Consider the following 72,089-nt stretch of genomic DNA (forward strand, 5'->3'; position numbering starts at 1 on the left):
ATGACAAGACTCTTTCAGTTTCATTTGGTTTACGATTGCAGTCCCTGCTTCTTGCTTTGGACATCCTGTACTATATTTCCCAAATAAGATAAAATAGTTTGAAATGCAATTCTATTTAAGCCTGGTCATTGATCCCTGCCACTTTGGTGATGTACTCCAAACTGGTCTGGGTAAATTGTTCTTTTAATATGGTGGTGACTCACACGAGCGCAGACTTTTGGTTTTCCTGGGGGGAGCCATGGGTGGGGGGCCTGTGGCAAAAAAAATCTGTCCCATTCTAAGAATAGGGACTTTCATGAAAATAGCATTTCCCAGGTGGTGCCCGGGCCCCGGAGCACCTGTGCACTCGGCGCCCCTGGTGGCTCAGATATGGGTTGTCCAACTCCAGGCCTCGAGGGCCGGATCCATTTTGGATTTTCAGGGCACCCCTCATTAATATTCATGAGATAAATTTGCATACAAAGATTCTAAATGTATGCACATTTGTGCTCATGAATATTAATGAGGGATATCCTGAAAACCCATCAGGGTTCCGGCCGTCGTGGCCTGCAGTTGGACAACCATAAGTGGTGATTTTGAACAGTTTTGTTTTTTGCACTGCAACTATGTGAAGTAAGTAACAAACTCTGAATGACAGAAATGTTTCTTTATTCGTTTACTGGCGGTAATCGCAGCTCCTTCCTTCACCTCCCCAGCTATTGCTTCAACCGTCCCTCACAGAACCTTCCCCATGTTCCAGAGTCTAAGACAATACCTAAGCTACCACAACACATCCCCCTCCCAACAAACAAATATAAAAAAACAAAAAACAATGTAAAACAGAACTTGGTGAACTACAAAAGTGATTAACTGGATAACCAAAAACACCATAAATGAATGGCGACAATTAACCATCTATGAAATATAAAAGAAAAACAACATTGTGACACTTATTTTTTCACAGCATAATGTTTGGTCCACGCAGGGAGGCTGCGCAAGAATCACTACAATCAACATTCTATGCAGTACCGATACAAACATCACGGTGCAATATATTATTTCATAACATAGTCTTTGGTCCACGCAGATGCTCTGCATACTCTATGACCCATTCACTCATTTTCACCCCTCTCCCTTACATTTCTAGCATCAGTCACACTATCAAACCTTCTATCAACATTCACTTCTCTCACCATCTCCCCCAGATCTTCCTCCATCCGTAGATCCATCTTCTTCCTCTTTAAACCGCTGCACTTCATCTGTTTCTCATTCCATCTCCATTTATTTCTTTATTTTTGTATTATTGGGTTTTGGTTTATCATAAACCTTTAACACATACATCTAACTACAAACAAAAAATTCCTTCATTATTCATAAACTCTAAAACTTCACTTTACATGTCACATTTACTGTCTAATCAAAATTTACATTGTATGTATATATGTTATCTTGATCATGAAATTAAATTTAAAATTCTTCATCTAGAATTTTGTCCAAAAAGGTTCACTCCTGCACAGACACTTCTCAGTTTTTCACTTAGTAAGAACAAACTCCACCATTCATCTATTGACAAAGTACTAGTCTTGTTGACATGGGCCGCTAGATAATTCATTCTTACTGCTTTTAATGCAGGACATGCAGTGATCAGGTGTTTTAAGTGTTTCCACATTTTCAGCAATTTTACAGAATCGACATATGGTATTGTCATAGTTCCTACTCTTTTGGCAATATAGACGTTCCTTCGTTGCAAAAGGGTTTAGTCTCAGTTGAAGGAACTGGTTGCGAAAGTACCTACTTGGGAATTTTTGCAGGCAGTTAAAGGTGGAATTCAATACTCTTGCTTCATGTGTCAAGTCTAGCATCAATTTATTTTGAGCTCTAAGATCCAACGTTTCTATCCAATCTTGTTTTTTAAGTTTCTGTTTTACAGCACAGGGATTAGTCAGCAAAACTTCCAGTGAAGTGGTCTTAAGTGAAGTAAGCATTTGTCATACCATTTATTTGAGCAACCAAGGGTATGGACCGATCCTTGTGTCTCCATTCCAACTTCATTTACTTAAAGTATGACTTTCTGGAATCCTTAAAAACTGATGTTCTCACACACCACAACTTCTCCTCAATAGCTTCTCTAACATCTTTATTGTTTCTAACTGCTTACTCCACTGCTTCCACCATTACCCTATTGCATCTGTCCACTCTCCCATTTGTTTGGGGATGATGCAGTGATGATAATTTCCATTCAACTTTGCTTGCATATTTTTGCATTTCAACACTCTTAAACTGTGCCCCCTTGTCACTCACTATTTTCCTCGAATAACCTTCCCTCTTGAAAATCTGTTCCAGAAATGTCATTATTTCATTTGTGTCAACTTTCCTGACCCATTTGGCGTTGATCCATCCTTAACAATGATCTACCATCACCACTAGGAATCTCATTTCTCTCCCAAGTCTTCGATATGGTCCTACAGTATCTATTCCCAATTGTTCCCAAACTACAGCAGGTTTGACCACCTCCAAACTTTCAATTGTTTTAATTTTCCATCTCCTGTCAGACTTCTGGCACATCCAACAATTTCTGACAAATCTCTCTACCATTGAATCCATGCCTGGCCACCAGTACTTTGCTCTTACATTACGTTTGGTTACAGTAGATCCTGGATGCCCCTCATGAGACTTTTCTATAAAACCTTTCCTCAAATCTCCTGTCGGCACCAATGTGTCACCTCTTATTACCACCTCACCTTCTAAAGAACATTTTTCCCTGAGTTCCCAAAATGGTCTACACCCTTCATCCCGTTCACTCTTAGCCAGCCAACCTTTAACGGTGAACTCCTTTACTAAGTACCATATATGTCTGTAAACTTCTCGACCACTCACTCCTAGATAAAACATCTTGTACAGCTGCTGCTACTTCTTCCTCTTGATCTTCCTCTTTGACTTCTTTGTTCTAAACTGGCAATCACGAAAGAAAATCTGCTAATCTATTTTTTACACCTGGAACATACCTGACAGTGAAATCATAAACATGTAATTTTGCACTAAGTCTCGCTAACCTTAGTGTGGCCTTACACAAACCCTTCACAGTCAACAATTCCACTAAAGGTTTGTGATCTGTACACAAAGTTAATTTACTTCCCCACACGTATTTGTGAAAATTATGTATGCCCCATTAACATGCTAATAGCTCCCTCTCGATCACAGAATATCTTCCTTCTACTTCCGTCCCCGCTCTTGAGGAGTAACAAATGACCTTCTCTTGTTTAACCTCCACCTGCGTCAACACTACTCCCAAACCCACACTACTTGCATCTACGTTGAGTACGGTTTTCTTTCCAACAACACACCAACCTAAATTAATCGCATTACCAAAACTATCCATAATCTCTCTAAATGCTTCCACACACATTTCATTCCAATAAAAACATAGGTCCTTTTTAACAGCCTAGGTTCTGAGATGCATGCAAAGTCACATACAAACTAGCTATAATACTCACAGAGCCCTACAAATGACCTCACACTGGTCTACTGGGCTAGGAGCATTTTTTTTGGCATTCACCACATCTACTTTTCGTCAATACCCTTTACCACTTACTATGTGACCTAAATACTCTGCTTCACTTTCACTGAATTTACATTTGCTTTTTTCTACCTTAAGGAACTTCCTAGCCAACGCTTCTACCACCAAATTCAATATTTCATCATGTTCTTTTGATCCCTTTCCGAATATAATTGTAGTGCCCTGATATACTAATGTTCCTTTGAGTTCTTTTAACACCTGGGTCATTGCTCTTTGAAACACAGCTGCTGATGAAGCGAGCCCAAACCGCATCCTTTTATATCTAAACATTCCAAAAGGAGCAATGAAAGCTGTCAAATCTCTGGAATCTTCTTTCAAATTGATTTGATGGTAAGCATTTGATAAATCCGGTTCATAGTCATTGCATCGACTGCCAAACCGTTGAATGCCATACCATTGAAAAAAATGCATCGACAAAAAAAGCATTGAATGCATTTTTTTAAAAAAATGTAATGGGGGGTGTTCCACCCCCAAGCCCTCCCCATTTTTTAACTTTTAAAAAACCAAATAATTAAACTAAACCCTTTACCATTGAAAAAAATGCATTTGATGCTTTTTTGTCGATGCATTTTTTTCAATGGTATGGCATTCAACGGTTTGACAGTCAATGGGGGTCATTCCGAGGTTGGAGGTAAGGGATTACCGGCGCCTGTAAGGGCACCGATGGCGGTAATCCCTTACCTCCGTATTCCAAGTTCCCTTTGCGGGTCCCTCTTTACCTCCTGCTTTTAGCAGGAGTAAATTACGGGACCCGCAAAGTGACCTTGGAGTAACTTACGGCACCGTAATTTACGGTGCCGTAATTACCTCCTTCCCCATTCCCATTGAGCCCTATGGGGGCAGAAATGGGGATGGGGAAGGGCTATGGTGAATGGGGAATTACCGGTCCATCCAACCTTGGAATGGACCGGAAATTACTCCATTCACCATGCCGGTATTCCATGGAGTAAATAGCTCCATGGTTGTCAACCATGGAGCTATTTACTCCATGGTGTAGTTCTAACTCGGAATGAGGGCCAATGCATTGACCAGATACCATAAATCCAATGGGCCTCATTCCAAGGCTGGCGCTATCCATGGAGTAAATAGCACCATGGTAAGCAACCATGGAGCTATTTACTCCATGGAAATCCGGCATGGTGAATGGAGTAATTACCGGTCCATTCCAAGGTTGGAGGGACCGGTAATTCCCCATTCACCATACCGGTTCCCCATCCCCATTCCTGCCCCCATAGGGCTCAATGGGAATGGGGAAGGAGTAAATTACGGCACCGTAAATTACGGTGCCGTAATTTACTCCTAGGTCCCTTTGCGGGTTGGATTTTTAACGCCTGCTAGAAGCAGGCGTTAAATACCAACCCGCAAAAGGGAACTCGGAATATGGTGGTAAGTGTTAACGGTCACCGTTGCCATTAACGGTGACCGTTAACCCTTACCTCCAACCTCGGAATGAGGCCCAATGTAGTAAAAACATCTGCTCCCTCTATACAGTCTAACATCTCAGCTATAACTGTCATTGTGTAATTATCCACCTGGATAATTTTGTTCAGATGCCTTAAATCTACACAAACTTGAAGTTTGCCATTCTTCTTCACTGCTACTATGATTGGGCTCATCCATAATGATGATTCTGCCCTCTCAATCACATCTTCCTTTTCTAATCCCTCCAACTCTGCTTCCAATTGGCCTAGCAATGCAAATGGAACAGGTCTTGCTTTATTGTGTACAACTGGTATCACATTGAGCTTTCGAATGATCTTATGAGCATATCCTCTTACTAATCCCAACTTTGTCTTGAAAACCTCTTCACCTTGTGTCTTGGTGTCTCTACATCTTTCTTTTTCTTCTGCACACAGCACAGGTTAACTTTCGCAGGGTTCAAGCACATTTTTATTTTAGTTTGGTCTTTCCATCCTAAAACATTCACCCCTTTCTTGCCCACATATATTTTGATCTCGGCTGAGCGGCCCTTGAACTGCACATTGCTTGTAAAATATCCAATCAAATTTATCATTGACCCTTCGAACCCTCCTGGGTTACCGAATATCTGAACGGTGAAGTCTTTTTTTCAAACCTTCCCAGGTTAAAATTTGCCACTTACTTTCTGTGATAATTATATATGGCGAACAACTATCAACCATCAACTCCAACGCCCAATTTTCTATTATTATCACACACCTAGGACACTTTAAATCATCAGCATTACATCTCCGTGATGCACACACAACTAATACCCTCTCTTCTTTGAAGTCTGAATCTTCTTGAATTACTGATATTCTTGTGTTGCTTCTGCATGCTACAGCAAAATGTCCTCTGCCTTTACATACTGTGCATATCTTGTCAATTGCTGGACAATTTCTAGATGATGCGTAGTGCCCTATTATTCCACATCTAAGACATCTATCTCTATCGCTGCCATCTTGTCTCCTGTATATGTTTCTCATGGCAAACCCTTGTTTTCCTCCAAAACGGTTGCTTTCTCTGCTCTTGTTCTTGGGATTAAACTTGCTAATTCTCGATCTTCCTTCTCATTACGTCGTTCCTTTTTCTTTTTAACCACTGCCACCCATGGCTGGTCACTTGTACTTCACACTTCTTCTTCCTTGTTTTCATCTGCTTGTTTTACTTTTTATCTTTTATTTCTTTGGAACATCTATGGGTGTGTTCAATCCTCTCTGCGATTGCCTGTGCCTGTTGTTAAGATGGATCTCCTACCATCCACAGTTTGTCCTGGATTGTTGAATCCTTGGTGTGTATTCTTATTTGATCCTGTATCAATTCTTCTCTTATACCAGCACTAAATCTACAGGTCAATGCTAATTTCTTCAATGCAGAACCATATTCCTCCACTGTTTCTTCTTCTTTCTGTACTCTGGTATAAAAATTAAATCTATGTATGGCTACATTAGTTTCCGGTGCAACATAGTTATCAAGTTGTTTTATAACTTGTTCATGTGCATCCATGTCACCGGCATCCAAATCTGTCAGCACTGGCAATTCTCTATGTGTCCATTGTCCTTCAGGACCTAATGCATGTAGTAACAGTAGTTTCTTTTTCCCTGCAGTGAGATCATCATTTTCTACAGTGTTTATATAATTTTGGCAATAATCCCTCCATTCCGGCCATGGCACAGTCGGATGTTCCACATTTGGGAGGAAACTCTCCTGGGGATGCACAGTGATCTCTTGCATTGCCATGACACTTCTGTGTGTGTAGCCCTTGCTATATACACACCCCAACTTTTTTTCCCCAAAAATGTTTTCTCTCACTGCGATGAGTAAGAGCAATGTGACTCTATTATGATTTCTTGTGTGCCTGTTTCCAGATGACGTCGCTTAAATCGATGCTGTAAGGACCTTTCCTCTAATTTCTCCCATTCGGCGTTGAGGCCTTGAATAGTTTCTCCGTATGCGCGCGTCACGCATTCGCAACTCCCAATATTCAGGGCACATGAGCAGAGCCCCTGTATGGATGAGTGGGGCTACTGCTGTGCTGCTGCACCTGCCTTGTTTCGCCGAGCATTCCTCTCTCAGACCGATCTAAATGGCAATGATGATGGCGCTTCCTCCAGAATCTGCAACACTGCTGCAGGCACATGATGTGGGTCCGCTCTGCTGGTGCTCATCGCCAAATTGAAGTAAGTTACAAACAGCTGCTGAGTGGTTGCAACAAATTTTACGCTACTTACTGGTACAGGTATATGGTGTCTTCCATGTTGAGGAGGGTCAAATGACACACAACAGCAACCTTGCCTAAAGGAAAGAAGATCTGATTCTGAGAGGAGTAGTAAGCCAGGGAGGGCAACCCTTGGTTGGAGGGTGAAGAATTCACATCCTGACAATAACCTTAAGAAAGGAGGGAAGAAATACGTTCTGGTACAAGTGTGTCTGGAGGTATCCTTGTTGGCCCAGCAGAGAAAACTGCATCTAGGGGGTGTGACTTTGCAGGTGTGACCATAACCCTGAGTAAAGGGAATACATACTTGTCGGAGAATGCCAAGAAGCGAGCACAGCACTATAATCCTAGGAGTCAGATTGCCAAAAAGCGAGTAGGACACCATAATCCTAGGACTCATAATGGCAAGAAGTGAGTAAAGCACTATAATCCTAGGTCTCAGATTGCCAAGAAGAGAGCAGAGCACTATAATCCTAGGACTCAGAGCACTTTAATCCTAGGACTCAGATTGCCAAGAAGCAAGCAGCACACTATAATCCTAGAACTCAGATTGCCAAAAAGCGAGAGGAGCACTATAATCCTAGGACTCAGATTGCCAAGAAGCGAGCAAAGGTCTGTAGTCCTAGGTCTCAGATTGCCAAGAAGCGAGCAGAGCACTATAATCCTAGGACTCAGATTACCAAGCAGCAAGCAGAGCACTATAATCCTAGGACTCAGAGCACTTTCATCCTAGGACTCAGATTGCCAAGAAGCAAGCAGACCACTATAATCCTAGGACTCAGATTGCCAAACAGCAGAACAGGTTGCTATAACCCTAGGACAGAATAGCCCACTTTTCTCTGAACGGGAACACATTGGTAATATTGAATGGGTTTTGGAATACATCCATACCAACCCCTCTCCACTCTCAACACCAGTGTGTAGGAAGAAAGGGTGATGGGGTGGGAGGTGGGAGTAGAAAAAGGGAGTATGGGAGTTACCCTCCATAAAGGTCAGAAGGGGGAGAAACAGCCATTGAAAGATCAACCCATTTTCTCAGGGCTCCTAGCATATCCTCTTCAGCCTCTAAGGCCATCCCATGAAGCTAGGCCAATCCATGCAACTTCTTGAATGATCAGGCTATGGCTGAGGTATGACCTCACACTTTGATCTGCTCTAGCGGGTCCCCAGGAGACAATATCAACCATCTTCCCAACAGATCCTTTTGATGACTGCAGCTCGAGGCCTTCCAACACAACTCACCACTTTAATAACTCACAAATGAAGAGTTACACATATTTCCAGGGTTTTGCCAATTTTCTTGGTAGGCCACTTGTCTTACAATAAGTATTTAGCCAAAGAGAGGCAAGAATGTGCTAGCTCACATCTCTACCTTTTCGTAAGTGCCAGTAAGCCTTTAGCTGACAGCAGTTTTCATGGATTAACAGATTTTATTTTACCCACCAACCTTCTACTTTGCAATGTTTTGCTTTTGTTGTGTCAATTACAACGCCTTTTAGAGGTTGTTGTCCTTTAATTGGAGAGGTTGCCTGGCCTTTAAATATTTGTAGGCTTTTTTTTTACTGTTATTGTTTCTTATTTGAATTTATTATACATGCCATTACATTTATTTTCATACACTTTTACCTTCTCTGCTGACTACCTCTCGGAGTCTTTTCTTCCTCTATAGCATACTGGATGGCACCTCCCAGAGGCAGGGCTTGTGCCTGATGGTCAATCCATGCGGTAAGGAGCAGAGCAATATTAGCGTTCCCTTGTGTTGTCATTTAGTGCATATATATATATATGTATATATATATATATCGATAAGGAGGACACACAACACTGTGTAGCTCAAACTTCCACTTCATTTCTAACTGCTTCTTCCTCCATGAGGCTCCTCCTCTTCTTCCTTTTATAGCCTGCCTCTTAACTCTGAAGGGCACAGTCACATTCCCTCATAACACCTCCCCCTCACACATCTCATTACACATCTCATTACGCCCATGTCATATTTCTTCGATGAGCCGGCAGGGTCTCCTGACAACCCATTGGGGGTGACTCTCTGGGTCAGTGTCTTCATTCCTTTCTGTTGGCTCAAGGTGATCGCTCACGCCATCTCCCTCTTCCATGACCGGCATCCTCTGTTGCTGGACTGGGTCGTCATCCACAACTGGGTCTCCGTCGATTATGAGAGGTTCCTGGTGACTGCCCTTGGTTGTTGGCTGTAACCATTGTCCCTTTCACATCCATCACGCTGAGGGGTATGCATTTGTATCTGGCATCTGTCTTCCTTTGCATTTGCTGTTTTACAAGCACCTCGTCTCCTTCCTCAAATCCTTTTATCCTCGTTTTCCAGGCCCAGTCGGTCCTTGCTTTGGTTACTTCTTTTGCTCTCACATCTCTCTCTCTCACCTCTGCTTCTAGGGTGTGTTTGTCGTCTGATTGACAGCTAGGTTTCTCTTGTCCGTGGGGGAGTCATGTTCTGGCTTTGTACGCTCTCATCGGGCGGCACTTCTGTCATTGAATGCGGTGTGTTCCTATAGTGGCATAGCATACGGCACAGGGCTTGCTGGAATGGCATGCCCTCAATTGTGGCCTTCTGAATGGTCCTTTTAATGGACGACATAAATTGCTTCGCCATGTCATTGGCCTGGGGCCATAGTGGAGTTATCCACTGATGTGTGAACCCCATGTGCTTTGTAAATCTGTGAAAGTCCTGGCCGTTAAAGGGCGGCCCATTGTCCGTCTTGACTGTGGAGGAATGCCCCACTCGCTGAAGACCTTGTCTATGACCCCTACCATCTGGGTGAATGCTCTGGACGATGTGGGCTTGACAACCGTGAATCTCGAAAATTCATCCACTATTACTAGTAGGTGGTCCCCTGACTCCAGTGGGTCGTAGAAGTCCATTGCTACCTCTTGCCATTCCTTTGTAGGGATCCATGTTGGCTGTATGGGCAGTGGCGGCTTGCTTGTGCATTAGCCTCTTATAGTCCCACCACCTGTTAGTGGCTGTCAGCTCTTTGGCCCAGTTGATGGATGGGTCAGCGTGCATTGTTCGTGCCAGGTCCTTGATGGTGAAGGCAAGTGACAATGCCTGTTCAGTTATGTAGCACAGGTATTCTGAATCTCCTTCTCTTGGTGGCTGTGCTTTTTTGGTCAGGTGTCGTGAAATGTAGTCAGCAGGGTTGCTGTCTCCCCCGGGCCTCTGTGTGATCACGTAGTCATACTCTTGGAGGCGGATGCCCCATCTCTCGATCCTTGGTAAGATCTTAGTTCTTGGGTTCCCGAATAATGACAGGAGGGCTTGGTGGTACGTCACATGGGTGAACCTCTTCCCTAAAGGGAAGTGGTGGAAGTATTTGCAAGCCTAAACTGCAGCCTACCTCTCCGTCTCTGCTCGCGAATACGCACTCTCCGTCTGGGATAAGGATCTGCTTGCATATGCCTCAATGAAGCTTGCGGGTGCCTCTGGCCTCTCCCATTGCGCTAAAATGGCCCCTAGCCCAACCGGGCAGTTGTCGACTACAATTTCGGTGTGCCATGTTGGATTGAAATAGGCGAGGTGCATTGCGTTCACAAGTTCTGCCTTAATGGTGTTGAATGCTCTCTAGCAGTCTGACCAGCTGAATGTCTCATCTTTCCTCAGTAGTCTTCTCAGTGGCTCAGTGATGATGGCATATCTCAGTAGGTATCGAGCATATTATCCGGCCATCCCTAAGAACTACCTGACCTCCCCCACGTTCATGGGCTCCTGCAGCCCACTTATGGCACGCACTTTCTCTGTGTCGGGCTGCATTCCTTTACTAGAGAATATGTGTCCGTAAAACAGAGCCTGTCTTTGCTGATGTTGCATTTCTGATAGTTTAGGGTGAGTCCTGCTTCTTTTAAGATGTTGCATACCTTTATGAGAGCTAGGTCATGTTCCTCCTGGAATGTGCTGTATACGACGATGTCATCAGAGTAGTTGAGTACTGACTTTACTGGGAGTAGCAGGTGACTAAAAGTCTTCTGAAAAATCTCTGCGGCAGAGGAGATTCCGAAATGTAGGCGTTTGTATCGAAATAAGCCATCATGGGTGGCGAATGTGGTGATTCCTCTGGATTTGGGGTGTAATTCGCCCTCATGTTGAATCTTGTTTCCTTCTTGGGTACTTTCACCAAAGGTGAAATCCATGGCGTGGGACCAGTTGCACTCTATATAATGTCGTTCAACAGTAGCTGTTGCAGTTGTCCAAAGACACTGCTTCCTGCAGGGGAAGCCTACCCTTCTTGGGTGTTGTGGGATTGGCTTGATGTTTTCGTTGATGGGTAGCCTAATTACCTTGTCTTTTAACTTCCCCAAACCCTTGAACATCTCGGGAAATGTGGTCTTGATTGTCTCCTTGTCCACTGGCGCACGCATCATGTCGCAGATGATCCAGTATTTTCCACGTTCCCCGCTACACTGGACTACATCATGGAAGTGGATGTCTGTTAGGCCCAGCTCTTTTGTTGTGGAATAACTAAGCAGACATTTACCACTCACCAGGCTCTTGAGTACGCGGATTACAGTGTTGGCTGTGTTCCCTTTGAATGAGAGCATCCTTCTGAATTGTCCCAGTGAGGCCATTGGCGTGCTGGCTCCCCCGTGAAAGATCCTTGCTCTCGACGGTGTCAGATCTCCTTTGTTCCCTGTCAGTAAAAACTCCTGTTCCCCCATGATGTTGACGGGATCCCCAGTGTCTATTAAGAAGTGGTTGGTGACTTCTTTCATTTGGATCATTACTTTAGGGGCTTTGCTGCAATCTTGCGCCCCGTTCACCAAATTCACAAACTCGTCTGTGTACACACAGGAATGTGTCACAGTTTGCATACGGGTCACCCGGGTATTCATAACGGTCCATGTAGTATTCTATTTGTGGTGATTGGTTGTCGCCTGGGAGCTCTCTGTAGTCCAGACCTTGTTCAATTGCCCTGACCATCCTCCTACGCTGTTGTGGGTAGAACTGTAGCTGGCTGCACTGTGGTTGTTGCAGGCTTGGTCTGTAGGGCTGTTGCCAGTTATTGGGTGTCATTTGTGGCTGTCGCCCTGGTGGGAATGACCTTCCTTCCCGGCAAACTGTCTGGAAGTGACCTTCTCTGCCGCATATTGAACATTGTTGGCTCAGCGCTGGGCACTAGCCCGAGAGCGGGACAATCTGCCCACATCGGTAGCAGAGCCTCTGCGGGCGGGCACCTGTATGTGTCTGCGGCTATCCTTCCCTTGGCAGTTCTCTCAGTTGGGTCTGGTAGTCAAGTGTCCTTCTTCCTGCGTCTCTAATGCTAGTGAGTGCCACTACCGAGTCACCTTGCTCAGTCTTTTTCTTGGGCATTTCCATGGTGGAGGCCTAGATATCAACTCTCTTGTGCACTCTCCACATCTCAATAGCCTTGTCAATCGTCAGGGGTTTCTTCAGAAGTTGCTTTTGGTATAAACAACGTGCATCCTTCAATGACACGAAGTTGGATCCCTTCGTCATCTGAAAACTGGCAGTGGACCAGTTTCTGGTTAAGTCCGGTGATAAACTCCTCTACGGTCTCATGGGAGGCTTGATGGAATTGGTTAAACACATACCTTTCATAGTCTCTGTTTGGCTGTATGAATAGTTTCTTATTTAGGGCAGCTACAAGTTCAGCATAGGTGGTTCTGTCTTCTGCTGGAATTGTTTTGATAATGCCTTTGATTTCTGTCCCGACTAGGTTCATGAAGATGTCCTTGATGACCAGTGACTTCTCTTCTCCTGCAGCTTTAATGAAACAGTCAACATTTTCGACCCACTCAGTCCATTTTTGACCTCTGTCCAGCTGTGGTTGAAGGTTGAATGGGCAGGGTTTTCATAGGAATGCCACCTTGCCGGTGCCTTGCTGTACCCCTACTTGGTGACCTGCTTGGACCACCAAGTCGGCTGTGATCTGCTGGTGCTCCCCTCCCGGTTGCGTGATCCGGGCAGTGGCACTTCATTCCTCACTACCTCCCCTCTTTAATGGTGAGCAACATTGCTGTCTCCTGGCTTCTAGCAGGGGAGCGGGGGGGGGGGGGGGTGCAGGGCTAGGCGGGGTTGTGGATGAGGTACCCCTGCTGTTGCCACTGTGGAATTCTAGCAGCAACATGTGGTCATCGGCCTGCAGCTATTGATAAGCTGCTTGGTGTGGCCACTCCTCCTTATGATCTTTATTATTGCTTAAGCATTGCCCATTCTTGATGTTCCTTTGTATGTGTCTCGGTATGTGTCTTTTTTTTGTGTTCCTTTTTCAGTTTCGCCTCCTCACGAGAAGGCCCTCCGTCTCATCTCCCCTTGGTACAGTGAGGCAAGCAGGCACCCAGGCTGGCTTGCTAGGTGGCTGTGGCAAGATGGTGTCGTGCTGTGTTGCTGCAGGTCTGTGGGTGGGATCGCCGCTATCGGGAAACAGTCTGTTCCCCGCGGGAGGCTTGGACACTTCGCCGGATGCAAAGGACGCTGGTATCCAGCTCGTGGTGACACCGCAGAAGGACAGCCGCTGGTACAGCACGCAGCTGTGAACTCTGGAAGACGAGTGGACCGGCTCTCAAAGGGTACCGGTTTCCAGCTAGCGGGTCTTGCCGTAGCCCACAGAAAAGGATGGCTGCTGGTATTGCACACCACTATGGAGAGCGATTGGACCGGCTCGTGGAGGGTACTCGTTTCTGCTTCCTCGTTCTCTGCGCTGTTTTTTTTTATCCTCGCCGACAGTTGTTGTCATTTAGTGCATATATCGATACGGAGGACACACGACACCGTGTAGCTCAAACTTCCACTTTATTTCTAACTGCCTATTCCTCACTGAGGCTCCTCGTCTTCCTCCTCTTACAGCCTGCCTCTTAACTCTTAAGTGCACAGTCGCATTCCCACATAACACCTCGTTGCCTAAATCCTTTAGCTGACACTGCCATTTTTCATAGCCTTACGAATTTCATGTAACCCCTACGATTTACTTTGACATATGTTGGCATCCTTTTTTGTGAAGGGTGCCTTGCCTTCAATACCAATTTCAAAGACACTTATCAGTGAACAATAGGGGTCGGAAACCTGGCATTGCAATGAATTCAGTCTTTTCTGCTTCTGGCACTGCCCCCACCTCTTTCAAAATGTCATCTCATGGCCTACGGGGAGCTTTATAAAACTCAGCACATAACACGCTAGCATATGCCAAGTGGCAATCATATCTTCAGGTACTTTATTCCAAGTAGAAGCTGACTTCAAAACCCTGATGACCAAAGTGTAATGTAGATTTCTTTTCTGCCAGACCAAATAGAAAAGGCTAGCTATGTTTTAATCATGATATATATATATATATATATATATATAATTTATTTATTTTTTGCCAAACTATTGCATTGGACATTGCACAGACAGGCGGGAGATGCGATGTGAAGGGGGACGCACAGCGTGTGGGTCTTGTTTGGCTTTTTACACATCCATTTTCCACCCAAGATCATGCTGATGCCTATGGCCGTTCCCACCCACTACCTGCTCCTCCCAATCCAAAACAATCTGTCTTGGGATCTCTTTGAGGTAAATGTATCGGGCAGTAACATCAATCTAACGTTCTGCTGTATTTCGCCTGTCAGCATTATTTCCAAGCAGTCTACGGATTGTTAATGGCTAAATTGCAGTTGTAAATGACATTGTGGGGGAATACATCTCTCAGTCTAGTGTACGTTTAGCCACTTGATTTGTAAGCAGTGTGCATGCCCTCACATATGTTCCTTGCACTGAAGTCCTGATAAAATCTAGCACAGGGAAAGCCATTAGTTTTCGCTTTTGTATTGGGATTAGTTTGGCATTCTGCATAGGCATTAGAAAGGCATTCGCTAAGCGTGAACATCATGTTCCCAGGTACTTGCACCCTTTTCCAGCTGTTGCCATCTTCTCTCCCGGTAGTACAGTTATGGCAGCGCCTGGAAAATGCCTGTGCCATGATTTCACAAAAGACAAAACTGTTGCCTATTAGTTCCTGTTTTTCATTGTGCGTTGTGTATGGGACGTGCTTCCCGCAACAAGTGTTTTGCTAACCCTCTCGAGCCCTGAAGCTGCAGGGCTTGCTCCAGCTATCCTAACAGCATAAAGCTGCAGATAAAAAGTACTATAAAGTAAACCTTTTGTTTGCAAACTCATTCCTAACTGTGCTCGCAGTTCGCAGAATCAATTATACTTAGTTTGTAAACTGCTGCCAAAACATATTAATGATTAGCTTTTATGTTTTGGTCTCTGTTGTAACATGCATACTTAATCAGATACTGTTTTTAGACACCTCCAGGCTGCCCCTTTTGGGAAGCTTTTATTAGTTACTCATCATCGATTTCTGCTCTGACACCTGCTCATTCAGGCACAGAGTTATTTACATTTCTCAATGAAAAAGAAATGCAATTAAGTCCCGGTACCCTACGTATCCCAGTATTGGGATACATTTCCTAATGTAATCATTAAAAAACATTTCACAACACCGGCGTGGCACATTGCCCTTGTGCTACAGACTGACAGGTTTAGTCAGACTGAACAGGCCTTATGCTCCAGGTGGAAATGAAATAAGGAGGCAGGAGGCGAGGGGGACTGAGGGGCAGGCCCCCTCTTCCCCTGGCTTGATGGAACCCTGGCATGCAATGCACAACATGGAGGTCATACAGCTGGCGAACGACAGGGAACAAGGCCTCAATGCAATCAAGGTCGAGATGCATGCCCTAAGATTCATGACCCTCCAGGACAGATATGTGCTTGACCTACTGAGGGCACAATATCAGCAATTCTTGCTGCACATTTGTGCTTCCAAATAACGCAGAGAGCTGCTCCCTGATGCAAATAACAGGAGCATTGCACAACCTCGGATCGCACGTGCTAACTGAAGCAGGCATGCAAGAAAATGTCTGGTTTGACAGCCTTTTTGCCTGGGCACCTTCTTGGATGGGATCATTTGTGACAATGCTAGTGCCCGTCATCGTGTTTGTGTTGCTCCCTTTTTGCACCTGCCAAATGGGACTTCGATGTTGTGCCAAAGCAGTACCTAGCGGTGCCATGATGATGGTTTCAACTGGGGTATCTAATGCACCTCGTGGTACAAAAGATAGCGCTGTCCAAAAAGATGACCCAAACAAACCACGCAGGGTGCTGATCGAGCAGGGTATCCATAAGAATGATCGAAAATAAAATACCAAATGGAGAAATGACCGCATCATTTTTCAGATGTGTTGTAAAATATAGGTGTGAGCTGGGGCAAGGTTAATAGTTAAGGTGTTTTCATGGTATTTTCATGGACATCCATCGAGCAGGGCTTACACCCTCACCTGACCCTGAGCATTATACAGAGCATTGGGTTGATCTGGCAGGAGATGGGGGGATGTATATATAGGACTTGCACTCCTGAGGAGTATAGCCAATCTGGTCAGAGTTAGAGTCATGTATGTAGAGCATGGGTTCCAAAGGAGGGGTCACCACCCTAGAGAGGCTGAAAGGGTGGAGGACGAGTGCTGGTGTGGGGCACATAAGGATGGGCATATTGGGGAGTTATTTAATGTAGAATTAACGAAAGGGGGTCTGTTTGGAAGGGGACACAATCTTCCTGAACACCCAGGCACTTTAGGATAAAGAAAGGGCAGCCACAGGTACTGTAAAAGACCAAGGGGGAAGGAGGTGTCCTTAAGACTGAAGACTTTGGCATGATTACATTAATGAATGCTTTATAGCGCAGCACATATGTGAGAATAGCAGCCATTTTAGATATTAGAAGTCATACTGTGGCACAAAGCTTAAACGTAGCGTGGCAGTCAGCACCCCAGGCCAAGGCCGCAAACTTGAGAAAAGGAACACGTTGCATCCCAGGCACTGATGAGAAAGGCCAGAGCTACATAGATCCATAAACCCTCCATTGTCCTAAAATATTGGCAACCTTCACGGCCTGGGAAGAATGTGCCCTGCAAGGCCATGGGAGGAGGGCTGAGTGTCTGCGAACAATACAATCCCATGAGAAGGAGGGCACGGGCCTCCGACTGCCACCAATCCCAACTTTAAGTTATCGCACACAAATGGCCCAGTTTTAGGACCCCTGAATTCCATGGTACCAGCCAGCCCCAGACCACTGATTGTAAACCTGTTAGACCCCTGTTCTATCAAAAGATCAGAAAGCAGGGCCTTCCCGCCTTCACTTCTAAGTCACTTGATTTGTGCTGTGAGGTGCAGTGAGGAATGTAATTATAGCCCAGAATAAGGGTGGAAGATCTTGGAGAGGTGCTGGTCTGTCTGGGAGCGAGTGAGTGTGTGAGTTAGTATGACCTCAGCTTTCCCCCTGGGCCCCTGTCTGTTCGTGCCAGGTGCACTGCTACATAGACAGAGATGTGTCGCTTAGTTTGTGAATAAATTGCTAATTGAACAACTTGTGACTGATGAGGAGTGCAGCATTACCCACGTGGAAAAGATGGACAGTCGGGGCTGGGACCAATGGTCTGGCATCCCCTATGGAGCAGGTGGCCTATGTATAGGGTCTCACCAACCAACCGTGCAGGTTTCTACTATATGTTATGATGTCACTGATGCTATGTATTTTTATAATGTGCTGCTCATGCAGATTCTGGCAGAACATTCCAGGATAGCAGAGTTCTTTGTTGGCGCTTTTTCCTTTTGAATGGAAATAAACCTTGTAATCCCTACAAGAGGTGTATTGGGCCTTTTTCCCTAGTGGGTTGTATTTCTTCTTGTGTGAGCGCCTGGTGGGTTTTCCTACCATATTGACCAAGTGAAAAGTTTTGATTAACTTGACATTAGATTGATGACTAATGATAAGTGGACTGAACAATGGGAGCAAAGTCATACTACCTTGAGCCAAATGAAGAGGGTGTTGGGGTCCAGAGGCCTCCTCTCCACCCCATCAAGTTCATGAACAGACGAAAGGCCAGAAATGCTCGCAGTCACCCATCTTATTTCAGGCGAATCCCAAATACACCAATGATTGACAAGTACACTGACAGGTACCCTGTGAGCCAGCTATACAGAACAAATGAAGTACAGATCTATCCATGTGTGGGAGAAGAGCCAGGCGCCTATTTGGACAGCCTCGACTGACTGAGCACCAAGAAGCCACAGTACTGATGTCACTAGTGACACCACGACATAGCAGTGTTAGATATGAATCACACGTGCAGTCTGCACTGCACCAAACAAACGCACACTCGAATACATGAAGAACATGAGTGCACAGTTCTATAGCTAGAGGATATATATATATATACTATACTTTCATTGCTTTTATTATTTTGTCATTAGCCAAATACAGAAATGCAGAAACCGCAAGGCACAAGAGATCCTGCGCAAGCTTCCAGATGCTTAAACGCAAATATCCCTATGGGACTGCAGGAATATATATGAAGCCTGATAGAACCAAGTGTGACTAACATATAGAGAACATAGCATACTATGGGAAATGTAGAAACTGCATTATAAGGTTTAGAAAAATTACAACAGGCCTCAAACCACTGAGCAGGAGATTAACAAAGCTGTTTCAGGTTGCACAGGGAGCAAGGCGCGTGAGACTGGCCTGCAGCCAAGGTCAGAGATATGAAAAGATAGTCCAGTCCCCAGACGACAAAGGGACCAGCTGCAGAGAAACTGAATAAATCCTCATAATTAGTAGCTGCAGAGCTCTATTTTTGTGGTCTCTAAACACATGGCACAGCCGAATGAAAGTCTTCCGTGGTGGGAAAGGAGACCTGATCCCAGCAGACGCAGGCTGCAACACTTGTTGCAACATACAGAGCACATTCTCATAGGAAAAGGTGGTGTACATAAGTTACAATACAGACACATAATTGTTCACCTCACCTTGAAGAGGTGTGCCACGAACTGAGAACTCATTCAAGTCCCCGGCCTGGGGGGATCAGCTCTAACCAACCACAGTTTAGCATTCCAGGTGTGGATGGCAAGGGGCATGAACCAATGCTAAGCCCGCTACTGTGCAACAATGTAATAGTTAGTTCCTGAGGATGACGCAGGCCAGCCACCTGACATGCGAGGGCCAGTAGAATAACATCTATATGGTCCACTATAGGTAGTAAGAACTTTCAGTAACCAATCCCTCACAATGATAGGTTTTTGGAGAAAGTCCCAAGTAATGACAGAGTAATGACGCAATGTTGCAGTAAAACTGGCCTGCGAGCCAGGAGATGTTGAGAAGTACTGGAATCCACCTTTGTTCTTGTATTGACGCCTGTTGGTTTTATTTGCAATAATCCACAGTTTGAACTTGCCGTTGACTGAGACCTCTGTGTATACTGGGGGAGGGTGTTGGGCTCTCCAAGTCTGCAGACTTCCAGCATCGCTCTGGCATACCTGGGGGTCCCACCCAACAAGTTGGTAGCAGAGCTGCTGGTTCGCTGCGTCAGCCCGGCACAAGGTTGTCTCCTCCACTGCGGAACCTGAGAGGCTGCAGGACCCTCGCATATTTCGAGAAGATGGGGAATGCATACCCATGGAAAGGCCGTCAGGAGCCAGCTTGGAAAATGTCCTGTCCAAAGTCAGAGAGGAGTTCATGCAGACCAGGACAGGGCAGTGGCACTTTTTGGAGAACACGGCAGCCGAGCAGACCAGCAGGCCGCATTGTGTAAGTATTGACCTAGTCGAACAGCAACTTTGGGTGTGGGGGAGTGAGGGAGGGCACTGAGTATTGTGGAGTACTGTGGAGTATTGTTGAGTATTGTCAAAGTATTGTAAAGCGTTGTCAAAGTTAGTAGGGACAGGAGGAGATGTAGATGTCCTTCTTCGATGTTTAGGGCACATTTGGGTCTAGAGGTAAACGGTTCTGGTGAATAACCTAGACTATTGACTAGAGGGCACGGATGACAGACGTTATGTGAATAGTGGATTTCCTGTGAGTTGGGCATTTTAGCTCTGGTCATAGATGACGGTATCCCTGTAAGTTTTAGCAAGGGACCTGGCCTAGATTGCGGAAGGTGAGTCGAATGGTTAAGGCTCCTGGAGTGAGACGTTTTGCATGCTAGGCGATGCAGTGTGTACAGTTCAATCACAAGAGAATATTGGTATACTCTGCCCGGACGTTGGAAGACAGCTCTGGGGTTTATGTATTTTTCAGTAATGGATTGTAGCATTGAGCGTGCAGAATTCTATTGGTACCATTATCTTGTTTAGTAAATTGGTGACATCATCCATAGGTTTGTACATAGGACATGGAGAGCACGAAATGGTGATGAGCTAGCATTGGAAACTTGGGATTGGCAGATGAGGTGAACCAGTGGCAGTGAGTGGAAGGCGCATGCGCAAGATTGTGGGTGTGCCTAAGGAGGCAGCGACTGTGAGGGGGGCTGTGCATGGAGCACACCTGATAAGTTGTGGAGCTAGAGAGAATCATAGCAAATTCAAAAGTATTGTTATTACATTGTACCTTTTTCCCTAAACAGCGGATTGTCAAAACCCTCAACTGGAGGTCAGGTAAAAACAAGAAAATATATCAGGGGAAGTGCGAGGTGACATGCCCCTACAGCACCTATGTAAGACACTCCCACCCTACAGAGAGAAAATATGTGAATAAATCATAGAATGGTCTAAAGGAACAGTGGGAAAGTTAACTAAACCATGGCCACCTTGCAGAAGTTTCTCCAAGGATGTGCAGTAATTACTACTGACACACATACAGGGTGCCTAGAAGGGGAAGAGGTTGGCAAGCTGCATGGCCATATTCGAATTGCAGTGCATGTTTCAGGAGGACGAGGGGGACACAGCGAAGCGTCAGTGGATGCTGAGCCAGCAGGAGGTGCCAGGGTCTGCGATCCAGCCATCCGTTCCCCCCCATGTCTCTCCGGACGTGCCCTCAGATGACATAGACAATGAGCAAGGGATGTATCCATTACAAGAAGTGTGGTCATTACGCAAATTAAGAGCACTTTTTAAGGAAGAGGGCAGAAAGATACACAGCAGTCAGCCAGTGAATGAGAGACAAGCATGAAGGCACGAAGGAGGGGCTAGGGAGCATAGCCACAAACAAATGGATAGGGGGACAGATACTCCTGAAATAGGAACGGAAGACATATGGGGAGAAAGGGGGGCAGTTAAGGCAATGAAAGGTCTGAAAGAGGGCAGCAAAGCATCAGACTGGGCCGAGATAATGGAGGAAGCAGACAGAAGGGAGAAGGAAAGAGAGGAGAGACTAGAGAGAGAGAACGGAGAGAGGAAAAGAGAAGAGGGATTTGAGAGAGAAGACAGGGAAAGAAGGAAAGAGGATGAGAAGAAACAGACACAAAGAGAACGAGAAGAGAGGGTCAAAACGGATCAGAGAGATAGAGGAAAAGAGAGGAACGGGAGCAACAGCACAGAAGGATAAGAGAAACAGAAGAGATCAAGAGGCAGACGGAAGTAGCCGAGCAGGAAAAATGCAAGTTGATTGAGAGGGAGCAGAGGAAGTTGCAGGTGGACAGATTGGCAAGGGAACGTGCGCAAGGAGGAGGACGAGCAAGCAATAAAGGCTTAGAGGACACAATGGACAGTGGATCGGAATAGGATAGACTCGAGGAGGATAGATGGGCAAAGAAAGATAGCACAACCTCATGAGATAGGGGGACCACTGGAGGAGACAGACCAGGCCTCGGAGTCGGGGGAGGCATTACATATGACGTGCTGGATATCGACAGTGACATCAAATCCAACACAGACACGACAACAAGAAGGCTGAGCTTTGTAGATTACTTTTGAAGTAATATGGGCTCAGGCTCCGACAACAAAGGAAGGAACAGTGGGGACAAGAAGGGAAGCTACGTCAGCTCCAGTCCATGGGGGCAGACAAGCGGGTGACATGGGAACAAGAGGCAGAGGGAGCAGGAGAAGGTAGCATGGACGAGCGGGCACTGCTGGCGGATGACTTGTGCACCCTTAATGATGTAACTACATACATAGACAGGCTTAGAGATCTCACAGGATGAAGAAAGGGTGAGACAGCTATGGTGTGCTCAAGAGGAAGGTTAACAGGGGTACATGATGACAGTATCCAAATGCCCATAACAGAACTGACAGACGTGTACACAGGTATCAAAAGCGAGAACAGGCAGGTTAGGCTGACGAGAAGTACCCATGGAGAGGGAGGGTTCACACAGATGTCCTTACTCGAAAGGGGAGGGGTATGACATCAAACACGCGGGCAAGGAGAATGAGAGGTGTAGGCTGCCATCGTTAAGCGCAGGTGCTGGGAAGTGGATCTATGAAATGGAAACAATGACAGCGGGACAGAGGGTAGCAGTGGGAGACGTAAAGGGGCTGTTAGTGGTGATCCTCGGGGACACCGCTGATGATGTATGGAAGAGGGCAGGGTTCCCCGGAGTGACAACCCAAAACACAGCACACAATGGTCTGCCGTTTGCAAACTGCAGAGCTGCTGTATGGCAAGCACTAAGGACACAATACCTAGACACATCAAACGTTGGGGCAATCATGTCCTGGAAAATGAGGGAAGATGAAGACCCCTACAGTATATTCAGGAGATTCAAGAGCTTTGGTGCCTTGACCTCGAGAACCGTGGGATAAAACAGTAGCAATATTCTTCCACATACTATGCCAGGGGCTGTCAGAACCCATTCAGAAACACTTAAGGAAGCTGATAGACATGGAAGCAAAAGCTTGGCCAGAAATTCAGCTCATGATAGTTCACCATTATAGGCTATGGCAAGAGAAGCTTAAGAAAAAGGCGGAAGACAGAAGGTGGATGAAGTGAAACTAGTACAGAAAAAATGATCAAAGTATGCAATGGAAGGGGCGGTACTAACTAGCCTGAACACACAGGGGACATAGCAGCAGCCGCAGCAGTTCACACCACCCATGGGGGGAGGGTTCATGGGAAATGGGAACACACACTGTCAGGAATAAGGGCTGGTGCCGCCGGGGAGTAACTAAGTTTGCTTATTTAAGCATTGGTAAAGAGAACTACATTTCCCAGCATTCCGGGGAGGACTTGTAGTTCAGCGCAAGTTGCCGCGCGTTGCCAGCTGCAAGTAATGAAGGGCAACATAAAGCCAACACGCTCGCAACCGCAGGTGTGGCTTATTTTGTGTTCCTGGATGGGTGCGGTCGGAGCGAGACGTGAGCGAAACCTTCCTTACAGCCCGTAAGACTTTGGAGCAAGACGAAGCTGGCGGACTGGCTGGCAGTTGTTACAGCATTTTCTTCAGACTCCGAGTGGTCTCGTGGGGCCGCTCGGAGCTCAGATAAGTAATGGGCACATTACGCTGGTGAATACTGGGAGCAGGATGAATGCGGGCGGGCTGGCTGACAGTGGTTACGGCATTTTCTTCAGACTCCGAGTGGTCCCGTGGGGCCGCTCGGAGCTCAGATAAGTACTGGGCACATTACGAGTTTACTGCAAAGTGTGTGTTTTCAGTAAATCCTTGTTAAGGACTTCGATGCTTAATGTGTTTAAAGGCACACGGCAGAGTGCGGACCATGTTTAGGGTTGCTAAATCAGCACCATACAGTACAGGACATTCATGGTTAGGGGCTGATTAGGCACAACAGTGATCTGTGTCCCTGTCCGGGCATGTACATTATGGCTACATGTGTTCAGTGTTGCTTCAGCTTGCCCAACGGGCCATGTGTCATGTATTTCATGTATGGAATCTAATTCCATTGTTGGTGTTCATCTATGCTTGCTATATGTTTATCTTGTTACATGTTCACACGTATTAAGGTGTGTTTATACGATTAAGAGGTAGGCTGGGCAAGATTAATAGCGCATACCCTATGTGTTTGGTTTAGTAAAAGAACTAGATAAGGAGGTTTTTTCCCTGTGCTTCACCTTTCCTATCCACCTTAGGAGTTCCCTAACCCTCTATCCGGTGTTCCTACATCCCTACCCTATCCACAACCTCTTCCTAACTCCTCTTCCCCCCATTGGCTGCCACGTGGTGTCCTGTGTCTATAATCAGGCGCCTGTGCCAACCACGGGTGGAGGGTCGAATTCATTCGGCTTCTGTGGTTCGGGGGAGAGTGTCGATTCCTCTCCTCCATTATTGTGTGCATACTAACACACACCAAGGGTTTTGAGGAAGAGGGGGGGCATCGAGAGGATGCAGGTTCAGACCACAGATACATCACAACCCAGGGGCTTTCCAAGAAGGTTTCAGGGATGTGGGCAGCAGGTGCAGCAGGGGCTGGGGTTTTTTCAGGGGGGGGGGGTCCCAAGGGCAAGGGGGGTAGCCACCACAATGCTGAATGTATGGGCAAATAGGACACATTTCGAGAGTATGTAGGAGCAGGGGAATGCAACAGAATTGGGGAGCACCTGGCCAGCAGCCATATAAACGGGATCAGGGTGACTGCTACAGACAGGACCAGCAACAGCAAGGGCAGATGCAGAGCAGACACCAACAAGCACCACAGATGCAAGCTGCAGGACCACAGTATTTGCAAGCACCACATTTTGTGGGAACACACAGCAGTTGTCACAGATACAGAACAATGATACAGTGGCACACGTGGACTCCATGGCAATGATTGCCATCAGGCAACTGCCAGGAACATGGTACTGAAGTAAGGGTACAATGCACTGCCAGAAATACAGGTTATGGAGTTGCAGGGAGCTGCACCCAGGGAAGAGAAGGAATTGTGGACTAAAGGGGGGTGCACAGCATCTCCAACAGATGTCCTATGGTGGCAGAATAACATAGTATATAATAAAAGCAACACAGGTAAGCCAATATGTATGGGTCCTATTCATATAGTAGCCACAAAACCCTCTGTGCAACTTTTCACACCACACTGGGGACTTTTAATGCCTTTCAATTAGGTCTTCTCAGTTTTTTGTCCTTATTATACTTTATGGCAACCCGACTTGTACAAGTTTCTGTCCATAATACACATATCAATGTTGGACATTCTTCAGGGGCAAAAGTTGTGTTGTGTCTGCAGTATTAAAAAAAATCTTGACTTGTTCTCCTGTCCTTGCCTCGCAGTAGTTAGTATGATACGCTAAAGGGCTACTGGGGTATGTATCCCCTGGCCTACGGGCAACCTCAATTGGTTATAGTAGGCGACAACCTCTTTCTTGTCAGAATATCAGCCTGTATCCTCTTATTCCATTCTCCGGTCACTCATTTCTATATTTTTCATTCGGATAGTCAAAGTTGTGACAAGTGTTCCAGGGTTCTTTATTCAGTCAGTCACGATCTGGATTCAAAATCTCTGCTTTCCAGGATAATATGTTCCCAGGGGTCTCTTTCCCAAGATACTCTTCACTGGATCTCTTAGTATTAACTATTGTCCAAAAACCGTCAACACAGGTGTATCAGGATCGCGCTCATGATGCACCTGTGTTGACGGTTTTTGGAAAATAGTTAATGGGTGAGTGAGACAAGTCAGAGGATAGATGAATGGAGAGGGTGGCAGCCTCGCCATTATGTTGTGCCAATTCAGGCATCACATTGAAAGTTTCAGTAAGAGCAGCAGAATCATGAAAGCTGGAGTTGCTAGTCCAGACTGGTATGGAGGGGTAATTCAAAGTAATTGCTTTCTCAGAACTGGCTGGTTCTGAAAGGGAGTCTCCAATGTTAAAGGGGAAAGTGCGCTCAAAAATGTTACTGTCCCGATCGTTCGGGCATGTGTTTTTCAGCGTGCTGTAATTGATCGTAAAAACGTTCCTATGCATCTTACCTTAGTTTTCCTCACTTTTACACATGCAAAAGCAACGGGTTGGGCACGGCCATCTTGTGCTAATCTTATCCATTGCTGCATCGCCCTAAATTCAAGTGCCCTCGTGGCAGTAAATCATATTGCCCGCCCCTGAACTGGGTTCTTTTCTGGTTTCGTGCGTTTCTATCTAGTCGCACTCAGTCGCTTTATCTCCCTCCTTTTCGTTCTGTTCCCTCCTCCCTTCTCCCTCACATGTGGTGTTCCACAGGTGTCTACCATCTTGCCCATTTTGTTTAACTTCTACATTCAGCCTCTACCTAGACTTGTGTCCTCCCACGGCTTTCTAAACTACATATACGCTGTTAATACACAAATCATTGTGCGCCTGGACCTCTCCTTGCCCGACACTGCGTCCAGATTTAGAGCGTGTCTTACAGACGTGGGGGAATGGATGAAGAGTAGTTGGCTGATGCTGAACGTGGACAAAACCGAAGTGTTGGTTGCAGGCCCTCCCACAAAAGGCGACCTGTGGAGCCCACAGTTCTGGCCTTCTTCTCCTTATTTGATTTTTTTTGTATTGATATGGTTGGAATACAACCTTTCAATATTAATTACAAAAACAAAAGTAAAACACTTTTCTGTACAGAAGAACAGACATTAATGAAAGAAATAGATACATGAATAAATCGATGGGCAAGATATTTCATCATGATAGCTAAAAATAAAAAATAAAAGAAATGTCAAATAAAATTGACCATGGTCAGTCAGAAAATTGTGCATCATTGCATCAATACACATAATATAAACATTTCATAATAGCAAAAGAGAATGTTTAGGTTGAGTTACAAGATATACAACAAGCCATAGAAATGTGGCCATGGTAATCATCTATATAGGTGTAAAACGATAAAAACTGTAACAAGTTTTAATTGGCTACATTCATGAAATGTTGGCATAAAATGGTTCTGGGTATTTGAAGCCAGAAAAAGTCTAATTACAGTGGGACAGTATTGTCAACTTCTAAATGTAGAGATTGTATAAAATGTATTGCTGCAATAATTACAGCAGTATGGTCGCCTCTTAGTAGGCTGATCTATAACGTATCATGGGAGACACATCTGTAATTCTTATATAAGCGTTTCTAATTTGGAGTCTCAGCTAGATGTCAATGCAGGGTAGTAGATAAGAAGAGGTTTTAGTGTTTGCATTTCAGAGGCGAGTCTACAAAATCTTGAAGATCTGGATGCTTTATCTATATTGAGCCTACATTCCATGATTTAACACGTAGTTGTGCAAAGAATTCTCTAAAAAGGGTTTCCTTCCGAAATCAGGATAGTGCATGCACTGTTGTTGTGTGGCAATCCAATCTAAGAGACACAGCTTTTTCTTTGCACAATTCGGGTCTATTATGATGAGATCTAAAGAGATTCCTGCTGCTATTCTCATATATGCAACACGCCTTTTCCATGGTTTAACATTCTTGACCAACGCGTTGTTAATATATTTGGTTAAGATAAAAGGCAAAGAGAATTCAGTGTCATTTATGATACACTTTTTATATAGATTGAACATTTTTCAGGTACAGATCGCACTCAAGGAAAGAATACCAAGTTCATAACGAACTATGCATATTGGTTGACTAGTCGGCAAGGGCAGTATTTCTTTCCAAAATTTACCTTCAAACTTAGTCCAGAAGGAAGGGTTTTGATAGGTTCTAGTCTCTGCACCATAAGGGACAATCAGTACAACTTTCTGTGTGTAAAACTTTATCACAGGAGCTAAGGAGAATGTTCCATACTTTTTAAGAATAATTCTGGCCTGGGCAGCCGCTGTCAGAATGTTCTTCTCTATATCACACTTATATGGTACGTCTGACGTATGATGGTTGGCATTCAACCCTAAAAAACAATATTGATTGATGATTTCAATAGGTCTGCCTTGAATACGCCACTTGTATTTAATAGATTTGGTGAACCGAGTTGTACCACATGCCATGACCTTAGTTTTGGCTAAGTTAATGATCAAGTGGTTTTGTTCAGCATAAAGTTCTAGGGCTGTAAGTAGATTCTGAAGGCTTTTAGGAGTTTTGGAACACCGAACTAAATCGTCGGCGTATAAAAGCCATGGAATGGGTTACGTGGCGAACTTTGTAGGGTCCGAGACAACAGATTTTATGAAAAGACCAATGTCAGCAATGAAAAAGTTAAAAAGGCAAGAAGCCAGTATGCACCTCTGCCTTAAGCCACAATCTGTTGCAATAGGCTGAGATAAATTGCAATCTATTGATAGACAAATGCGTATCGAGGTTTCAGAATGAAATTGCACAATTAGGGCTCAAATATAGGAGGGAGAATTGGCCTTTACCAGTTTTTTTTAAAAGAAGGTCTCGTTGCACTGAATAAAATGCAGCTTTAAAGTCAATAAAAGCTTTGTAAAGAGGTTGTTTGATTTGAAAGCTATGACTCTTTATGGCACATATGACGAATAGATTGATGGCTGTACCCATACCTGGAGTAAAGCCTGTTTGATACACATCAAAATGTTTGCTTCATTGATCCAGGTAGATAAGTCATTGAGCAAGAGGCGTGCAAAAATCTTTCCAGGAATGTCTAGGAGTGCGATCGGGCAATAGTTGCTCAGTAATTTGCGATGACCCTTTTTAAAAATCGGTTCTATAATAGACTTTTGCCATGTCAGGAGTATGTTTTTTTGTTTCATGACTTTGGAAAAACTTGCAAAAAGTAAGGAAGCCCATGCTTCTGGATGAGATTTGAGCATTAAGTTGGTTAAGCCATCAAGGCCCGGGGCACGAGATGTGGTTAATTTCTTGATATGGAGTATTATGGCTATTTTATCAAAGACCAGAGTATCAGACAAAGGCCAAGTGGCTAGATTATGAGTAGATTGGGGAGTTGAAGCAGCAAATACATGTTGGAAGTATTGGTTCCAACTCTCCTGAGAAACTGAGTTAATCTCATCCGTAGATTGATTGTTTTGATATGCAGCATTGATAATTTTCCAGATATCTCAGCTGTTTGCTGAAGCAATTGCTGCTAGCATCTACTCTGAGTCTCGTTGATATATTAGGGCTTGTTGGCCTTTAAGTCACAAATGTTAGTATGCCTGTCAGGAGATTTCCGATCTGTGTTAGATCTCTGATACTTCTGCGAAGGTCAAACTTCTTGTTTACAAATTCTTGGTCAAAGGCAAATTTATGCATATACAGTGGTTTCTGATTGACTGATGGTTGCACTTTGTACATTGTCATGGCAGCCACATACAAGCAATCTTTACGTATGAAATCACCATTAAAGTGTTGTGAGTTTGCTCAAAGTACATGATCAAGGCCAAGTAGCTGTTCAGTCGACCATCAAAATCAGTTGCATCCATTCATTAACTGTAGCTGAAGTGAGTATGAGCACAGCAGGCTAGTAGAAGTACCCAGGACCATTTAATTGCCAAGAGTTTGTGATCGCTGTGTAGTTGTGAGAGAACTCGAAAGTCCTCAATAATGCCAAAAATATGTTATTTTGCACAAAAATGTAGACAATGGTTGCACTTAGGTTTATTCTCTTCCAAGTGGTCTGCAGGAGAATATAAACCTAAGGGGCATCATTTAACATTGCAAAAAAATCTATTTTGCATCATGGATAGCCACCTCTCTGCAGGACCAGTGAGCAGGGAGGGGTGTCTGTTGATGCAATGAGTGTTTAGGTCACCTGCAAGTATGGTGTGCACGATGCAGGGATGAAGTGCAATTAGTTCAAGCATTTGATCCATGTGTTGGAAGAAGATAGATTCAGAAATGCCAGCTGGAGATTTAATTTGAACCATTTGAATGTAAGGGTTAGGAGTAGCCCATGATTCTAGAGAGAGGTGAGAACACATTTTAACTGCTACACGGAGACCAGATGAAGGACAGCCTTGGTGCAATGACCTAGCAGGAAGTAAAGAAAGCACGTAGCAATGCCATGTGGGCAGTGTGATGAACCAGGTCTCTTGGAGCAGTATGATGTCCTAGTTATCTAACAGATTGTGTCCTAGCCGTAAAAGAGGTTTAAATCCTGTTGTGCTCCAGCTGACTAAACTACATGTTGTGGGGGTCGAGGAGGTCAGTTGTATGCACAGTCAACCTTACCCATACTTAGTCGATCAGCTCTATCTCGCCCCACAAAAGGGTCCCGCTGAGTGGGTATGGTTGCCTCACACACGTGATCAAAAGGGCCCTGTGTACAAGTGATTCTCATGAATGGCTTGGATCGAGAAATAGCACAGCGGTCAGACTTCAAGTGACAAAGATCCGTTGGAAGGGAGTCACTATGCACATCCTCTTGTCGCAGAATGAAGCCCATGTGGTATAATGCCGATTTAGCCATCCATAGAGTATTTAAGACTATGCCTAATCTAATCCATAGTTTTACATGGTTGAGGTCTTGATGATGTAAGAACTCAACCAGGGAGATGTCAGATGTAGTGAGATCATCCCGACTTGGTATGTCAGCAAATATGGCGAGAATGCTGCTTCTATTCAAGGTGTATGTTTCGAAGCGGATGCCTCAACAAGATCAAATTAGACGATGAAAGTTTTTTTGATCGTCCAATTTCAAGTCCATATTAGGCCTATTGATTATGACAAGTGCTTTCTTTGAATCATTGCTCTGCACAGGATGAACAGGTGTTTTATGTTGATGGATGGATCCACCTAAGGGACTGCACCTCAGTTTAGGGGCAGGACTAATGTCAATCAAAGGCTCTATTGTCTTAAATCGCCTCTTTTCAAGGGTAAGAAATTGATGAATGGTATGTTACGGATGGTGTAAACATGCAAGTATATGGGTTGACTGACTGGGCTCGAAATTAGTGTTAGTATCAAGATTAGAGTCACCAGTGTGTGTGTTGTGTATGGCTTGCCTGGGCTAGAAGGAATGTTGTGATGTCATGTGGAGTGTTGTTGCTTGAGTGCTGCAATGTATGGGTGAAGGTTCTAGCCTGGTCAGTTGGTTAGCCCTCTGCCTGAGTGATGGGCCACCAGTGTTTATTGCCTATATCTATCTTATATGTAACCTAAGTAACTACTTGTAATGGTACCTAAGAAGCATGTAATAAACCTACAAGTGTACCTAAGAAGGATGGAGGCCGCATCATTTCATTGGCGACAAGTTGGTCTTGAAGAATGGGAACCTACGTTCTGGAGAAGGCAGCTGAGCTGGAGAATCTGCTGCGGGGGGGCAGAAGGAAAGGAAAGAGGACACATTGCCCCCAAAGACAAACAAGTAAAGCCAATCACCCAGGGCGGGAAGGGGAAGGAGAAAGGCTTAGCCCCTTTGTGTGTGAACTAATCTCAGAACGGAAAGGGAAGTGCTCCCATAAGGATCAGTGGGCTATAATACCCACAAGCAGGAGAAGGGGAGGGTACTGTCCATTACTTGGTGACAGGCATCGTCCTGAATAGTACCCAAGAACAGGAGAACGTTGGAGGGGCTGGAGAGAACTAATCAGCTCTAAGAAGAGTGTTGAATCACATGTTTTCGTGTCACGTTTGGGCGGCGCAGGACATAATCATTTTGGATGCGGGAAGGAGCATGTAAGATGGACTTTGCCAGAGTGATATGAGCGTATTAATACTGCAATTCCAGCTGGCAAGTATGTAGGTGCACCAGATGAGGTACGAACCAAGCTTAAAGACACAGCTCTTAACTGTTCTGTGCCCTCTGCGAAGTGATGACGTCACTATGGGAGTGCGGGGAGATGGCGAAGCGGTGGAACGCTCAAGGTTTCAAAAGAAAACCCCGATTTGTTGCTGTTCTGTGAATGTGGACGAAGTTCGTATTACCATCCAAGGAAGGAGCAGCTGGGTTCTTAGAATAAAGAACCCTACACCGTCCCAGCGTGGCCTGGAAGCGCAGGGCAGCAAACACAGTGCGGTGGTAGTTCGATAGTTTCTTAATGTGTAACGAGCTGAAGTAGGGTTGGACTGTCCAGCGGTAGCGACCCCATATGGTTAGAGGTGAACTTAGTCTCAATGGAGCTGCGGCGCGCAATTGCATGGTGTTGACTATCGTCAAGACTAAGTGTTTGGTGAGCCATGGTGGGTGCATGGCTTGCCTAGAAGAGCTTGCCAAATGTTACTCGTGTCCGACGTGGGACAGATCGAATGTGCCTGTGGAGATGATACGAGCTGCGGGTTGGACGATAAACTCTTCATAATGTTGGTGGAATATAAAACATACCGTTTTGTATCCTTTATTCCTGGTGGGGATGGGTGCAAGCGTGTATGTCATATGTTTGCAGGAACAGTGGAATGAACAATTTTAAGCAAATGTCACATTAGTACTGTTGGTAACTTTAGGTGAACTTGCTGCATGGGATCTTCTTCATGGTTGTTTTTGAATAATTTGGGTCATGTGTGAAGGCAATATATAATTGATTTGAGGAATTTCAGTGTTTAGGTCGCATCATTGCGAGATGGACTTTTAGCCTGAAATCGTCTGGTTTGGGGGAAATGGAGTATAGGAGGCAGTGTTACCTATCATTGTAGTTTTAATTGTTTTGAGGAATTTCAGCTTTTAGGTCGCTCAATGGTGACATGGACTTTTAGCTGAAAATGTATGTTTGGTATGGTGCAAAGTGGGTATATCAGGGAGTGTTGTATATACATGTATATGTAACCTTTTGAGGCTTTGCAGGGGAAGTTGCATGCGTTCAAGGAGGACATGCTTGATGAGGGATGACATTTAGTGTTTTGGAGTATGTTTATCAACCGTATATCTAATGGTAAATTGATAGCCAAATGGTAAATGGATAGTTTATTAATGGGCTGTACGATAAAAGGTCTGTGTTTCATATCATAAAGTATGGATCCCCATTGTGTTGTGGGTGATAGGTCAGACTGGTAGCACCTCCAAAGTTGCTTGGTAAGCTGGTTGGAAGCGAGTGCCAGGAGTATGAGTTTGGCTGCGCTGATGGTGTGCGAGTGCCAGGTTAGCATGTAAGGCATGTGTCGGTGTGTGCTGTATTTATGAGTTTGGTTTGGTTGTGCGTATGGTATGTTAGTGCCAGGTCAGTATGTAAGGCATGTGTGTCTTATAAAGAGTGTGGTTGCGCTGATGGTATGTTATGTTGCCAGGTCAGCATGTATGGCATGTGTTGGTATGTGCCATAATCAGTGCTGGGTTCCACTGATGGTATGCTATTCACCATATCAGTGTAGGTGGTGATGTGGTAGCGGGGAGGTAGCGCCCCTTGTCAGAGTTTTGGCGTGATGGTACTTGAAGTCATGCAGGGTCACACTAAGTATGTGGAGATGGGCGGTAGCGCCTCCAGTCTAGTGTGAGTGTCTGTCGTAAGAGTCACGCAGGGTTAATTGTTTGGATTTCTGGGTGGTAGCGCCCCCAGTCAGAGTCAGCGTGTGACTGCGGTTATAGTCATGCATGGTATAACGAAGTATGTGTGTCGGGTGGTAGCACCCCAGGTTATGGTGTGGGCATGTCTGTGGGAATAGTCATGCGGGGTCACACATGTATTTCGATTTTGTGGTCTTGCGTTATGTCCATGTTGTTTTCTGCACACATCCAGCTGTGTTTGACTGTGTGTGCATGTATGACTCGTTCCATCCTCATCGGGGTCCAGAGTGTTCCAGTGATATTGGTTGTTGGTCCCGGTGTGCCTGGCCAGCGCATCGGGTGTCGTTGTGAGTGGTAGATTATTAGTGCACATGCTGTGTGCATGCCCTGGTGATGAGAGTCGGTGTGAATGGGTTGTGCAGGTGTGAGTGGAGGTGTGTGTGTTGTGTAACTTTTTGTTGTGTGTTGTGCCAATGTAGAGAGAGGCGATGTGTTGTGTAGCGCTCTGCTGAGTATGTTGTGCCAATGCAAGCGGGGAGATGTGTTGTGTATGGCTTGCCTGGGCTAGAACGAATGTTGTGATGTCATGTGGAGGGTTGTTTGTTGAGTGATGGAATGTATGGGTGAAGGTTCTAGCCTGGTCAGTTTGTTAGCCATCTGCCTGGGTGATGGGCCGCAAGTGTTTATTGTCCTATATCTATCTTATATGTAACCTAAGTAACTACTTGTAATGGTACCTAAGAAGCATGTAATAAACCTACAAGTGTACCTAAGAAGAATTGAGGTCGCATCATTTCAGTGTCGGATAAGAGATCTGATGTGCGGATTACTTAGTGTCCTGCGATGAGACAGTTAAGATTGTGGCCAATTCACAAATGGAATTGCGGGCAGCTGAATCGCCATTCAACTTGGCTAACTCTCTCACAAGGTCGTAAAATGGCCCATAATCCTCGTCAGAGTGTGTCGCCATATCTGCAGGCATACTGTGCTGGGTGATGGCCTGAATGTTAGCTCTTTTCACTTTGCAATGTTTTTTTTTTTTATCTGGGAGATAGTAGTTTGTATCTCAGGCGGGGGAAGAGGTAGGGATCAAATCAATCTGCGACGGCCACTAAGGGTATGGAATTTTGATTTTTGGCCTTTTTTGACGTAAACTGTTTATGAGGTTGAGGAGATTTTTTAGGAAAAATGTTATAAATTAGGCCACCAGATAAGTTATTGGAGCTAGCCAAGGCAGATTTTCTTAGAGATGCAGATGAAGGTGGAAACTATGCAGTAGTAGAGTTGTCATTTACAATGCCATCTTCCTTGTCCTTGTTGGCTGGCGCCTGGTTATGTGTTGATGGTGCTTCAGTTGCGATAACATCACTCCGAACATCATCGACCCCCACTTGAGGGGTGTGCTGGGAAATTAATGGAGCTGAATCAACTAATATTAAGGAGCGAGCCGACCTAGGAAGAGCAGATTTTGTGACGGAAAGAGGTCCTGAATTTTCATCACCGTTGTATCCCCCAGCAGAAGTAGAAAGAGTGGTGGAACGCCGTGCTTGCGGGTTGGTATTCTGCCATTTTTCGATAGAGTTAATGGCAATGCTTTTGCAGCAAGTGTTAGGCGTCAATATAGATTGTGTGAGCGTGTTGCGTAATTCATTATTGCTGTTTGTCCTTATATCAAGTGTCTTGTAGAGTCGAGTTAAAGATGCAGACACCATACTGATTCTATGACAAGACAGGATGCTCATATTATGCATAACAATTTTTACTCTGAAACCACAATAGCAAAGAAAAATATCTTTTACAAACAAAAAGTTGTAAAGAACAGACCTAAATAGAGTTCAATGTCAGCAGTACACGGGGGGTTTACCTCGCAGAAGAACACAGGCAAAACCTGCAACCGAGCATGTTTATGGGTCACATACAGTGAAAGTAATCACCAATGTCATATGCAGCACCTAAACAAAGCTGCCGACCTTAAGGGAGGAATACACTGAGCAACTGCACCTCAAACTGCTCACCCGAGCAGGGTGTGGAACCAGCAGTAGACAAGGGGTTTACCTCGCAGAAGAACACAGGCAAAGCCTTCACCGAGCAGGTCTATGGCACACTCACAGTGAAGGTAATCCTTTATGCCACATGCCGCGCTTTAACAAGGCTGCAGACTAGCAGCACGTCAGCCATTGGAGCGGGCGGGTTCCAAACATATATATTACAAAATATTCTTATTTAAAATGTAATAAAATTATATATAATGTTGTTAAAGTGAAAAATGCGGACTGGGCTGTCTCAAGTTGCCTCGCATAACTAAGGTGACCAGACGACCCGGTTTTCATTTTAGAAACCCCATCTGGGTTTTGCATGGTTGGATGGTATGGTAATTAAAATTGTAATTATTAAAATTGTGATTATTGTTCCCCAACCCCTTCAGAATTTTGAAGTTGGAGGATTGGTTCGAACCTCGAACCTTGCAGATACCAGTGACAACCCCTACTGACTGTGCTACAGAGACTGGCTTCAAAATAAAAGAAAAGAAAGAAAACATAGGAAAAAGCGGACCGAGCGCACCCGCAGCACCTGGCAGTCCCAGGTGCAATTTAAAGGAAAAAAGGGACGTAAATTTAACCAATATACATTTTTTTTTCTTTCCAAATTGTATTAGAACCTAGGTCCCCAGCATTCCAAAACCAAGCACTTAGCTGTTGAGCTACTGGAGGTTGTGCTTTCCAAAAGAACACTGCAGCCCAAAAAAGGGTTTTGTACTCGGGTCGCCAGCACTGCAGGCTCCGAAGAAGCTATTGCAAGAAACACGGAGGCTAAACAAACAAAAGAGAGGCTCGCGTGCGCTGGCCTTGAAGCTTATCAGCTTCATTCAGACATGCGCATCGTAAAACCTAAAATAAACAGAAATTAGACCACCCAGAAGAAGAATGCTCGCGCGCGTCGGCACAAAGCATTAGCAGCTTATGTCAGACCATAAATTATATATAAAAGAGACCCGTGTGCGCCGGGTCTGAAGCAAAGCTTCTATTCAGACCGGCGTGCATGAGATAAAAGAAAACAGTACACGCTTAAGCATAACGCCCAGAGGCAAACCAGCGCAAGCGTTGGAAAGTTAAATAAACAGTACTTTATAATATAAAGGACCAATGTATATTAAATGTACACCAAGAAATACTACAAGTACACAATTATCCTTCCATAATGTAATCAATTAAGGTTTATTTCTACTGACAACATGCAAGACACAAACTGAAATGAGTCAATTTAGCTGTGGTGTCAGCAGCAAAGAAAGAGGAGTTGGGTTTGGATAATGGACTGATGGATTGGGGAGCTCCCTTACATTGACATTGAACTGTATTTAGTTCTGTTCTTTACAACTTTTTGTTTGTAAAAGTTTTTTTTCTTTGCTGCTGTGGTTTCAGAGTAAAGATTGTTATGCATAATACTCACCTCCTTGTCTTTAATAGAATCTAAACCCCCATCTCACGTTAGTGTGGGGGATTAGCCATTGCTCCAAGGGAAACTTCAATCAAGAGCGAGGGTGCTTGCCTGGGCAAAGATACTCTGCGAGGAGTTGGGTTGGCGAAGGAAACACATAACGGAGATGAGGCAGATGAGGGATTAGAAAAAAGAATGGGTGAGTGAGACAAGCCAGAGGATAGATCAATGCGGAGGGTGGCAGGCTCGCCATTATGTTGGGCCAATTCTGGCGTCACATTCAAAGTTTCAGTAATCGCACTGGCGGTTGCAACTTCAGTTTCATGAAGAGAGTTGTTTGGTTGTAATGCAACGCAGTTATCTGCTGGAAGAGCAGCAGAATCATGAAAGCTGGAGTGGCTAGTCCGGACTCGTATGGAGGGGTCATTCAAAGTAATTGCTTTCTCAAAACTGGCTGGTTCTCAGAGAGAGGCTCCAATGTTAATGCAAGTGGGTGTGGAAAGCATTGGACAATGCACATCTGATGCGGGCGATGCAGGGTTAATGTCAGCTGTGACCTTAGTCGGGTTAATGATTGATGAGGCAACACAAGGTTCTGTTTGGGAAGGGTAGACGTTGGTAAAAAGGAAGCGAGGTCTGACACAACAAGGGCTGAATCGGCAAAGTAAATCAATGCATCATCAGGAATGGCAACATTCATTTTGTTTGGCAAAATTAATGCTTCCCTCTTGGCAATAGTTGCCTCACTCCAAGCAGCAGTTACTGGCATGTGCTGGGGGAGTTTTTGAGTTACCAAAAACATGTATGTCCGTATTTAAGACAGGAGGAAGTCTACGCGTACTAGCCGTTAGCTGCAAGGCAGACAGCTCCTCGTGCTCATGTTTTGAATTCCTCCATGGCGCTGTTTTGTTGTTAGTGATAGATGGTATAGCTGTTTTGAGGGTCTATGCGGAGTTCATGGTGCGTGTTAATAGGTAAGGAAACACTATGAGTTACCGCAATGTAATCTCTTACAAGCATATAATAATGTACCCAGTGCGATTACATTTAAAGGTGCACAATACTGGTGAAAAAGAGGTGCGAGTATAGAGGAGAGTACTCACCACCTCACCAAACTGCCTAACTGCACTCTGCAAGCACTGTGGCCAATGCATGCGTGTGAATGCACATGGCCAGCTGCTTTAGAGGGCAGCAGTAAGTGGGTGGGCGGAGCAAGTTCGAATATATCACACAAAATCCGTAAAAATGAATAATAAAATCCAGAGGAATCCACAAGGCTCGCTTGTTAAAGCGGGTGATGGAAACAGTCCTTCCTGCATGTAACTGCACTCTCCAAGCACTCTGGCCAATGCGCGCCGGGTCTTCTTCTCTTTGTCCCTTCCCCACCCCTGTTGTGGTGGTAAAGGATTTTGGAGACAAGATCAATGCCACTATTTCTGCAGAGCCTCAGGTTAGCGCAGTGTGTCAGCAAGGCCATTATCGGCTTACAATTCATAGAAAGGTTCTTCCTTTTCTGCCTCCTCAATTTAGGGCTCCTGTGGTGGTGTAAGAAACTCATGGTGGCAACAGTAAAGACGGACACAAGTGATCACAGTTCATGGGTGTTTATTGAACTTCATAATGGGTGAGATAAACGCCTAATCTAAACCTAAATCTAATATGGGAGCAAGCTACGACCAACACATAATAATAAGGCAGCCCTAGTGGCGTCTTGTCAAATAAAAATGGCCTATACAAAAAAAATATTGCCAATCCTTACCACTAAGTTACAAAAAGAGTGTGGGATAATGTTCACTTGAAAAGAAAGAAGTGTTCACAAAATGATAAGTCAGGATAGTATGGCTGGGTCTCCCTTCCCCACGTTTTTAGCACGGGACAAGGTGGGACTACTGAGCACAGCACACGCCTGGGCTTCTCCAGCACGAGGCTCACAATTCCAGTTCAACGATATCAGCACCTTCAGGGGCTAAGTGTCTTTTCTACAAAGCCTCTTGCCTTAGAGGGCCTGATGGCTCAAAACAACAAACAAAAGTTCCTTTGGTTATCTTGTCCCTTGGATCTCCCTCTGCCGTGCTCGGATCCTTCTTGCAACTTGGGCCTCCATCCGTCGGGTTCACTATGGCCTTTCAAATGTAGCTTGCAATGTTCAAGAGCTTTGATTTCCTTTTAAACAACTTCCCACTGTGGACAACCCTTGGCAGGGTTCATTCTTGTCGACACAATGTTCACGGGTGTTTAACTTTTCACCACAACTCGTAGGTATCCCTCTGCCAGGTTCACATTTTCCAATTTCACAGTTCACTTTGCTTTACATGATGGAAGATTTTGCTTGCCTTAGTTTTCCCTTAGACTTCCTCCGTCGGGTTCACATAGCCATCTTTAAAAAAGTTAATGAGTTCCTGACACAGTTCATGATTTGCTTCCTCTGATCAGAAAGCGTGGTTTCCCTTCTCGTAGTTTTCTTTCGGCATCCCTCTGTCGGGTTAACACTTGCCTTATTCCATAGTATTCTCAATCTTATGAGAAAGCGGGATTCTTTTCTCCTAGCTTTCTCTCGGCATCCCTCTGTCGGGTTCACAAATGCCTTAGCTTTCTCTTGGCAATGGGTCAGAGACTTTCGAGTGTACAAGGGATTTGATGTGACCCTTGTAGGACCACTCAACACCTCATGCTGCCCTTTCCTAGGGCCTTCTGGTACTTTTAGTTTAAATACAAAAGGGGGCCAGCAAGAGTCCTTCGAATGAGCACTCCTGTGGCGCCTGGCCACTAGCAGCTGGTCCTTCTCTGGGCTTTCCCAAAAGTTCAAACATATTTAAACATACACAAGTTCTTTGTTCCCAAGTTCTTGTGTTCATGTAATATTGGCACTTACAACCTTGGGCTTAACACAGTTAATTTTCCTATCAGCTTCCTTGGACTCACCAACTGTGCTGAGTATGCTGGCTTGGCTTGCTTCTGGAGTTAAGTACCACTGAAGCCAGCGTGCCTCTCTGCCTGTGTTATCAATGCGGGAGGTTCCAGTGCACCTTCAACATCTGTCACTCCTCATTTCAGCCGTACTTCCCTGTCTTCTATTTCCCTTTTTGGAGGCTTTGCGGGTCTGAGTTGAAAAGGGCAAGGGCAGTTCTCCCCTTCGTCGTCCCTCCAGGTCTCGCAGCTTTTATCCTCTGCTCGCACTGCAGGTTCGGTGTAGCTGTTTCTTTGTGCGTTCGGCCTTGCTCGTAGTGTGCTCTCTGTCTCAGCTTTTTATCCCTATGGGGAAGAGATAGGGCCGTCAGGTGTGTGTAGCTATTGTCAATTTTCTGACTCTGCCTGACCCTTGTGTCAGTACATGTCAGGTATACGGCTCTGGTGTTAGTCAATTAAAAAAAAATACTGGGACACCTTGGCAGGCTTTCATCAGGAATGATATCCCTTGTATTCCCCTGGGGATTCTTTCTACCTCCTAGTTCATTAACCCTCATCCTGGACGTGTTGGTAATTTCAGAAGGGTGAGATTTGTAGGGTTTGTGAAATAAATGGGAAAAATGTGTAAAATAATAGTTGGACAGTTTGAGTTGAGGAGCGGGATTATTGTCGTGAAATGAAAAGGGGGGGTGAGAATAGTGGTGTTGGTTAAAGCAGACTGGGCGTTCGGGAAATAATAATCAGAGGGACGGTGAGAGCTCGGGTAGACAACAGGGATTCCGGGAGATGTAGTTTCCCACGGCAGCAGGGTTTGGATTCCTAATAGGTCCACCCGATGCAGAGTGTTTGTAGGTTTTAGGTAAGGGAGATTCATTGGGTGGAGGGGAGGTTGATCCAGAACTGCTTATAAAAACCTCTGGGACTTGGTCCTCCTCATCTTCTTCGCTTATGTCATACCACGTCTCACCTGGGGTATTCCCCCGAGCATAACCCCAGGTCCCCCCACCAGTCCACCCCCGGGAACTGGATCCAACAGCGATGGCTGTGTCCTGGCCACCTGGATGAGGGATTCCTGGGTTCTACTCAGGAGAACACTCTTAGGTTTCTCACAGGTAGCCTCTTTGGTTCTGTATGATCTTGACTATTGTAATGCACTCTACCTAGGGCATCCCTCCTACCTCCTACATTGGATGTAGATTCTTCCGAACTCTGCAGCCAGGGCCACTACTCTGGCCCTTTATTATACCCATGCTACTCCCATTCTCCGACGTTTGCACTGGTTTCCAGTTTCCAAGATGTTTGGTCCACCGCGCCTTGTATGGGAATGGCGCGGAATAGCTCCAGCAAAAGTCCTGTCCTCACGTCCCGACTCAGGTCCTGCGCTCCTCCCACGCTTGTCTGTTGGTTGACGCTCGGCCAAGTTTTGCTCCCAGAGGAGGTCGTGCCTTCTCTATAGTGGCACTAAACTGTGGGATTCACTCTGCTTGTCGTTAGGAAAAACAAGGACTCCTTTAGGCGAGAGTAGAATACTTTTTTATTCTAACCTTTTCACTTGGTGGCTCCCTCCCAGCACAGCTAAGCGCCAATAGGCATTCTGGCATACACAGCGCTATATGAGTTAAATAAATAACCACTGCTCTTAATGGTTTCACACGACACCCAGCCATTCTCCATGGGGTTCTCCCCTTTTGAATTTCTCTTCGGAAGACAACGAAGGACCATTCTGGATATTACAAAGAAAGAGTGGGAACAGCAAGAAGAACACCCCTTACTGAGTATGTGGCAACCCTAAAAACTCATGTATACAAACTTTGTAATATAGCCCATAGATTAGTGTAAATAAAAAAGAACAATGCAACAAGAGAAGCCAAATGAGAACCTTTCAACTCGGAGAAAGGGTACTTGTACTCTTACCCAATTGTGATAACAAAATGCTGGCAAAATGGAGAGGTCCTGACACCATAATTCGCCCCCTAGTCCCTGTGAACTATTTGGTGGACTAACCAAATGGAGCACAGAAGGAGAAGAATGGGTATAACATTGTTTCATTGCCTGACATTTTTACGACTGCATTTTAAACGTGTCTAAAATTACTAAAAAGTTAATTGCCACTTTTTGGGGGGTAGGAAAATGGCAGATAAGGGGTTGGGGGTTCGTGAATAGTAAAAAATAGGTGGCAGAGGTTTTTGTTTGGGGGTAACTCCCCCACCCCAGAAAAAAAGAAAAACATTTGATGACCTTTTTGTCATTTTCTACACATTTAAAAGGCATTCGTAATTATGTCGGACAATGAAAGAACATAGAACCGAAGAGTGATCCTGTCAACTTCCTAAAGGGATGGAATGAACCTGTAGCAGCAATAGCCCTCATTACTTCAAACCCCAGCGATCACATAGAATTATCCCTGCAACCACCCCAGGCGAGTTTGGGACCCATGAACTGGGGATCCAACCTTTCAGAAGAACAATGAAAGGAACACATCAAGTGTCTAACAAAACACCAACATGTCTTTTCAAATCTTCCAGGCCATACAATGTTGTTAGAGCATGCCATTCATACTGCCCCCAACAAAACAGTTAGGTTACCACCATATTCGATCCAAGAAGCCAAACAATGCATAGTAGAATGAGAAATCGATGAGATGAGAAAACTGTATATCATTCAGCCTTCGAGGAGCCCATGATGCTCACCAATAGTGTTAGTAATGAAACCTGATGGGTCAACCAGATTCTGTATGGACTTTGAGCAACTTAAGAACATTTCAGTATATGAAGCATATCCTATGAAGAGAGTGGACAAACTCATATAACAGCTAGTTATGCCCCATTATATTAGCACTTGGGGCATACCTAGCACTTACATTTGACCAAGGGGTACTGGCAGATACCAATAATAGCCCAGGGCAATGAGAAAACTGCTTTTGTTAGTTCACAGGGCTTGTATCAATTCAAAGTTTACCCTTTGGCTTACATGGAGCACCAGTGACATTCCAACGCTTGATGGACAGGATAATGAAACATCATGAGGCATACATCGCTGCCTATCTGGATGATGTAATAGTCTTCAGTAAAACCTGGGAAGTACACCTGACCCATTTAGAAAAGGTTCTCAAAGCATTGGAAAGTGCTGGTTTGAAGATAAACCCAAAGGAAATGGTGCTGGGAGCCACCCAAACTAAGTACTTGGAATACACCGTGAGGCAAGGCGAAATCAGGCCCCAAGTTGATGAAGTAGAGGCCATAAATAGAATTCCTCTTCCATCAACAAAAAAGGGAATACTTGCCTTCCTATGATTCGTCGGGTACTACTGCAGATTCACACCACAGTCCTTGTGGGTAGCTGCCCCACTCACTGATGCTCTAAAGTCTCAACATGGTGGAGACTTATCCCGAGATGTGAAAGCCCACCAAGACTTTCTCCAGTAAAGGACATCATCTCCAGACATCTTGTATTACAATGCCATACTTCAAAGAGCCTTTCTACTTACAACTCAATACTTCTGGTTGCAGACTGGGTGCTGTACTCTCTCAAGGTGACCCTACAAATCTACGTCATATCTGTTTTATTAGCCAAAAACTGCTGCCCCATGACCTGCCTTACCCCACAATTGAAAAGGAATGCTTAGCTATTAAGTGGGCAGTGGAGTCTTTGCGATATTACCTGTTGGATCAGTATTTCACCTTGTATATGGATCACAACCCTTTTCAATGGTTGGCCATGAACAAGAACTCAAATCACTGTGTCTTTTATTGGTTCCTGATACTACAACCTTTTTCATTTTTGATGCTGCATCTGCCTACTTCCTTCCAAGTTGTGGCCGACTACCGCTCCAGGGTCTGTGATCTGCCAAATTAGCAGGATCCTGCTGGGGGTGGGGCGCTGTGAGGCAATACTTGAGGGCCTGGAGAGCCCGACCGTAGAACGGAGCGTCACGCCCAAGTAGGTTCCGATGCCACTGTGCCTGTTGGCTGGCAGGGCCTTGCTGAAGAATGGAACACTGTGGTAGAGTGGTTCCCTGTCATGGAGGGAGAGTGTAACGCCTCACCCGAATGATTCTCAGCTGTGTGGAGCTCTGGTGCCGCGGCGGAGGGCAAGGATACCGGCAGCTCATGGGGAAGTACCACAACAAGTGTTGAAGTCGCAGCTGAGGCAGTACCCACCTCCAGTTGCAAGGATAATGGCCACAACATGGTACAAACAGTGAAGGTATAATGGGGGCCCATATGGGTACAGGGATTGCAGAGAAAAATGGGTGGTGCCAACACAGATGGGGAGGGATAAATAAAACAAAGGAAGTCAGTCGGGCATTAGAAGAGGCTGGACCAATCTGATATAAGAATGGCTCAAATGGATACTTTGTGTCACTCTGATTTTCTGCCTTTTGGGAGGAAGCCGCTGCAGAGGAGAGACCAGGATACTACTGGGTTTATTAAGTTGAGACACTTAGGTAGAAACAGATTAAGGATTGCTTTGAATCAACCCTATCCCATGAGTAGAAGATCAAGCAGAGCTACTGGTGAAGAATCCTAGCAGACATTTGCAGGAGACAAAATTACTGAAGCAAGTATTAAAAGCCTTTTAAACCCAAACTTGGCATCTAGGTCTCTCTATTCCCACAACCAGAAAACAAGCATTCTCCTGCTGTGCGCCCATCCTCTGGGACAACCTTCCTGCTAACATCAGGCTGGAACCCTCCCTCCTGCAATTCAAGAAAGACATGAAAGCCCTGCTATTGAAGGAACACTTCAATGGCAAATGAGGTCCATAGACTGAAAAGGCAATCCGCCTCTCACTATGTACCACTCTGTCTCTTGTACAGCGCTCCATTGCTTTTGAGCTAGGCGCGCTATATAAGTCACCCACCTACATATGTTCATACATACATTGTGTATGCCTAACCAATTTATATGCCCCCAACAGTGACAATGACGCATACTTTCCAGGGGTGGTCCAGATGATATGGGGAGGGGATTTCAACTGCTTACTCAACCCTCATCTAGACAGGTCAGACCCCAAAGCGACATGTAAGAAGCTTGCTTCAAAATCCCTGAATCGGACAATATCGGATCTTGGCCTAGTTGACCTGTGGCGAGAACATAGAGGTGAGGCGGGAGGATATTCCTTATTATCACTGGCATGGCATATACTTGCAAATCAATGCTATACTAGTGGGAAGAGATCAGCTCCTAAACATCAGGGAGGACGAATACCTGGGGAAGACAATGTCAGACCACGCCCCACTGAGGGCCACAATGGCCCGGGGGAAGTCGAACAGGGCAATACCCAGCTGGAGACTAAGACCAGAATCATTAAGGGACACGATCTACTTGAGTGAGATCCGTCAGGCCATAGAAGAGTACTTCGAAATCAACGAGGGGTAAGTAGAAGATTATGGCATAGCATGGGAGGCGTTTAAGGTTACCGTCAGGGGGAAATGCCTGGCCACTACATGTGGGATTCATTCTGCAGTTCAAGCTACCCTAATGGAGATGGAGAAACAGATTATGATACTGAAAGGTGAGATAGCGAAAGGGAACTTATGTGTGGCCAAAATCCTATGGGAACATATCCTTTGCCAACAAGCACAAGAACGTCTGGGGAATCACAGTGAAGGTTCATCGGGAGAGACAATAAGCAGGTCACCTCCTAGTGTCTGACTTCTCAGGGGGGAAGAACCGCATGGAATAATAGAATCTGAAGGGGGGGGTAACATAGTCACGACACAGGAGGGCATAAACAGAGCTTTTCATGATCACTAAGTAAATGTACATAAAAGTGAGGGTCCAGCAGACGCAGACAGCAAGGCTGAGGTGCTGTAGTGGGCTTCTCTGCCAGGGTTGAGCGAGGCAGCCATGAAGGCCATGGAGGAACCAATGACAGAATGAGAGATTCATTGGCGCGGCAAATGCTTGTTTACCTATGACGTCATCACGTTACAACGTGGTGATGACATGACTTTAAATGCTTGCAGAGTTCTGTTCTAGTCGCGCGTGGTCGTGGAGTAGACTGAGGAGGATTGACTCGTCTAGGGAGCGGTAAGCATGTCTGTATTGATAACATGAAACTATTGCAGTAATTCATACCGGGACACTAAGAAGTTGTCTCTGAATTTGTTTCAGGACTTTACCTACTGACAGCATTACCAGCCGCCCACACAGGCTTCCAGCATCCTTACCACTTGAGGGAGATTGAGACGTGCGTATTCTGCGCATCCTGCAATTGGTTTTTTTACCAATGGAACAACGCATTAGAGGGTATGTTACCCGTTCTTGAATATTATCAATGCTGATGAACGCTACTCAGCACATAGTGGCACAGTGATTATTAGCAGTTCTGATAAATAATGGTAGAGTGTAATACGCTTGAATAACTAGATAGCACACCTCATTGGACTTTAGGCGGCGATGTATCTGAGCATTAGCAATGGAACACAATATGGATATTTAGAGGTACTATTTCCTCACTTTTATAGGTTGACACTTCAGCACTACCCGGTTGCTGAAAATTAAGGAGATCCTATTGGACTTTACCCTCTGGATCCACACCAGGTGAATGTTGATTGACAAGTCATGACAGATAACATGTTGTGTCATGTGTAAGTCTGGATGACTAGTTGTATAGAACATACTAAAGATTCCGTACTCTTTGTCACTTTTTACTAGACTTGGTTGAATGTTGTAAACGTTGATGGACACTACATATTGGAATTTTGAGGTCCTGAGGAAGAGACATTGGTCCCGAAATGCATAGAGCATAGATCCACTGGATTATACAAATTGTTTGTAATCACATTGTGATGAATATATATATTGCTTGTTTATTCTCCAACATTTTGTTCATAATAAGAAATTGTTTTACAAAAAATTGTGTGTGAGTGAATATTTCCTTTAAGGAATATAAAATAAATAATTATTTATTGGTTTACATTCAAATCAGGAGGGCAGGGAACGTGAGTCTTCCATGGCTTGTGGACACTGGTTTCCAGGATCTTGTAACTTTACAGCCTAGTGCCAGGGCTGCTACTTTCTCCCCTGCACTCTCCAACTCATTCTCTAAAGAGTAGAAAGAGGTTTACTTTGTTTGTTTATTCACTTAATTACGCGCACCAGTCCCAGAGATAATAGGGCGCAACAATATGCAGATGCAAAGCTTACATAGTTATACAATATATGGAGATATGCAAATATAATAGGAGTTACAGTAGATATCAGAGTGCAAATATGAAGCTATATAGTTACAATAATATCTAATGTACAAATATACAATTTAAGGATGATTCGCTCTGTGGAGCCCTCAGACTCACAGGTAGAGTAGAGACATAAATGGCTATAGGTTTCAACAGTAGACAATGTTCAAATATACAAATTACAAAATGTTCCACTACCATGTAGCAATAGACTCACAAATGGAGCAGATTCCACTTGTGTTTCAAAGGTAGCATACCGTTATGTAAAGGATAGTGTGTGAACGGCCAACAGGGCTAGGAGACTATGGGTCGGTCGAGATGATATGTTTGATAACATTTTTCCTAAAGTGTCAGAAAGGTTGGTCCCTACGCAGGTCTTGAGGAATAGTATTCCATGGTAGATTCTGGAGTGCACCTGTATATTGGACTTGGTATTGTTTGCTCTACTTGTTTACCAACATCCCATAGATGATCAGGACACCCTTTTTTAAGACAGTAGAGCGCAGAAAATGTGGGATTCCAGTGGGCTGGGGGAAGACGTAGGGTCGCACTTAGCACGCTATGCAGGAAACATCAAGATAGGTGACTCGCTCTCCCTGACTTCGAGTTATACTTCTTAGCATCTCAATTACAACATGCTGCTAGGCAGGACGCCAGGGAACTGCTTCTGGGGAAGAACCTGAGACCTTACACAGGGATGGAACTGTTTTGGAGAGAAGAGAGAGGATCGGATATATCCTGTATTACACATGTGATCCAATAGGTATGGAAGAGAGCATGTGTTAAATTGTGAATGGACGAGGGCTACAGTCCCGACATACTCTTGAGGGCGAATGTTAAGAAAGCAGCAGAAATTAGGGAAATTGGAGATACCAGATGCACGAATGCAGGATGTCTGATGATAGGAGACCTATTTAAAGGTGGGCGCTTAGTGCCCTTCACAGAATGGGCCAAGAAATTCCAGATGCCTGAAGAGCAGTTCTTGAATTTCTCAAGGCTTGCTAAAGTTCTGGTGCCCAAATAGGGCACTATACCAGAAGAACCTCCAATCACTCCATTTCTTCATGCCATACTGAACATAGGCACTGAAAGACATACAATATCAAGGTTATACACGGCACTACAGGACAGCAGAACCCTACCTCACCTGAAGGTGAAAGAAAAGTGGGATAGGGATATGGATGAGACATTTGAGGAGTGTCACACACCCTGCACGTTCTGCACACACCATCAACGACCTTAGGGTTCCCTCAGCTCGGCCATGTCCCATACCCTCTCTGCGTATCCCTCACAAGGTTCGGGGCTCACGTTTGCAGCTAGGGGTCCCTCGTGGATGTGCACGGCATGCCGGCTGCATTCCGCAGTCCTGATTACGCCCGTTTCTCCATTAGCAATTGCCTTGGCGTCTGTGAAATGGCAAAAACAGACGAACGCTTCCGCGTCACATGACCGCCGGCTCTCGCTCACGTGATTCGAGATCCCGTTCACGTGATGCGGTTCTGCATCACATGACCAGGAAGCGGCTAGTACTAAAGCAGTGATTTGCTGTACGATCATCGCTTCACAGCTGTTTCTTGGAACTCTGTTTGGCGTTGCTTACCTGGTATTGCTCTTTTGGAATTCTCGACCTTGGCTTTTGCTTCACGGACTCCTTCGGATTGCCCTTCTTGATTATTGGTACACTGCCTTTGGACTGTCTTTTCTGGTAAACTGACTTTGAATTGCTTCAAGGACTTTTCGGATTCCCCTCCTGTTTTTGGTACCTCGTTATCCTGAATTCAGCCTTTTCCTCGACACTGTCTGGGAACTACTCCACAGATTCCTGCTCCTTGGCTCCTCATCAGGTGGGCCCTTTTACCACAACAGCTCAGTCGGCTTTCCACAGTCATCAGCATCTGGGACTGCCGCTCACGTGAGTCCCTGAACCACCTTGTCCCCACCTCAGATGGTTAGCAGCACTCTTACGGCCATCACGTGGTAAGACACTTTCCGTTTCTTCTATTAAATATAGTCACTGTGATTGTCTGGTATTTATTCCTTTTTCATTTGCAGCGGTTTCGGGGTCTCCAGCGTTCCGTGGTTCCGGACTACCTCCCACCTGTGGCCTCAAAGGTTGCGCAGAGAGTGGCTTTGGTTTCTTTCTGTGTGGCACTTGGGGACAGAGGTCTCTCATATCTTCACGACACTCAAGTCACGACAAGGAGGAAAACGCATAGTCTAAAATATGCTCGCAGATCAGTAAGGTATCTAGGAACACCTGATTTAAATTAATACAATTCAGTATTCTACATCGTGTTTACATGACCCCCAGAAACTACACATGAGAAATCTGGATAACTCACATAGATGTCCCAGGTGTCGGCAGGATTCAGCATGGTTCTGGCATAGGATATGGGAGTGCCCAGCAATACAGGACTTATATTTTATCATTGATGAAGGTGCCCAAAGCCAGTGCACAAAGCCCTGGAAAAGGCTTCTGGCACAAAGTGACTAACAAGATAAATGACCTGATAGGGGGACAGTTTGCATGCTCTCCTAAGATCTGCTTATTGAGGGTCCTACCCAGAGGGGGGAAAAAAGAGGGCACAGAAAGAACATAGCTGCCATTGTACTACTTTTAGCAAGACGTTGAATGGCTATCTCTCAGAAGTGCCCAAAAGGTCCCTTATTGAGCCAATGGTTGCAAGATCTGCAGAAGTGGGTGGCAGTGGAGAAATTGATCATATATGAGCAGAGGAGGAGGCAGTGAAGCGAGCGATCTAGAGTTGGAATGGGGCACACTCCTCAACGACTTGCAAACCTCCCTGATGATTTGCCACCTTGAGGATGTAAGAGCACTAAAAGGGTCCAAAGCGGGGGAAACGGAAACCGACGGGAACCGTTAAGGACATTAAAAGGGCTCGGATCGATTCACAATTATCGGCCGAAGACACAAATGATGATTTATATATAGGTTGGGGCTGGATGTGGGGGGGTGTTATGGTGTTGGAGTTTGTTTGGATTGTTTCTCTTGCTTCTTTTGTCACTCTAAATGCCAATAAAAAACATTGAACAAAAAGAAATGCATACATTGTGTGAATTTGGAAATTCTGCTTCCTTCCTGGCCACCATTTTGATAGACAGGGCATTTTCCCATTTAGGAGTCGCAGTCCATTTTCCCACCTTGCTAATGCCCTGGAAGCAAACTTCCCAGCCGTGGCTCTTGTCCTGAGCCGGTGTCTTGCCTCCTAAACACTCCAAAATATAGACAAGCTACTTTCCAAGGTAACATTCCCAGAGTCTATGCCATGTGCCCCTGCTGGCTGGCATATTGTCATGCAATGTTTGGCTGAGGATGGATACCCATTTAATCTGATTGTCACCAGAGCAAATGATTACCAGGTACGTCCCTGACCAATATAGGGATCCTACCCATTTCTCTCAGTCACCCCACAATTTGAAAATCGTTCTCCTCCCTGAAATCCTCATGACCTTCCAAGGGAAGAATTGGCAAAGAAGCACCTGTTTTTTTCTTGTTGCCCTCCAGGATCATTTTCCACTCCGATCAGAAAATGAAGCTAGGGATTAGATTAACTATTGGCCTGTATTTTATTTATTTATTTATTTATAACGCGCCTAATACCATACCTGAGTTCGGTTTCTAAGCGCGGATCCGGGATTGAACCCTCTGTTGCTCTGCGTGGTCTTGCTTCCAGGGCGAGCACGTTCCCCCTGTGCAATCCTCTGGCTGTGCCGCACGCTGTGTTCCTTTTACTCTTGAGCACAACATCTTGATCTTATTTAGTGAAGGTTTGCCAAGGACAATTGTTTGATCTGGGATTGCACTGATTCTTTAGGGAAGTGAAATCAGCATTTCCAGCCACCCGTCCATAAACCATCCTTTACACAAACTGACAACTCTAGCCCTGAATAAAGTTGTTTGCATCGCACAGTATGAGCCCCAGCCTCTGACTAGATGGATGCCGCCGCCCATTGGTTTATATTTTTCAGGGTGGGCGCATGTGTGGACAGGGCCGCCCCACTGTTTTTAGGGGGCGTGGTGGCACAGTGCCACTTAGATAAGCTGAGGGAGGAGCAGAGAATGTCCCATTCTAGTGTGGTCCAGTGGAGCATAGCAAGCCCAGAGCCTGACCCCGGTCTGAGCCGCCCACTGGTGCCTACGATGATATGTTGCCTAGGCTGCCTTACTTTGCTCTTCCAACTCTGCAACCAGCGCCTTGATGCCTCCGGGTTTAGAGCATTTAATAAATACACAAATAGATAGATAGATAAATAAATAAATAAGCCATCCAAGTCTCATGCTGGGCTGCACCTGGTTAACATCATGTCTCTGCTTGTGTTGAGTTAATTAGCTGTACAACTGCACCCCAAAGGGAAAAAGAAAACCTGCCCAAGGTTGGCTCTTCGGATAAAACATGCCTTCAGAAATCCCTGTATGAATGCCTGACCGAAAGACCTCTCCTGGATGAGACCCAACCAGGCCAAAACATGCTGGGTTTCTTGTGGTCTCGAACAGAAAGGATGGGACCTGGTGGTTGGATATGTCATTACCAGTTAGGAGTGGTGTACCCATCCTTATGCTTTTGCTTCTGCAGTGCCTGGTCATATGCCCTTGCTTCTTCATTATATTGCACACTACGAGTGTTCTGATTTTTGGTTTGCCCATTTATTTGAGCAATATTACACTGCTTATGGCGGTTTGTAATATTACACATTACACTGTCCACATATTCCCCATGAGGGCTCTTCTGTTCTGACTTGTGCTTTTTCTGATAGTTCATAATATTACACACTACCATTCATGGTTCTGCTTTCTCCTAAGCTTCCGAGTTATTCCACAGACTGACTGCGAGTCTCCCCTGTTCTACATTGCAGGTTTTCCGTGTTGTCATGTTTCTGCTTGTAACATTATGCGTGTTTCGCTTACTTTTATGCTACTGCTTCTTCGTAATGCTAAACATTACAAGTGTTGCGCACATGCTAAAATATATCGATAAATCGCCGCTCATTTACAACTTAATAGCTCGAGTTTGTCTGATCCAATTTTCAAAATGTGTGAAGCATACACTATTTAAGACCAAAGTTTACATGTGTGCCACAAAACTCAAAAATCGAAGCAGGCAATTTTGAGAAATGGGATTCTAAACGTTCGATTTCCACATGAAGTTCTCTGTTATAGGAAAGTGAAAAAAACCTGTTTTGAGCTTGGTATAACTTGTGATTGAGTGCGTGGATTCTTAACACATGTGAGAGGCTTGAGTGGAGCAGACAGGTTCAGTCGCTTGCCAAACACGGTGACATCAATCCACAGGCTCCCCAAAACAAAGGAAGCCTGCCCTCTCGATCGAACACTCGTCACGTGGTCCGAGCAGCTGATGGCAGCTGTCACTGTACTCGGTGCCACTTGGCCCTCACAGTCCTCTGGTAGCAGACAGCTGGACTTAACATTCAGTAAATTGCCTTCGGAAGAAACAGCATAAATCTCCCCAGCTGGGCCTCATCACAGATCTTATTGTGATCTTTCATTGCAAAAGCCACGCGGGAATAGTTAAAAGAACAGGTCTGATCTGAGAACAGACCCGTATGATATATATAGTTTGAATAATGTGTCCATTCACCTGTTATGTGCACCCCACGTTCTATAAGCCTTGAGTGAAATGGGGGAACCATCCAAAATGTGTCTGAATTCCAAATCGATATTATTTAAAATATGCTTAACCATAACTAGACGTGATATGCCGGCCGCGATGACATCAATCGATTGACTGTAATACAATAATACGAGCACCAGTGACGAGTATAACTGTTTGAATTAATAATTGAGGTATATTTGTTCTCTTACCCAAGCAACATGGCGGCACATTAGGTCTCTTGCCGTGGCTGTTAACATGTCTTCATATCCTTGATCAATTCACGTGTTTTAATAAACAGACGTAGCTTGCTGGGCTGCCCAGGAATGAATGGCAATCACTCATCTGAGGCATGCCTGCCATCCACGATTACACTCTCGTTGCCTTTTAATTGTTTCCCATACACGTTACGGTTTGGTGTTCTGAAATTACTATGCGTGCAGAGGACATCTTTGCCCCTAAGTGGATCGACACCATTTCCCTTTCTCTGAATGCCAGAAGCATACAGGTTGGCATCACTGTGTACGTCCTTGCCATGTCATGCCACAAGGAGAGGGCAGCTGTCCTGAAATCTTTTCTTTTCCAAAGAAAAATCATTTATCCATGGCTTACCCTCAGGATATTCACACCACCAACCAAACCACACAATCTTAATAAGCTTCATGGCGGCCGGCATCAAATCGCAGCCTATTTAAGGTGGTATAAATGTCCTAGCTTTCGAAGCTGAATTTGAAAAATGTTGGCCCGCAGTACAAGTTTTGGGCAAAGTGGGGTGTAATTTAAATACGTCTCTTTACTCCACCGAAACCATTTAATGTTAACGCCACTCGATCCTGGGGGCTTACCATGGGATCATGCTAGAGGTAAATCCTCCACTCAAAGGTCAAACTCGGAAACCGGCAGTGCGGTAAAAGCTTCTGTAATTCCGTAACCACCAAAAAAAGGGCGATGCCGGAATGACGACCACTGTTTTGTCTCACCGCCAAACGCCTAATAAATCCCTTTATATTTTGTAACAGTGCTATTATCTTCTGATTTTTTACTTTTTGAAACTGCATCATTTGATCATTCTATAATATGGTTTAAAAAAAGAAGGCGTATAACACAAGTGTTGACAGTTGACCACAAGTTGATGTTGGGAGCGGCATGACACATTGGTCCATTTGTAAAAAGGTTGTTTTTAATGAGGGAAGATTCAAACTTACATGCCATGTTCCCATCACCTGCCACAACATAAATGGTCTAGACATTAAACACTGAATCGTCTATATCACACCTTCCTCTAAGAATAAACTCCAACACTGGTTCCTATGGACCCTTATTTCCATCTTGACCATCTTTCTCTCAAACAGTCCTTGGGGGTCAACTTTCCTTTACTTTGTCGTGGACCACACTTCCAGTCACGTCTCTTGGCCACTTGAAGCAGGAATGCTTCAACTTCACGTTTTGACCCACAGCTCTCCCAAGTCCCCTGTCCTCCCAAGGTCAAAGGTGACATTTTCTATTTTCTCTTGGTGATTTACTGTTCAAAACTGCAAATCCCAAAACAAGTTACTCTCGACCATCGACATTTCCAACATCCAGGGCAATCCTCACAAAATGGCGTTTGTCTGACACAAACTATAATAGTCGCCTCATAATCTTGTGATCATACATTTCGTTCCTCAGCACAGAAAGGTGAACCCTTTCATGTTTGAAATAATCTTTCTCTGTGCCTTAATCTCCTCGTGTCGCGCAGACTTCACCCCCAACTTCACGCCCCTCCTTTTGAGTTCCCTGTTGCCTCACTCTCACCTGCTGCTGTTGATGGTCGCTTGCTTCATGCCCTCCTCCACGCCCTGCATGGCAGCGGTATCGACCACATAAACTTGTGTCCGACCATCTTTTACTCACCTCCCCCTACTCCCTCTTCATAGTTCTAATCATTTTGAGGCCCGTCCCTTGTGTCAACTTAGTTTCTCCCCATGCCTCTAAACTATGACAGGTGCCCCATTTACACATTCCAATTCAGTGAACCTCTGATGCCTCTGGACCTCACATTCTCTTCTACCTGACCATGTAACCTTCACTCTTCTTCCATTAAAGCCAAAAATGATGTTTGCATGACAGCATTTCAGCAAGAGCTCCAGGACACTTCACAGAGTCTCTGCATAGCCACAGTCCCCCGATGTCTCCCATTCCTATTCCGAATTTCTATCAGATAAACGGCAATGAATAATCAAACACCAACAATAACATATTGAGATGTGTCCCCTTCCGCTTGGACCTGCGGTATCCAAGGTCTAATATATCTCCTTGAGAACCATCTCCCTATGTCCATGACTGAGTCCTTCTGCAACAGAGGGGAAGTGTTGCCTAATTAATTGCAGGAAACAAGGGTCATAAGGCGACTCCGAGAAACAATCTGTAGCCCGTGGTTGGCCGATTTGAAACTGATCAAGTGGAAATGTATCTATAACAGAGTTTGTTATAAAAAATAATTCCGAAGAAAGGTGCAATTTAAGCATGCGTGGATGGGAGTGATTGGGCTGTGGAATCCAGATCTGAAACTGATGGCCCTGGCACTGGTTAATGAAAACAAAGGTTCAGGAATATGACCTAGTACCGTGGTTTCCCACCAGTGGCTCTCCAGATGTTTTGGACTATGACTCCAATCATCCCTCACCATTGACTTTAGTAGAAAAGGCTGATGGGAGTTGTAGTTTAAACTATCTGGAGAGCCAAAGGTTGCAGACCCCTGACCTAGTATATGTGGAGGGCCAGATACCCTCTGGTCCTCTTGAGTGCTGCGATCAACCATACTCTTCTGAGTTCAGGGTATAAGGAGAAGGAGAAGAGACAAAGAATGGTGGTCTTCAGGGGCGACAGGACACATAAGCAATGGAGGGAAGACACCTAACGAAGAGGCTTTGCCCATAGGCTTGCATACTTAAAATACAGACATCACAATCTCAACTCATGATACATTCACCACATCTTTATTAAGGACATTCTCTCTTGATAGGCTTCTGGCTGCCAACTAATTGTAGACTTTAAGTAGAATGCCCCAAGTGTGGTACTCCATAATTTGTCTAGCCAAGCTAGGTTTCCGTGCTCCCAGACGACGCTTTAAAGGAGTCTCCTTTCTCTTGCTAATATGAGTTCTGGGGAGTCACACATACACTCTAGTTCGGGGACCATGAGCAGGGACTGAATATGTGCTAATCAGGGAATACTCTGGGCTCCACCTAATGAGCTTACATCCTGTCCATGCATCCCCAAAAGCTCAGCACAGGGGTTCTCCCGCAGCTAAAGCCAGAACAAGGGCCTATGGGATGCTAGTTCCCTAATGAAGGTCAGATCAGCTCACACAGTAGTGAGAGTATCAGCCTCCCCTGCCCAATCTGCCTCAAACGCCTGCAGAAAAGATTTTCTGCTACACCAATTCACAGAGCCCCACAATTCTTCACCATGCGGGGCACTAGCTACTGATTTTGCCTGATGTGCCCCAAGAGCGGCGGCAGCAGAAATTCTACCATAACTCAGATTACATTTGATGACACCCACTGAGGACCACAAAAGGGATCTGATGCTATAGTCAAACTAGTCACTCAAGTTAGGCGTGAAGGAGGATCATGCATCCCAATACAAATACGTTTTGGACACATCTAATGGTTCACCATTGCCCATAAACCTGCACTTGATTTTGGGCTTGATTACGAGTTCGGACAGGTGTGGAAAAAAACAGTGGTTGCATTACCACACTGATGAACTACGATTTTGGAGGTAAGGCGGAGGGATGGAAAACCTCCAGTGGAATGCTGAAGGTATTTCCTCCAAAAACAGACAAAATTGGCAGAATTATCGTCAGTGGTAATTCCGTCGAAATCCCCATGGAGTTCTATGGATTCCAATAAATGGTGATTAAGACCGCCTACCACCACTCCGGCAGTAATTCCACCAGACCAAGTGGTGGTAACGGTAAATCCATTTGGTGGTATCTTGGCAGATTTAAAGCTGAGATACCACCAAACTTGTCATGAGGCCCTTTGCCCTTTGCAGGGCCTAAAACAATGACTATCGTCTTTGCAGTGTTGATGACCACATTTTCCCTTTGCAGTGTAGGCCGAAGAATTTCAATAGCCTACGCTTGGCATTCTTCATCGTAGCTGGAATCACAGCATCCTCCGCAAAGGGGAGGACTAGCACTGGGATATTGCTCATCTTTGGTAAATCTACACCAATTATGGGTGAAATGGGAACCAAAAGAGGCCCTGGAGATAATGTTCAAAGGGGCCCCATATTACACATCATCAGCAAGCCCAACCCTTTTCCTATTAGAACATTTGGAAAGAAGTAGGTTATCACACAAAAGAGGCCCAGGGCGCAGAGGCCTACCAGGAAAGCTCCAGAGTTCCCTGTAGACCAGTCCACCCCTGGCACCAATACTCCCCAGAAACCCTCCCAAATAATGTAAGAATAAGCAAGAGAGTGCTGGCACCAATGCTCACAGCTGTTGGATTCCTCTCTCAATTGGGATGCTATGGGACCTCTGGCCAACTGGGCCAAATCTAATGATATTACAGTTGCATTCATGCAAAGCCTTCAAGAATCCTGTTACCATGGCGGCCATGCTCATTCTAGCTAGTGAGAGGCCCAGAGCAAGGCAGTGCCCACAGAATTGAAGGCTGGCTTACGATTGAGGAATGGCAAAAACAATTGACCCTGTTTGGGCTTTAACTATTTGCCTATGATCAAATGTTATCTTAAACACTATTTAAAGGTACTAACACCCTTCATGAACCCTGCTTGGATAGGAGTTATTATAGTGCTGTCAGTAATAAAAAGCTATTCTATTCAACAAAATCTTCCCTAGAATTTTCATTGGGGTGTCGATTAGTGAGGTAGGTCTATAATTTGTTGGAATCCTTCAGTCATCCTTCTTTAAAAGGAGAATAATCTCAGCCTCCTTCCGGAATTTGTCATTTTATGCGAGCTAATAATCACATTACAAACTTGGGCCCATAGCGTCTGCTTGTGCATATATAGGTCCACTGGGATTTAATCTGGCCCAGGAATTCTGGGACAGAAGGGCCTCTTTCACTTCCAACAATGTGCCACAGGGCGCAAGAGACCGCTGTTCCCCTCCTAATTCAATCCCCTTCTGCCATACACTAACCTCTCGATGCGCCCTCTTGGTCACCGCGATACAGACTTGCAGAATAGGGGCCCAATTCAAAAGGATTGATGTAAGGAGAGCTTTTATTTTTTAATGGAGAGGGCAATTAACTACTGTGGCATTCCAGTTTCTGTTTTTGTTATGCAAACGGTTGTCATGGTTACACCTGCCACGCCACCACCTTTACTCGTAGCCTCAGATTACCCATGTGTGAGAAGCACAAAAACACCAAGAGCTGTGTTTTTTAATGTCAATCAAAATACATGCCTTTACTCTGGGAGCCCTTTCCAATCTAAACGGTTCACCATCAATGTTATGGTGGGAAAAGGTCATAAACACGCACAGTGCCACCTAGCAGCCTTCACTCCAGATCACAACCACACAGCAATGCACTATGGGTACGACATTCAGCTGCAAAACATGCTCTTAGTCCCCTAGTGGAAATGTCCATTGTCCTATAAGGAAGTACTATATGGCATGGAGTTTCATCTACCCAACGCTGACAGCCCCCTGGGATCCTACAATCAGCCAGATACACATTGTAGCCTGCTCGTAGATCATCAGTGCAGTGGAGGTTTACATTCTGGAGTTTGGAGCATTGGGGCATGTCTATCATTCACAATCAATATTATGGTGGGTTTGAAAAAGCACAAAAAACACCCCTGCTTGCAATGTGATAGTAGAATGGGACAGGTCAGCTAAAAAGCCACCCATGAACATTGCCACCTAGTTGACATCACTGCTAGTTCATCGCACTATGGCTATGCCAATTAGGTGAAAAGCTTGCTTTTTGCACCCATGTGTGTAAACTGTCATCGTCTTATAGGGAAGTGACCTTTAAACATAGCTTTATCAACCCAAAACAATACACAATTCCACCTAGTAGCCCTTACTAAAAGCTCAACTCCTGATCTGAACCACACAGCAATGCACAGTAGGTATGCAAATTAGCAGAACACGTGCATTTTGTTCCTTATGGGAGAACATTGACATTGTCTGATAGGGCAGTGCTTTTTGACAAACAGCTTCAGCAACCCAAACACAACAACTCTCAATGCTACATCACATATACCCTCACTATCGAAGATCAGTGCATTGAAAGTTGGTAGCCTGGCATATGAGCAATAGGGCATGGTTACCATTCAACATCAATGTTATGGTGGCATTGAGAAGGCAAGAAACTCCCACCTACCTGCAATATAATAGAAGAGTCATTCTTTTAAAAAGCCAAACATACACAGCACCACCTGGTATACATGCCTGGACGTACATGTTCAGATCAGAAGCATACAGCAATGCACTATGGGTACACACATTAGCTGAAAGGCTAGCTTTATGCGCCATATGAGAAAGTCGTCACTGTGTCAAAAAGTAGAGAAAATGTATACATAGCTTCATCAACCCAAGACTGACCATGCTCAAGCAAGACCCAACCACATAAACACTTCACCCTCATTAGGGATCACCAAGGCTGCGCAGGTTGCCACATTTGCGCACGGAGAATTAGGAAATGTTTACCATTTCTCATCAATATTATGGTGGGTTTGGAATGAGCAAGAAAAAAACCTTGTACCTGCAATGTGATAGTAGAATAGACCATTTTAGCTAAAAGCCACAATGCACAGAACCACCTGGTAGCCATCAGCTGAAGCACCCCCAGATCAGGGTCACACAGGAAGGTGCTATGGGTATAAGAATGTGTTGAAATGTTTCCTTTTTGTCCTGTACGAGGAAAGTGATGGCTGTTAGAGGGCAGTAACATCTGTAAGAAAGGTCAGCAAGTTAGGGCACGTTTACCATTTACCATCAATATTACTGTGGGTTTGGAAAAAAGCAAGGCAACCCCTGTTGACCTGCAATGTGAGTGAAATGGCCATTTCAGCAAACATTCCACAATGCACAGCACCACCTAGTAACCATCACTGGAGTTCACCTCCAGATCCGAGCCACACCACAATGCACTATGGCTATGCAAATTAGCTGAAAGGCTTGCTTTTTTCCCCATATGCGGAAATTGTCATTGGGCCTCATTACGAGTATGGAGGTAGCCATTCCGCTTTTAGCGGCATGGCTACCCCCATACCAGGTACCAGGTCTGGGTCACGCAAAAGGGGACTTACTGGGCCATTCCGACCTTGGAGGGTAACTCTATTTCGCGGGACCCAGACGCGGTACATCCCCATTTGAACCCCCATAGGGCTCAATGAGAATGGGGAGGATGCTAATGACAGGCCTGTTGATAGCATCCTGGTCTGCTAGCGGGTCCCGCTAAGGACGCCTGGTCTGACCAGGCGTTCCAGAGTGGGACCCGCTACAGACCTCGTAATAGGGCGGCCCGGAATGAATGTTGCCGGTCCCTTACTGGCACCGTTCATTCCGTGGCCGCCTACCTCGTAATGAGGCCCATTGTCTTATAGGGCAGTGCTATTTTAAACATAACTTTGTCAACCAAATACTGTCAACTCTCAAGGATGCAACAACCAACCACATACATGTATCACCCTCGTTGAAGATCAGCAGTGCAGTGTAGCTTGGCATCTTTCTTCATCTTATTGGAGTTTTCTTGGAATGCTTTCTGTCAGATATGGCAACGTGCTTCCCTTGCGGTTATATTGTTAGATTCGGTCTCTTCTGTTTGTGTCCCATATCTTTTCTTTTCTTTCCTTTCCTTGCATTACTTTACCCTCCATCTTTAAGACATCCCTTTTATTCGTATCCGGGACAACGCGTCACGTTTATTCCAGTATTTTTTATGGGTGGGGAAACCCCCTAAATCCCCATGACACACTCCTACCCCTCTGCCCTAAAATAATATTGCAACTTTGCATTTGCACTGTTGCAAAGTTTTGTAAACGGGCCGCAGGTCGGCCTTTTCAGTCCCTTCAATTCCAGAGCGGCTCAGTATGCAGGCTGTTTCTATCTCTATTCCTTCTTCAATGCTTCTATAATTCCATTGGATTGCGACTATTGCCTGTCTCCTCTGTCGCTTTGTGCTGCTTGGTGTGTACTTAATGAGTCAGAGAATATGGGATTTCAGCTGTGTAGATGAATGGACCGTCTGCTATCCTTGCTATTTTGCAAGTACTGAATATGATAATCCCGCTGTCCCATGTTGGGACTTTCAGAGCATCTGTTTATACATGTAGCGCTGCATCTTTATTTTCCTGATAACGTTCCCTTTCTTCTCTCAGTTTAGAGGTATTCTTCGATATTTGCAGGCAAACTCTTGGCCTGAAATGCCTCCATATTGACAGTCTTATGGTATCCCTATTTTTAATTTGCCTAATGTTATGTAAGGTTCGCCATTCAACGGTGTTTCTCAAGTGAAATTCGAATGTATCACCTTTACACTTCCATTTGACGCAATAGTATGCATGTGCCCACTTTCACCAGCGGAAATTCACAAATAGGTCAGAGCCACACACCAATGCACAATTGGTATGCATATTAGCCAAAAGGCTAGTCTTTTGCAGCATTTGTCATTTAAGCAATAAGACCCGAGCAGCGTGGGCATTACCACTTCAGATAATGCCCCAGGGCCCATAGTTACAGGCCAGAGCGTTACGTAGTCCCTTCTTCCTTTCCATGGCAGCATGTCGCAGATCGGAGCGGATGCGCTGGGGACAGAAGTGTTCCCAGCATGTTTCGCTCCCGAAAAGGAAACAAAAAGAAGGTAAGGGGGTGGGATGGGGTGGGAGAAGGGAATCTGTGGCGGGGGGAAGAGGGGAGAACTTGCCTCATTCCCTGGTGGGGGAAGATGGCAGCCTCCAGCCGTGAGGAGGCTCGGAGCGGAGGGATTACCATGTGGTAATTCCCCCGTTCTGAGCCTTCTCGTTGGCTGGGAGGCTGCCACCCCCTCACCCATGCTGAATACTCATTTTTAATAGGGCAGTGCTTTTTTTATAGATATCTTTACTAACCTACGACTGACAGCTCGATAAAGATGCAACCGCCAACCACATATACTTTTCATCCTCACCAGAAATCTTCAGTGCAGACTGGAATACTGCGGCATGCTTACCACCCCCATCAATATTATGCCGGATTTAAAAAAACAAGCAGGAAAACAAACTTTCTATGTGCAGTGTGATTGTGGAATAGGCCATTTCAGCTCAAACCCCACACATACATGGCCACCTTGTAGCCATCACCGGAAGTACACGACCCGGTCAATGCACAAAGGGCTTACACATTATAAGCAAAAGATTCCTTCTCCCCCATATGAGGAAACTGACATTATTTTATAGGGCAGCGATATTTTAGGCTTATGTCAACCCAAAACTGAAGGCGCTCCATGTTCCAGCAACCAATCACATGCACGTTTCACTCTCACTGGGCATCGCCAGGGCATGGGCATACATTCTTCAGATTGGAGCATGAGACGTGCTTACCACTCAGTCAATATTGGCTTGAGATTTGAAAGAAAAAATAAATCAAACCTACCTAGAGTGTGATAGTAGAACAGTGCCACCTAAGAGTCATCCCCAGACGTTCAACTTCAGATCAACGCCGGACCGAAACATGCTCCAGCAAGCATACTTTCTTTTTGCCTCACATGAGAAAAATGCCATTAGGACAGTTTTATCACAAACAGATCTACCAGTCTAAGACTAGGAACACAACAATACCAAACACATCCCATACACAATTCACCCCACTGGGCAACATATGGGCAGTAAAGACTCACATCCTCCTTCTTCTTCACCTTCTTCTTGGGATGGCTCCTCAAGGGCCAGAGCCGGCGATATCCTTTTAGGGAGATGATGGTCTCTGTTAGTCACCCTTGTCAGCCCCGCGCCTCTGCTAAAGCTCCTCCCACTTCCCAGTCTCCCTAACATACTGCACGAGGACCCTGCACTGCTTATCCTCTGACTCCGTTTTGAGGTGAAGCAAGTCCGACATGCCCCTTACTGACACCCCGGTGCTACTCATCCTGGTTATTAGCAATTGCCCCTGAAGTCTGAACTTTTTGCATCCCATCATATAGTAATCCACCGTTTCTGAGCTTCTGCACGCCTCACAATTCGTAGAGGTGCCTCTACCCGTCTTAAACGTCCATCCTTTCCAACCTGCATGGCCCACTCTTGGCCGATTGCAGATAGTTTCCTCTTTGCGTACCAACTCTGCATTCCGCCCACATCTCTTATACTGAACCTTCCTTTGTTGTACAGCGTACACGTGCCTCCCCTTCCTGCTGGTATCCCACCTGCCTTGCCATTATCCCTGAACTCTGTGGCCTTTCACAGTCACCTGAACCTCAGACACACTTAAGGGAACCTCTAGATCCCTGGTCGTTGCCTCATACACACCCCTGTCTACCAACACGTCATCCAATATCCCACAATGACTGGGGATCCATGCCAACTCAATCCCCATACCTCCCACTGTGCATTTCTCCAGCCACTGTCTAACACGAGACACTATATGCTTTTTTTTTTTATCGCCGTTCCATTCCTTTATAGCTTGTAACACACTCAGCAATTCCACAAATCCCACTACATTTGCCAGACTCACATCCTCTGTGTAGGAACATTAGGTCATGTTTAACATTCACCATTAATATAGTGGGTTTAAAAAATTAAGAAAAACACTGGCTGTTTTGAGTTGATAAAACTATCAATAGCAATACTACATAAAAGAGCACTGTCCTTATAAGACAAGGCCAATTTTCACATATGGAGCAAAAAGCAATTTTCCATGCTCATTTTCATGGGCAAAGTGCATTGGTGTGTGAATCTAATCTGGAGGTGAACTTCTGGTGATGGCTACTAGGTGGCGCTGTGCATTTACGAGATTGTAGCTGCAATTGTCATTTCTGCCATCAGATTGTGCTAGAAGGCTTATTTCCTTTTTTTCCCCGAGCCCACCATACTATTGATGTTGGATGGGAAACATACCCAAATGCTCGAATTGCAGGGATGTTAACCTGCTCTGCACTGACAAACCCCGGGGCCAGTGAGTGTGAAAAGCGTCTGTGGCTGGTTGCTGTATTCTCAGGCGCTGTAGCTGGTGTGTTGATAATGGGGCCTGTAAGAGTATTAGCCATGTTTCATTGCTATGTTGATCTGATCGTGAACTTCCAGTTAGAAGAACAAGGAAGCGCACTGCAGCTTTTTGCCTACACTGTGGAGGTTTTAGCCAGTGCTGCAGTCATGCCTTGGGTGTGAGGAGTGGGCAGAGAAACAGTTTGAATGCACACTGTGCCTGTGGCAGTGGTTTTGAACGCTTCTAGTTTAAGCAACTGGTATTTTCAATCTGTGACAGTGCAGGACTTTCGAGGTGTGAGCCGGGGCGGGGAGAGTCACGAACACCATACACTCTTACTCACCTGGGTGCGAGAAGAGGCAAACCCCGTGAAGGCTATTGGCGCAGAATTATTTCCTTAGCTGCGTCATTAAGTTAAAACGCCGAAGTGCGCTTGCGCAGATTTATAAAGGCCTTCCTGTATCAACTGAGAAGCCGCCTGCGTGCAGCTGGATGCTGCAAGCCGGTGCTTGTTTCTCCGCCCAGCCCTGCCTGCTCCGGGAAAACACAGTACAAAGCTCAGCACCTCACCCATGTTCCCTTCCAAGTATGACCGCCCGTACACCCCACGCGTGGCGCTCTCTGGGTGGAAACCTGAAACTGGAAACCACGCCATACCTGACGAGCCAGCTCTACTGGGCTGTACCACTTGCTGGTGCCTTCCAAATGTGCATTTCAACTCGCATCGCTGTATCTTGGGAGAGTAGAAATACACCCAGTCCAACAACAAACCCCTTGATAATCAATTTTGCCTGGAAAAAAAGCGTTCATTAAAGAAAAAAAACACTACTGTAGAATTTTGACCACTTTGCTCTGTTTTTCGTTCGTGTTTTTCAGAGGCAGTGCAAGGCCCTGTCTTGGGAGGTCTGAAGCCCTGCCACTTTCAAGTGGACCCAGGCAGAAGGCAACACTATGTCTTGATGCTCAGCACGCGGATCCACTGGGAGCATTTCAAATTCCTCATCTGGGAGAGCAGAATATTTACATTAAAAAAAGTAATTAACATGGGAGCAGCAGCAAACCTAAAGGTCCAGAGGACAAAAGAATGTATGGTATTTTTTTTGGTGGGGGGGGATAAATGGAGATGGAGAGATCCTTGTTTAGAATAATTGGTCCTGTGGAAAAGCATGCTCTGTGTGAGCCTTTCCCACTGTGTGAGCCATCCCCACTCATCTCTCTTCCCTCTTTTCCAGTGCTTTAAATTAAAAGAGGAAGTGCAGCTACTCCCTAATCTAGGCTTTAAGTAGGCCGCGGCTCAGCCTGGAAGGGTCTGAAAGCTGCTCTTTCTACGCCAGAGCCCGGCCCAGGCACATTGACCTGTTTCAGTTCATCGCACACTCTACCACACTCCACATTTCACAGTTCTCCATTGGCCTAACTTTATTTATGTCTTCTGCTCTTCAGAAATCGTTCTCTCTTTCTGTCCATTGCATGTGTCTCTCTCGCCACACTCCCACCTCAGTCATGTTCTCACACTCTCTTTAACTGTGTACGTCTGTAGTTCTTTCCTGAGCCTGGCCTTTTGGAGCATCTCTGTTGACACAAGACAGTGATTCTAACCAAAATCTAAGTATAATGGTTTACTATTAAGTCATTAACTTTAAATATTATTCTGTTAGCCCAATGCAACCATCTCTCAAAAATGCTCACCAATCACAGACTTGTCTTGAGATGTTTTGCACCAATATTGTGATGTACAAAAGATGGCTGGTTTTCAGAGCTCCCAATTTTTGCAGACAATGAATACACAGATAAATAGAATGTTTTGCCAAGGATCACAAACATTTAGTAGTGAATCTGAGATTCTTTCACATAGATGTTCAGTCCGCTGTTATGCATTGTGTTAAGAAAATTTGAACAGCTATATAAAAGGAGACTTTCTTTGTGCGAGTCAAACCAGCAAACTTCATAGACGTCAACAAAGATTCAAAATGGGACTTTTGCTATTGCTCCTTTCCTGGTCTAATTATTTATAAGGAATTTGGTATGAAACTGGTGATGTGTGTGGGTTTTCAGTCCAAAAGGTTTATCACAGTTCCCCTTACATAAACATTTACACATTAGAAAAGTGTTCAAAAAACATTAATTGATTAGATATGATGCACACTGCACCCCCTTAATGCAGTAGTGTAGGAATAGTTAGATAGAGCTTCTGGGTTTAGTTTTGATGCTGATCAAGGTGCGGGGGAGAGAGGACTGCCCTGGCACATGGGCAGTGAATATACATGTAATAACTGAGTTCCCAAGACGGGGAACTCCCGTCCCCTGCACACTATTTTAAGCTAAACAGCAAGTTATTTTGTGAATATATTCTCATATATATGTATAACAATAATTGATAGTTTATAAAGAGTGATAAATAGTCGTTTTTAGGAAAGAACACAATTGAAGTATTTAGATTAAACACATTCATTAATCAAATCAACAAAAATGATTTGTACAAAAAAACAATATTTTCAATATCCAAATTTCAATTTTCAATATAAGAGGGAAAATAGGTTTTGTGTCCCAACGTGTTTTGAAATTAACTGTCTTCATCAGGGAATGTTTTGATCAAAAAATTCTACAAACAATCCAGAAAGAAAATGTTGTAAATGTTTTTCCATTAATCAACTGATAGATAATACAGTACCATACTGTTTACATCATGCTCAATAGGCACAATTCCACCAAGTACATCTTGATTTCTGGATTCTTACGAAACACTAAATCACGTAGAAATTCAACTTTTTCTTTTGGACAGTTGTCCTTCCTAGTAAAATACAACAACCAAATTGGAAGGTATGAGGCGCACTTAACAAAAATCTTAAAATATCTGAGCAATAGCGAGATTCTTATAAGTCTCTGTCTCACCTGCCTCATCTGTTCACAAATAGGTTGTTCCTAATGAATTCTTCTTCAAATCTGGCTCTTCGATTCTAGGAGTAAATAGATCTAAGTATATTAGACACTTTGTCATATGATATTGGTCCAAGTGATGCATGAATATACTCAAACTTTCTTGTCTTGTGATTGTTCAAAATATATATATACTTAATTTACATGAGAGCCTAAAATAAGTAAGCAGTCTGTCCACTCACCTCAGTAGGAGGTCAATATGTGGAAGTCCGGTGGTTGGAAGATGAAGTCTCCTTCATTTGTCCACGAAAGAGGTCCAAATATGTTGAGGAGGAGATGTATTAAATATTAGGGGAAAGTTCCTGTGGTTAGATTCATAAAATGGCTCCCATCCCTTGTAAACTTACAATTTCTTGGTTAAAAGGGATACAATGTCTGTCTGCCGCTGTGTCCCAAAGGAGTAACTCGCGCTCCTTGTAAAATGGCTGCTATCTATTATAGCATGCTTTGCCGTCGAGACGTCATCACGATCGTGACACCGGTAAACAAACAATTTTTTTCTTTCTTTAAGGTGCAGAGCACGGGCTCCATAATTATTATTCCACTTCACTGACCTCTTTGCAGCAGTACACAAATAGCCAAACAACTCCACCCTGATGTGCACTGGCCCATTGTCTATTAAATGCTCTCTTGAAGCTATAGCAATGATAATCAAATGCATAAATGCATCCAGAGCCCCAGGCCCTGACGGCCTCACAAATGCCATGCTCAAAGAACATAATAAACCCTTGGCAGAATTCATTTTCCATCTATTCACCCAGATCAAACAATCATGTTCAATCCCAACGTCATGGAAAAGGGCTATCATAACACCCATATTCAAGAAAGGGAACAGAAAGCATCCATAGAACTATCATCCAATAGCATTATTAGATATCATAGGGAAAGTCTTTGGCTCTGTTCTCCTACGGCACCTCAATAACTGGGCTCTAGAAAGCTCCAAACTCGATAATAGACAAACTGGATTTATTAAAGGAGACGGTACATCTCTAAACCTGTTCATCCTGAACCTACTAAAAATTCAGACACTCAAAGAAAAAACATCTTACTACCTTGCCTTCATCGATCTAGTGCAAGCATTTGACTCTGTTAATAGAGAAAAATTATGGCACAAAGTTGACATTCGGGGATGCCCAAAAGACAGCCTACAGGCTATCATGGCTATGTACTCGGATACATCCATAGAAGTAAGATTATTTAAAAATTGGTGAATTGACTCAAAAAATTGACTAAAAAAATCCCAACTTACAGAGGTCTCAAACGAGGATGCCCACTAGCAGCGATACTATTTAACCTCTATATATTGGACCTACATCTACCCCAAAACAGTGTACCGGCCTATCCGCCGAAAATCAAAACTGAAGGGGCCCTGTGCCTCCTCTACGCTGATGACCTGTTCCTTATGGATAAAACCATGATAGGCCTGCAACACAGATTGACCAGCCTGCTACACTACATTGACAGAAACGATATGAAGATAAAATATCATAAAACCAACATAATGGAACTTGCAAGTTTAGACAATTTTATACGCAAAAAGAAGGGAGGTTTTGTCTGGACACTAGGTGCAGAAAGACTAGACAAAGTGAACTTGGTAACTTACCAAGGAGTACGCTAGAACAAATCAAGATGCAATGCTGAATGGAACACGATCTTAAGAACCAAGATCAAATGCCTACGTGCTCAAAGAAAGGCTATACTTAAACGCTATGTAACATACACGTTGACACCATTGCTAATCTTCTAGTAACAGAAAGTTCTACCAATCATCACATACGGAGCAGAAACATCACTAACCTCCCCAAGGCGAACATGGAATACTCTTGAAGGCCTATTCTGGAGAGGAGCACTGAACCTTCCAAAAAGCCTTCCAATTGCACTGATCATATATGAACTCAGACTTCAATCACTCGATTCTAGTGGAAAATACTTTCACGCTACAGGAAAACCATGATGATCAACGATTTACCAGATCTGGCAATGATTAGGAACTCGGGGAAACAGAGTATAGACCCGGTAATAAAAGAATGGTCACAGAACTGCACACTCTGGATTGAACCTATAGGTACAACATTAGACACACTAACTATGAATCCGGAAGCAGTCAAGAAGAAACTGAAAGAACATGATTGGATCTCAGCGCAAGAGCAGAGAACCAAATACAAGCTCCATCTACCTTGCAACTCCGAAAGACAATGCCTTAACAGAGTCACCCCATATATATCCAATTTCCCATTGCATCATTACAGAGATTTGTTCCTACGCTTTAAGCTCAACATATTGTCTACGTCTGAAGTCCTCAAATACAGATAGAGAGACAGAACCAACCCCCCTGGTGTTGATTTTGCCACGACGGACCCTCAATAGAATCCCTATATTGCATTGGAACAGAATGTAAACAACTTTGCTGCCCTAGCTAGAACAAAGCACCTAGGAGATATCCTGAAGAAAACACCTTCTCTTTCCACCATAGAATGGTGGGACGTACTCCTCATAGGGAAAAACATATCAATGATTTTAGCTACAATGAAATTCTTGGAAGATATCGGACTTACCTCAGCGAAACAAACACTGATACGCTAACAAAATCTAACATGCTCAATCATGTAAATGAGCGTCCCAAAGCCTTCACTTGAACCTCAAACTGAATATCATCTATCTTTGAAAGGTTTGAGCTAAACCAATCAACAACAAAAAACAAGTTATTTTTATTCTGATTCCGAGTATTTTGAATGGAAGCATTCTATTTAATGGTCAAAACTATATTACAATGAAAAATGTGAAGTAATAAAAGTGCCATATTGCTTAAGTAGTGTTTCTGTCTATTCTCCTATGTAGGTGTCATACCAGTATTCTGCGCATAAAGCCCCCGGTACATATTCATCTTACCAGAGTAAGCACATACTAACTGGACAAAACTCTGTAATCGCATATAGTATGTTGTAATGAATACACATAATTCTGTTTTAGTGGGGTCACTGTCTGTTCTCATATATTAGTACCTTGAGAAGCTGTTTCAAATAACTTAGATGGAAGTGGGAAGGAAGCCCATGAGGACGTTACTAATCCTCCTCCATGGAATGTACAGAGTAACGGTCTAATGATATGGTCAGATAATCGTAGTAGTCATGGAATTGTACAATTTTCTAATACATAATTCTTAATTATAGCACAATTATCTAATACATTATCCTTAATTGTATTAGGATGACTTGCTCTGCCTCCTGGGAGTGTACATTCTAATTTCAAGGTGCATAATTGTTTAGTACATCTGTATACTATCCTCAATATGGTTTTTGCTCATCCTACTCCATAGAGTGTGCAGTCTAGTGGTCCTAGAATGTGTAGTGCATTGAATTCTGTTAGTCATACTGGTCATTGCTTGTTATGAAATTGTACTAATGGTTAAAGGTGCCTGTTCCGTACTGAAAGTTGGAATAGAATAGATTCTACATGTTCCCCTATTCATAGGACAGGTCCTAAATAAAAGACCTAATTTATACCTAATGGGGCTACTGCACAGTGGCGCCCCCAGAATATTTTTATAGGGGTGGCCTGGTGAGGCCATAGGAAATCTTGGGGTGGCACACAAATCTCTCCTTATCTCTCCTCCCTTCTCTCTTTCTACTCCTCCTCCCGTTCCCTTCGATCCACTGAACATTTCCTTCTCACTGTACCTCCATCCCCCTGTGCCTCCTCCCGTTTCCGCTCCTTCCAACTCCTAGCGCCTCTGCACTGGAACTCCCTTCATCTCGCAATCCGCTCCACCTCGACCTTCTCCTCATTCCGCACTTCCCTTAAATCTCTCCTCCTCCATTCTCCTCCTTGAAACCCCCTTCCCCCTCTGCATCCCCTCCCTCCTTATTCTTTCCCCTTGACTATCTCTCTCCCCTCTCCCACCTCCCCTCTCTCCCTTTCCTTTCCCCCCTCCAACTCATCACCACCCCTCCCCCCCTACCCAGTCCCACTCCCCTGTTCCCCTTTCCCCTCCAGTTAATTGTTCTTTTCACTGTTTTGTTGAATGATTCATATTGTAATTTTGCTTCCACCGTTATATTGTTTATGTTTTTATGTATTAAGTTGTTCCACTGTACAGGGCCTTGGTGTAAGGCGCTTTATAAATCAATAGGAGGGGGCGTGGTAATGATGTTTGTGGGCTTCTTTGGGTACACTTCGACCATTGACCGCTAGCATCTGTACTCTGTTACGCATCTAAGATAGATGCAAAAAAGGCCCAAACTGTCATTGACAAATGTGGTCCACTTTTTTTTCAGGTTCCATGGCCTTTTTTTTGGTCACAGTTTCACCATGTGTCAAATACTAAGAATTGCAAATCTGTTAGAAAAGAGTAACAGGTATGATACTTTCTACCCCATCAGGTCTCTCAAGTACAGGTCCTTAATATTAAAAACAGAACTGCTAAGCAGTGGCTGGCCATCGAGAACTACCCACTTAGACCGGTGTCTCTGGGTGAGTGGCTATGGGTCCCTAAGAAGTCTTTCCCTAATAGTGTATTGCAGCACTTTGTGATGGGACCCCTTTTGAAACTATGGTGGAACAAAAAAGAGATAGAAAGTCTTACAACCTGGCCCTCCCCATTGAGCTGTATCTGGGCTCCACCCATCAGAGACAGAATTCGTGAACAGTACCGGTATCAGGAATGGTATGAAGCGGGCTTAGAAAGAGTGGGGCAAATCCTAAAGCGAGATGGATACATGTCAATCCAGGACCTGGAGGCAGGACTGCACATGAGATCCTTTGATGTGTTCAAATACCTGCAACTGAAAGGTGCGCTCACGAAATCAGAGTGAGTGGAAAGATGAGCTTCAAAGAGGCCTCACCAATTTTGAACGGATACTTAGCGACACCCACTAGAGTAAAGGCCTCACCTCCCGTCTATTCGGATCCCTGATAGTGGAACGGGAAAAGAACCTGAAGAATCTAAAAAAGAGATGGGAAAAAGATCTAGGTCCCCCACTATCAGACCAACTGTGGTCAAAGATGTGTGAAATGGTGCAACAAATATCTATCTCAGCGCAATATAAACTGCATGGTCTGAAGGCACTGGTGGCAGTACGACCCCCTCAGACTCTCAAAGATGTTCAGTCATGCTAGCCCCTTGTGCTGGAGGGAGTGTGGAAGCCCTGCTGATTACTGACATATGTGGTGGCTTGTCCCAAATCCCAAACGTATTGGAGTGAAGTTCTGGCCTGGATAAGGAACATAGAATGGATTACCAGGGACAGGGACCCAAGGCTGGTGTTATTCAGGGTAGTCAGTCAAAATCTCGAAAACAAAATATCGAATACAAAAAGACCGAAAAAAAAAATATCGAAAAAAAAATATCGAATTTTTTATTTATTTATTTATATATGTTTTTGGGGTCAGGTAAGTAAAAAAAAGGGGTAAAATAAAAAAAAAATGAAAAAAGGGGGGTTGGGGGGGAACCCCCCCATTTAAAAAAAAAACACATTGAAAAAAAAATTCGATATTTTATTTTTCGGCCTTTTGTATTCGAGATTTTGGTTTTCGAGATTTTTGAATTCGATATTATCACTATGAACCGTTATTCAGACTTGAGGAACAAGAAGGGCGCTGGGTAAAGTCCTGCATATGACTCACTTCCTCCTGCTGGCCGCCAGGGTCTG

The sequence above is a fragment of the Ambystoma mexicanum genome, chromosome 6q, assembly GCF_040938575.1.
Source record: "Ambystoma mexicanum isolate Mex_15411 chromosome 6q, UKY_AmexF1_1, whole genome shotgun sequence".
Lineage (NCBI taxonomy): Eukaryota > Metazoa > Chordata > Amphibia > Caudata > Ambystomatidae > Ambystoma > Ambystoma mexicanum.